This window comes from Amblyomma maculatum, chromosome 10 (genome assembly GCF_055883805.1).
Source record: "Amblyomma maculatum isolate TAMU_Amacu chromosome 10, ASM5588380v1, whole genome shotgun sequence".
In the NCBI taxonomy this organism is placed as follows: Eukaryota; Metazoa; Arthropoda; class Arachnida; order Ixodida; family Ixodidae; genus Amblyomma; species Amblyomma maculatum.
The window spans coordinates 134,694,135-134,766,223 of NC_139353.1; the positions used below are offsets into that span (position 1 = coordinate 134,694,135).

The 72,089-nt window shown below is 46.5% G+C and overlaps 2 long non-coding RNA genes across 2 annotated transcripts; one reads left to right on the forward strand and one right to left on the reverse strand.

Moving 5' to 3' along the window:
* Positions 1 to 18,866: 18,866 nt before the first annotated feature.
* On the reverse strand, positions 18,867 to 22,642 carry LOC146177507 (uncharacterized). The gene is made up of 3 exons (XR_014701325.1): positions 22,616 to 22,642; positions 20,339 to 20,559; positions 18,867 to 18,942 (listed from the first exon to the last, which is right to left on the reverse strand). It is a non-coding gene; the product is annotated as an uncharacterized LOC146177507 (long non-coding RNA).
* A 13,721-nt stretch (positions 22,643 to 36,363) lies between these two features.
* Positions 36,364 to 44,126, forward strand: LOC146177508 (uncharacterized). The gene is made up of 3 exons (XR_014701326.1): positions 36,364 to 36,678; positions 38,791 to 38,940; positions 43,786 to 44,126. It is a non-coding gene; the product is annotated as an uncharacterized LOC146177508 (long non-coding RNA).
* The last annotated feature ends 27,963 nt before the right edge of the window (positions 44,127 to 72,089 follow it).

Here is a 72,089-nt window from a genome sequence, read left to right on the forward strand (position 1 = left end):
AGCACGTTAAGATCCCCAGGTAGTCGAAATTACACCGTAGCCCTCCACTACGGCTCCTCTTTCTCTCTATCCACTTTCACTTCCACGCTCCTCCCTTCCCTTACGGCGCGGTGAGGTGTCCACAGAAAAAAGTGTGAGATACGGCACCTTTGCCTTCCTGTGAACCAATTATTATTGTAATATTAACCATCCGGCTGGAAGGCATGCCGTCCAATCTACGTGATCTACACAACAACATTGAACATACTATAATAAAGTTGCTACCACAACGCCGAAATAGCAAGGGCACCCATATACTCAATATATGTAGTCGCCCCAAACAGCGCCGCGTAGCCTTTGACGCTATCTTTCTCAAAGCACTAAGAGAAGCTCAAACAGCCCCTCTGGCTATAGTCGGCAACTTTAACGTTTCTAGCCCCTTTTAAAGATATTCAAAAGAAGACACTAAAGGCAGGAAACTAGCTTCCGCCATCGCTGACATGGCTCTTGCCTTACTTACTGACCTGCAGCACCTTACTCGAGTCAGTACCAGCAAAACGCGGGATACCTCCCCCGACCTAACCCTCGTCCACAATGTCCGCATGTATGAGTGGCTTAATACGGGAGAGACCTTAGACAGCGATCACTACCTGCTGCAGACCATATTTGAAAGCAACAATCACAGCATTCCACGTGGGCAAGCCAGAGTGACAGACTGGGACAAATTCAGGAAGGACAGTAGACTAGTTAAATCGAAACAAATAACTAGTTGCGAAGAGTGGGCGGCATCCATTCTCGACCCTAAAGGAAACCTCACAAAAAAACCTTGCCACCACGGAGGACCACCCAGCTGTTGACAACCATCTCCTACACCTTTGGGAAGCTAGACGCAGTCTCATGAAACGGTGCAAGAACCAAAGGCTCAATCGAAAACTCAGAATTCGAATAGTGAAGCTACCTACTCAAGCAGACCAATACGCGTGGACCTCGCTTAGACCATTGGCTAAAAAGGTGCGAATCCCTCAAAGGTCGCCTAGACAGCAAGACTATGTGGATCATTCTCCGATGCCTAATTGATCCACCGAAATCGAAGAGTGAACAACATAGAAATTTGCATCGAGCCTTGCACAGCATCCAAGGCACGGACGACGAACTCGTGGATGAACTCACGCGTCGCTATAACTGCACTTCAAGAGACTCAGAACCTTCAAATCCAGACTACCCGAGGGAACCAAACGAAGACCTAGATAAAGATCTCACTTCAGAGGCACTCATAGCAGCACTACCATATATGCGCCGATGTGCAGCCCCGGGACCAGACCTAATTATGGTCGGACTTCTAATCAACCTCGGCACGTAGGCACTACAGCAACTTACAGATTACGTTAACAAATGCTGCCGCATCAGCACCATTCCACAGGCATGGGAAACAGCCAAATACATTTTATCCCCAAACTCGGCAAGCAGATCAGCATTAAAAACTACGCTCCATATGGATTCCGCCAGGGGGCGCCGAGGAGTGAAGACGCTGCCACGTCGAGCTCTGCTGTTAATGGCCTTTTTCGGCGGCTTTTGGGTGCACCCAGCAACATCTCACTTCGGACCGATTTTCGAAAGTCCCGAGGATCAAGTGGAACCAACTCTCTAAAAGGTGGGACCACCAATTTGGTCTTTACGATAATTTGAAGTTCGGGGCAACAACGCCGCCAAGTTAAGCCTAGCGTCCGAGCCTAGCGTCCGGCCTAGCGTCCGGCCTAGCCGCCCTCGAGGGAAGACCCTCGGAGCGTGGACGGCATGGACCGGTAGGGCGAGGAAAATCAGAGCTACCAGCCGAACTCTGACACTAGTAAGGACGGAAATATGGAGGCGGTTGAGGCCTTAGAAGAAAATTCATGGTTCCGCCGACAAGGAGGCAGATATGTGAAGGAATGCGACGCAGCGTCCCAAGCGAAGAAGGAGGCACCCGTGAAGGGGAGCGAAGGGACCGAGGCCGCAAAATCGCGGCAAAAAGCGATAAGAAGGTCACTCGCCGAGAGATCCGTAGGCACGGTCAGATCGAAAATACCGAAGGAGATGTTCCGCGTAGTGCTGCGACCGCACGGCGGCGCCGATCAGCTGACAAGGAAAGCGGGACCGAAGCTGCGCCAGGTCCTGGTTACGGCTGCAGGCCTCAACCTGAACGGGGAAGACAGATTCATCGCCAACCCGAAGAATCAGTCCCTACTAATTATGACCCCGGAGCTCGGCAGGGCAAAGCGGTACGAGCAAATTACGACCATAAAAATCGGGCCAGTTGAGATAGACGCAACTGCTCACGCGGCCATGCCGGAGGGCGGCAAGGGCGTCATATACGACGTTCCGCTGGACGTCACGGAGGAGGAAATTCGGCAGGGACTCAGAGATAACCCTGGCTACATTGGAGCGAGGAGGCTCGGGAAAAAATCTAAAACCGTGCTCATCATTTTCGAAGACCAAGAAGTCCCGCGAGAGGTGTGGTTCAACGGATTGCTATACCGGTGCAACCTCTACAAAAAGAAATTCGATGTGTGCTACGCATGCGGCAACCTAGGACATCGGTCGGACGTCTGCGCGGACCCCACCAGCCCTCGATGCTGAGGGTGCAGAATGCTTAATCCACCGATGGGGCACGAACAAAATTGCGAGCCGCAATGCCTACTGTGCGGCGGCTGCCACCCCCTGGGGCACAACCGCTCCAGAAGCATGTACCGGGCCCCGCACATTCTCAAAGTCCGACAAGCAGAGAAAGAAGCCACCCAGGCTCAAAGCAAGCAGCAAGAGCCAACGAAAACCCGGGGCAGATCGAGAGGAAGAGGCGACGCCGCGGGCACAACGGGCCGTGCGAGAGACTCCAGCGCATCCGTCACCAGAGATGAGCCCAGATCCAAGAGCAAGAACAGGGGGCCGCCACAACCACCGCCACCCAAGGACGACAAGAACCACTGGCCGAAGCCCGGTAAGACGCCGGCCGGACAAGCAAAGACGAATGAAGAAGTTAACGCAGGCGGTAAGTCGGTCAGCTTCGCTAGCGGGGTCTCCAAAGAAAAAAAACTTGGAACTTTCGGAATTACAACAGTCTCAAGCCGAGCATAGCAAAGAAATCAGAATCATTAAAGAAGACATCAAAGAGATTAAAGAAACCCTCAAATCCCTAGTCGAGGTAATTAAAGAGTTAAAAGAGGCAAAAGCTACACCTGCACCGGCACCTCCGATGCTCAGGCCGCCCGTCATACGGGGCCCCGGTGGGGCAAGCGAGAGCAATTGTGGCAGGGACAGTGACGACTCAGATGAAATGAATATCGATCAGGCTAGACCCGCGAAACGTAAATCAGACGACACTAGTGTAATTGGACAGGCCAGAAAGCACGTGGCTTTTAGAAAATTAGTCAAGGATGAAATCATAGACTTCGAATTGAACCTGAATAAGAAACTTGTAGCGAGATTTGGAGTGCTAGAAAAGATGCTTCAAGCCCTTTGCAACGCATCGGGTATACAATATCAAAATCATAATGGATCCCAAAACGTCTAAAATTTGGCAATGAAATTGCCGGTCGTTGTCAATGAAGCGATGGCTCTTGCAACAGTACGTAGCTAGCCAGAACACACAGCCTTTGGCAATGGCTCTGCAGGAAACACGAGGTGTATGGAAGCTTTCGGGGTACAAAAGCTACGATAGCGGGAAGGGAAGTAAAACACAGGTCGTGACGTACGTCAAAAACAACGTCGCCGTCGTCCAGCACGAAGTAGGTAACAGGGAGACCGAAACGGTCTTTGTGGAAATCCTGACCGGTAAAAAGAACAGAGGCAGCATATTTCTACTCAATGTGTACAGCTCCCCGAAGTGCACGAAGGCGAGGTTTGGCCCGATATTTAAGAGAGCGATTAGCCTGGCAGGTAAGAACCCACTAATAATAGCCGGCTATTTTAATGCCAGACATCGAGAATGGGGTTACACGACCAGCAGCCCGAAGGGTCAAACGCTGTTGGAAGATATCACTGAGTCAAACCTCTACATCGCTAACGACATTAGATGCCCGACGAGGGTGGGCAACAGTGTGTCAGCGGACACAAACCCGGACTTGACTCTCTGCCATAGAACTGGCATAGTCAAGTGGACGAACAAGCATCAGGATCTAGGTAGCGACCACTACGTGCTAGAGGTAGAACTAAGTAGGAAAGTGAGCGTTAAGCGCGCTGTGTGTCGGACGGAAACCCAAGTGGATTGGGATAAATTCAGACAGATCAGAGAACGGGAAGAAATTGGAGATATAGAGTGCATTCAAAATTGGGCCGCCCAATTAATTACCCATGTCAACGAGGCCACCGAAGAAATTAAAGGAGAAGCTCTGCCTGAGGCGATGGATAGCAGGCTATTCGGCATGTTCAAAAAGAAAGAAGAGCTAACGAAGAAGCTCAAAAAGCAAAAGTGGAACCGCAATCTCAGGAGAGAGATAGCCAGACACAACGCCGAAATAGAAAAATACGCCCGGAAACTCGAGTCGCAACGTTGGGATAACAAATGCGACGAGATGGAGGGCACTATGAATGGGGCCAAGACGTGGCAACTGCTCAGGTTCCTGATAGACCCGACTAAGTCCAAAACGGTCGCCAATATAGAACAGGTCAAGGCGAGGTATATCTTTAAGGGTACGGACAAACAGCTCATTGACAAGCTCAAGTCCATGTACGTAGCTCCCTCCGCCACAGCGCATTACAGAGATTACAACGGACCGGTGAACAGCGAGCTTGACGCGTCCATAACAGTGGCAGAAGTCAGAGCGGAGCTGCACGGCCTAAAAAGACGCTCGGCGCCCGGGCCGGACCTCGTTAATAACAAGATGCTCGCAAATCTGGACGACGAATCGATCAATGCCCTAACCAAATATTTAAATCAGGTGTGGGAGAGTGGTCAAGTACCCCAAGAGTGGAAGAGGGCTAAGATCACCCTAATCCACAAGCAGGGAAAACCACCGGGCTTGGAGAATCTCCGCCCAATATCACTAACATCCTGCGTAGGCAAACTACTTGAGAAAGTTATTCAGAGGAGGCTAACCAAATACACCGAAGAGAATGATGCGTGGCCGGCTGAATTGGTCGGATTCAGGCCCGGCCTTTGTACACAAGATACCATGCTCAGACTACATAACGATGTTGTCAGAGACTTCAGGAAAAAAAATACGAAAGCTATTCTAGGCTTAGACCATAAGAAAGCTTTTGACAACGTCAGTCACGACGCCATTCTCGACGGGCTCGCTGAGCTTAGAGTAGGCGAAAGAACCTACAACTATATTAGATCATTCCTGCGAGACAGGACGGCGATCATCAGCTTTCAGGGCTTATGTTCGGAGGAGTTCCCGCTGGGTAACAGAGGCACTCCGCAGGGGGCTGTGCTCTCACCTTTCCTTTTTAATATCGTAATGAGGAAGCTCCCCAGTAAGCTTGGCCATCTCGATGACTTAAAACTAAGCATCTACGCGGACGATGTGACCGTCTGGATGTGCGAAGGGAACGACTCATACATCATATCCAGGCTCCAAGAGGCAGCAAATATAATCAGCTATCACGCAGAGGACGTAGGTCTATGCTGTTCGCCAGAAAAATCGGAGCTCCTGTTAATGACCAGCAGTAGTGGGAAGATAACTCCAGATATCAAAATTAAAGTCAACGGAAACGAAGTCCGGAAAGTAGATGAAATTAGAATATTAGGTATGATTATCAACCGCAGGGGTAGTAAGAAAAGCCTGATTAAGAAATTAAAAGATCAGGCGGAGCTCGTAGTCAGAGTATTCAAGAAGATGTCCAACAGAAGAAGTGGTCTCACGGAGGCTAGTAGACTCAGACTCGTACAAGCTTTTGTCACGAGCAGAATGTGCTACGCGACTTCATTCCTAAATATCAACAAGACCGAAGAACACAAATTAAACACCATAATTAGGAGATGCACGAAGTGCGCTCTAGGACTCCCCATAACTACTTCTAACGACATTCTAGAGAAAATGGGGTTGCATAATGAGTGGAAAGAGCTGGCTGCGGCGGTCAGGCTGTCCCAGAGAGAGCGACTCGCAGGAACGGCGGCGGGTAGGCAAATCCTCGATTGGGTAAACCTACTAGCGCCCGGGGAAGGCGAAAGTGTCAGAGAAAGCATAGATCGAGAAATCAGAAAGCATCTATACGTCTCGCCCATACCGAAGAACATGCACCCCGTACACGACGAGGGGAGGAGGAAAAGCAGAGCTAAGCACCTCGTTAACAAATTGGACAAACTCCCGCCGGGATCGGTCGCCTACACCGATGCAGCGATCGGGAAAGAAGGCGACGTAACCTCGGTCGCCCTATTGGACACTGGGATCGCCATAGGAATAGAAAGAAATCGAGATCTACCGCCGGTAGAGGCGGAGGAGATTGCAATAGCCATTGCCATTGCACGACCAGGCGTGAAACACGTCATCAGCGATAGCAAAGCGGCGGTTAGAAATTTTAGTAAGGGTAGAGTCAGCAATCGTGCTGCAAAACTTCTGAACGAGTCGTCTCTCGCCGAAAGCGTGACCATAATCTGGACCCAAGCAGACGCCGGTCTCGCCGGCAACGAGGCGGCCCACATGCTCGCCCGCTCCTCGCTACCTCGGGGTGCTGCGGACGCCTCCACAACATCTAAAACCAAAGAATGTATAGGTACCTTTAGGGATGTAACCGACAACTTGAAGAAAGACCGGAGGATATATCCGCCACCGGTTAGATCCCTGAGTAAAAAGGAATTGTACGACTGGAGAAGACTCCAAGCTCGAAATTTCTTTTCGCCCCTGTGGAGGAGTTGGACGGGTGCCAGAGGGCGGAAGAGGGACGGTGCAGAAACCGAAATTTGTAAATTTTGCGGCCGCGTGGCAACATTAGATCATATAATATGGAGATGCGTTCGTGCCCCAGGGCGCAAAGCATTTAAAACTAGCGATGAATGGGAGACCACGCTAAGAAGCTCCGACGAAAAAACACAGCGATTCGCCGTCCGCCTGGCGGCCGAGGCTGAAGACCTCTTCTCCTAGACGAGGCCGGGTGTCCTCTGGCCGCGGTGTGACAGACTGCCTCCCCGGACGCCTGCGTGCGTACTCGTAGGTGGCTGCTGCACCATATTCGGCGGAAATAAATGTTCTTTCTCCTCTCTCTCACGCTCCATATCCCTCACGTCATACGCAGGCAAAGTCATGGAAAAGGCAGTCCAGGCGCGTCTCTCCAACTATCTAGAAAACAACGAGCTACTGCCACACACGATGTTTGGATTCATAGCACATGTGCAACTCAAACGCGAAGTCATTGATCCAGCAAGCAGAAACACATTCCACAATCCTCCAAAACCTCCAGACCACGAACTGTGGCCAGCGCGTCAACTCAAACATCTGTCATTTCCTTAGAGACAGAACGCTCAACATCAGCATCGGCACCAAACATACAACGCAAGTGAAGATGGGCACGAGAGGCACTCCACAAGGGTCAGTATTATTCCCACTTCTGTTCAACATTGCACTCCTAAATCATCCACCCCTACTAAATCAGATACAGGGCATATGACACGCCCCGTACGCTGACGATATAACCATTTGGACAAACACGGGTAGCAAGGGAATGATTGAAGAAAAACTACAAACAGCCTTAAAAATAGTTCAGAATTATGCACGAGCGTCTGGACTAAACTGCCCTCCCTAAAATTGGGAACTCCTAGTCTTCCGGCAGCACAAAAATCAAGCCACGATCGACATCCACATTGGCAACTCACCCATCAAGGAAGTTAACACCGTCAAGATACTCGCTCTGTACATCAATAACAAGGGCAACAAACACCTCGCCATCTAGAAACTCCGCCTCGTGAGCGAGCAAGTCGTAAGGATGATCGCAAGAATAACAACGCAGAAATGAGGGATGCGCGAAGAAGGTACTCTCCGACATGGTGACGGCTTTCGTCGAGAGCCGGATCGTCTATGCAGCACCCTACCTCCGTCTCTAAAGGTTTGACATGAAGAACCTCGTTGTCATATTCAGAACAGCCTACAAGAAGGCCCTGGGCCTCCCTCTTATGACATCGACGGACCGTCTTTTAGGAATGGGCGTCCACAACCCGGTAAACGAGCTGATAGAGGCACACCTCGCGGCGCAGGTGTGCGACTCTCCACGACTCTGACTGGCCGACTAGTCTTGAACGAGTTGAACATCAATTGAACCCGACAGCTCGACCCTAAAGCGACCTCCCAGCCTCATGGAGAGGACCATTCAAGGGAACTCCATTGCCGAGGAATATGCACCCTGAGTCTCCAACCCAGACGACGAGCACGAGCGGAAGCTATAAAAAGGCACTACGGCGGGCGCGAGGGCGTGTTCTATGTCGATGCAGCGGGTCCTGAACGGGGAATGGTGGCCGTTGCGGTAGAGCACCAAAATCAAACAGTGGATGGACTGATATATCCCATCCAAGACACACTGGCTGCGGAAGAAGTGGCGATTGCCCTAGCTGCAACACACACAACCTCAAAATATATTCTTACAGATTCACAGACAGCATATCGCAATTACCTCAGGGGTAGGATTGTACCGCCAGCAGCTAAAATGCAGCAACATAGTTACACGCGTGGCTACCAAACCACGCATAAACACTTAGTATGGGTGGTCACTAGGGCATCCCAGTGAGCGAGAGTGCACATGCCAGCCCGAACATTTCTATCCCGCGCACCCAATACGGATCTCGTAGAACCTTCCACCCCATTGCTAGCCTACACTGAAACGCTTGAGCACTTAAGACTATCTCGCCGGGTCTACCCTCCACCGGCAAAGACACTAGACAAAGGGGAGGAGGTAAACTTCCGAAAGCTACAGACCAACACATTTCACAACCCACTAAGACTACACGCAATATATCCAGAGTCATTTCACTCACAACACAAATTCTGCGGGGAGAAGGCAGACCATTACTATATGGTGTTGGCAGGCCAGCGACATCAGACTATCGCTATTTATAACCAGCCAGCGCAGAAGGGGAGGGGGGGGGAGGCAGCTCGGACGAAAGGAGTCAAAAAGAACTCGTCGAAAGAGCGCTGACAGCACCTTACGCCAATGAGTTTCTGGACTGAGGACTCCAACCGTCGCTACAACCTTCTAAAGACCTTAATTAAAATATTTTTACAACCGCCAATCTACTTAATAAACTCAGACTAAGATATTTGCTGCAGTACTAGCGCATCGCATTACCGCATTTCTACCGGAATTAATCAGAAATTCTCAAATATGCTACGTGCCAGACCGCACAATCTTGTCTCTGCCTCTTACCCGTGACCCGTTTACGTTTGCTACGCGCACGCGATTTCAGGCGCTTTTGTATTCCTATACCAGGAAAAGGCATTTGATCGTGTAGAAAGACAATATATATTTGCTCTTTATAAATGCTTTGGATTTCCGGTGCGCTTGATAGAGGTTCATCGGCTGATATACACTGACTTAAAAGCCTGTTGGTAGGCATTTAGATTTATTGATATTTTTATACTCGTGGTTGATTTTGTTGCACCGGTTTTTCACTACGTATTTAGATTTTGCCCCTCTTGTGGGCGTTTCTCTGTGGTATATGTGACATGGTTGGCTGATTACCAAAATAAAGTTGCAGTTGAGCGGCTGTGCGTCTTACATGTTCCTCCGTCTTTGTCCTTGTCCGGCTACAAGCTGCAGAAACTATGATTAAGGACATTTGATTGTGTAGAAAGAGAATATCTATTTGCTGTTAAATGCTTTGGATTTCCGTCTGATAGATGTTCTTTGGGTGCTATACACTGACCTAGAAGCCTGCATGGTAGTCAATGGCCAGTCCACTGATCCGATAGCTGTGACTCGTGGAATACGGCAATGATGCCCACTCTCATCCATCCTCTTCGTGCTTTGCATACAGCCTTTAGTGCTCCAGATAAAGTTACTGCAGATCTATACATGGTTTCCCTCTTCCAGGTTGGGGCGAAGTGACAGTTCAAGCATATGCTGATTAGCTTTCTCAGTTCTTAAGGAACATTGACAGTTAAAGAGCATTTATGTGTCTCCTTTCACACATATAGCTCCTTGTCGGGTGCATGCCTCCATCCAGCAAAAAGCAAAGCACTGCATTTGGGAACATGCAATGAACATTTTCCTGATGTGTCGTCTGGGTAGATGCTGTGAGAGTACTGCTGCATTCCTGGCATGTGTTGAAGTAGACCGCACTACTTGGAAAGAAATAAAACACAAAGCTTAGAAACGTATTGAGGCAGCCAAGACATTCCACCCGCCTTTTTCTGAGCGGGCATACCGAATCAAGACCAGTATCGTTGCGCCCCTTTTAAAAGTGGCCCGTCCTCCTCGCAGAGTTCGGCAGCGGTTAGCTACTGCTTGTGGGGCGTTCCTTTACAATAAGAAGGCTGAAAGTGTTTTGAGGGCTCTTGTCCGCTTACCAACAAAAATGGGCGGTTTCAGTATCCCAGACGTTGAACTAATGTGCCACGTGTTTGCCCTAAAAGCTACTCGGGGTATCACAGCGGATGTAGAATACCGTGGAAAAGCACTTATTGAGGATCTGATGACCTCGCGCCATCTGTTTGAAATGGCGGCGTCCACGTGCTTGGCGGCTAAGAGACCACCAATATTTTAATTGTGAAGCCGCTGAACCTACTGAAAACCTTATTACGAAGCTGTGATCTTAACTGAATGACCCCCACATATATATGTGAATGCGTGGCAATTAAATGTTGGGCAAATGATCAGCGCAGGAAGGCTTGTAGAAGAAAACGGAATCCGATGGGTGCTGCCCATCTGCCCTGTGGTGTCCGCCATTTCATTTAGTTAAAAGAATGGCAGGCTCTACCAACACCAGACCGCCTTGCGTCATGGGCGTAGCACCCTTCGTCACATGCCAGCAGTTCGGTCAAACAGAAACTTTGAAACATGTTTGCATGACTGATCTGTAACACGCACATTCTGGCACCTAGTTACGCTCATGTTTCATGCCAGAATGCAGTGGTAGGATCATCACGATGATAATTTTATAGAGCTTTTATATGTGCATGGGCATGTATGTATTTTGCAAGAGTAGGGACACGGCTATATTTCGGGGACGCCCGCAAAAAGTCATTTCCATTGCTGTATAGGATAAGAAGGATGTTCAAGATATATTTAAATGAAGAAATGACAACACTGGGGAGGAAATATTAGACGATTTTCTACAAGATTTATCCTTGTTGTACACGGCAGAGTAACCGCGCCTATCCTTCTGCACTGTAAAAACAAAAACATCTTGTTTGGTGTTTCGCCTGACAATAACTACCACCCATACACCTTCTAAAAAAAACGTGGCATCCGAGTGCGAAGACACCCTAAAAGAGAGTGCTTCGGTTGTCACAGCACCCTTCTATGCTGCCGATGCACTGACTGGGTTGTTTTCATCAGCATTACAACATTCTGCAGGTTGTGAGCAACAGCATTGCACCCTAACAACCGTTGAAAAATAATAGCTGCCCGTATGCCTTCCATATTGTCGAAATATCCAGAGTATACTTGATATAGCTTGCATCAATGTATTACATCTCTTTATAAGGTATTGCATTTGCCACTACGCAATCTTTAATGCTTTTCCTTTGTGCACATTGGCAATTAAGTTCAATGGTATGCCTGGCAACCATTTGTCACGCCAACCCAGCGCGTCAGTCTACCAGGCTGACGCTACATGCAATTACTATGGGATTTCCAATTCCCCGTACCAGTACCAAATATGCTCTGAAATTCAAATGAGCCTGTCACGAAAAAACGTCACAGCTTCACACAGAATGCAACTTAGTCTTTTATTCAGTACTTGCAGAAAGTTCACAGAGTTGCAATGAAACAAACTGACAAGCAGTGCACCTTGGCTCGAACGCAGGAACAAGCAATATTTGCTGCTCTAATCAGCAACACAAAATATACAGGTTGGATAGCCAGTAAAATCCCAATACGGCAACAATGACCTCTGTTGTGTCGATTACTCGAAGCAGCTGCTGCATCTTCATGAAGAGAAACAGCTCAACTTCTTAAGTGTCGCTCACAAAGTTTACACTGCATGATGTGGCAGTCTTTGCTCCTTGTTCCTGGGTAAAATTGTGTGAATAAACAGCATGAAAGAGCAACTAAGTAGATATGTACGTCACATGTCAAAATCAAATCAACAACATTGCCTTTGGGCATTAAGGCCATAACAATGCTTCCTTTGTGTAGAGTGTAAATGCACCTGTTCGGCTGCCACTGGTGGTTACCTCAGAATGAGCTACTCTCATGGGTAGGGCAGAAGGCATGCAGCTGGTAGTTCTTCAACAAGTCTTGAATGATAGCACTGTAAGCCCATGCACAGAACATGCTATCCCATGGCATATTTAAATTATTTCAGCTTCAAATTCGTTGAAGAAAAAGGGCTGTGTTAAAGCTATCTCATCAAAAGCACCTGTGATAGGGAAACTTCCTGCTTTCCACGGTGTCTAATTCCAGTCTCTTCATTTCATTGTTTAAAGCCATATTTAAAAACTGATGGCAGCCAAATAAACTAAGTAGAAGGAAACGGTCCCAGTTGGATTTCTGCCGCACTTATAGAGCTAGCATAATTTCAACTTGAAATAATTATTGTTTTGCAGACATGTAATGTAGGGCAAAACACCAAAGTACTGCCTGGTAACAAAGAGCACTGAACTATGGTTGAGGCGACATTTCGACAAGTGTACATGCTTGCGTCTGGCTTTTGTTTCCAAAGAAGAAAAGCCAGAGAGGGGGAGGGAAGCGGGAAAGAAGTAGGGCAAGCAGTGAATGAATGTTTCTTAAGTAAGAATTTCATATCCTGAAAGCGGCGATTAGTGGGATAAAGAAAATAAAAAGCTGCAGCAGCCGAGAAATATAATCAAGCAAAAACCTCGTGAAAGCAGTTTCTCAGTATTTCAATCACAAAGATCATACATTCAAAACAATTTAATTACTTCTTCGCCAGTTATATTCAAATCTTCAAACGTCAGAAAATATAGGGAGGCATGTTAACCATAAATTTAGAACACAGGGACCAACAGGAATAAATACCTCGAAAGAAACATTTCCATTCATAAATATATTCCCTCTCCACCATAACTATTTGGAAAAACACTCCCATAAAGCGTTAATTGTAGAGTTTTTTCGCAGCATCTGTACACTCTATCCCCCCTCTATAAGAGCATATGCTGCAGATGTTATTCTAAAAAGATTTCCTTATTATCCCTTCCTCCTTTGGTTCCCCCTTCAACCCTTTTCTTCACATAATGGACTTGTGGTTCACTTTATCTGTTATTATTCTGTTTCTTTGTCCTTTTGCCCTCATTGTGGAATGTTTTTGATGACTGCTCGCCTGCATTGTATTCATTAGGACCCTTTGGAATGCATGTTCCTATTCAAGAAAGGCATGTCAGAATCAACCCTGCTTTAGGTGCTGATTCATCAGCCACCCCGCATTGTAGCTTTTCGTGTTGCTACTGCTTGTTTTTTTCTTTTTCATCCATGGGATCATCTTTTCCAGGCTCAGAAATTCATGGGCAAGTAACATTGTTTCACTCCTTGCCTTACGTTTTTCTCCCCCCTCTTCCCCTGGCTCTTTTCGCAAACAAAATGTATACTTGTTCAAACGTCAGCTAGGATTATGAACTGAGGTTCACCTCAACCTTGATCAGTGCTCTTTCATACTCTGTAGCCATCGTCGTTCTCTCCCTCTGCCCAAAATACTGCCTAGTGTTTTCATATAAAGATTTAATGATATTCAGAAATTTGCTACTCTATTGCAAATACCGACACCGTCAAGCTTCTTCAAGTGTGAAAGAAGCATGTTTTTTGCACTTATGTTTACTGGAAACGCTGGCAGCCAGCGAGATTTAATGAAGCTGTGATGGGCAATACACAGGTTGCACTGGTATGATAGGGAATAGGCCGATATTAGCTTTAAAAGACTGAATGTTCTGTTGTTATTCAATATGGCACAAAGTTCTGGACAGGTGCTAGTCGTAAATATGAATCCTAAAGTCTAATCATAAATATAGTCGGAAGTCCAGTAAGCGGGGGCCAAGATGAATAGGAAATCAAAAGATATTATCCTAATAAGCACTATTCTTGGAACTGAATACACAACTGAATAGAAGATGAAAGCAGCTGATTCCATCAAGCGTTTAAATCATCAAGCCGGCGTTTCTTATACCACTTCAATTGGTGAGGCTCTGATTCTCACATCATCAAGTGATAAATTCGGACTTAAAATGAAATAAATGATACAGACCATGGTAACAATGCTTATAGATTGGACAAGATATTACGTTAACATGACACTGAAAAGTAACACATGGTCCAAATAAACATGCACTGACTATCAATTTAATAAATAGGAAATGTGGCTATCTGCGTTTAAAAAAATAGAATACACGGAAAAGTACAAGTTAGCATCACAAAAAGAAAACTCAATCATCTCGCCTGTGTTTAAGGGTTGGATTTTACACATAATAAGTAGTTTTTTGCTATAAATCAGCACCAATGCCACATAAATGGCAAAGAAAAAGTAGAATGCAATATTGCGTTTTGTTTTGTCTGCCCCTTGCACTATAAGATATCGCTGACTTGTGCAGGACACCTTTGCAACGAACAAAAGAATTATTTCCTCTTCTGCCTCTCGAGCAAGCGGCATGAGCGGCTGTTATGCAGTCCACTACCCTCCACTACACAACCTCAACAGCCACATATAAAAACAAGAACGAACGCACATAAAACGTAAGTACTTAGACCGCCATACGGAAAAATAAAACGGGAACTGTTATTCACCAGTATCTACTCATCTTGAATTGCTTTAATAGAGCCAGCGGCCACTTGGCGCCATGAACACGTGCGCGGGCATATTGAAATTCTGGATTGGCTTGCCTGAGCACGTCTGCTACGATTGCTTGTGTATTTTTAGCAATTCATTCGCTTACCGCTGCTCCCAGGCAACGGCACCATAATCTTAGAAAAAGCGTTCCCATTGGCTTTACGGGAATGTCACACCCTTGGTTTGGCTCAAGCGTCTGTAATTTATGGCCGCTGGTAGGTATCGGAAGTTTCACAGCCCTGTACCAGATACTTTTCCTTCTCTCCATCACTGTCTTACCTTCTTTTCCTTTGCATTACCGGACTGAAATACTGGTTAATCAGTCTGTCGTTGCTGTGACAGGTAGGTCACCACCGCTAGCGGTGGGGGCTAGCCTGCCACATAATTTTTATTTGTTATAGGCCGTCATTACAGCCGCCACCGTTTATGTGGTGGACGACGGTTGTTGTTGCGGCGCGCGTCTTTCTCTCCCTCTTCCTTTTCTTTCTTCTCTGTATTCTCTTCAGTCTGCGTTCGAACCCGACCTCGGCCCCGCCGTGGTGGTGCGGCGGTAAGACGCCCGACTACTGTGCCGGAGTACCCGGGTTCGAACCCGACCTCGTCGGCTGCGTTTCGATGGAGGCGAAACAAAGAGGCGTCCGTGTGCTGTGCGATGTCAGCGCAAGTTAAAGATCCCCAGGTGCTCGAAACTACTCCGCAACCCTCCACTACGGCTCCTCTTTCTCTGTTTCCACTTTCACTCCCATCTTCCTCCCTTTCCTTACGGCGTGGTTGCGGTGTCCACAGAAAACAAGTGAGGCAGTTACTTCGCCTTTCCGTTCCTATGAATCAATCAATCAATCTCTCCCGTCTGCACGAAGCAGCGGAGGTGGCTTAGCTGCAGAGCCACTAGCAAGCACGTGCATTTTCTTTTCCTTCTTCCCACAGCCACAACAACATTTTGTATACCCCACTGTATAGCCGTCTATGCGTTAAGGACATCGTAATGTGCGGCTCCTGGCAGACAAAGAAGTACCATTTCTAAATTATAAGAGCAAGAGGAAACGTAGAGGCGAAGAAATATAATTGTCTCAGGGCTCCTTTCATACTGTAAATAAATTGCTGCTTTGCAAATATGCTGGGTGTAAAACTCACGTATCCCTAAACGCAGCGGAGGTATAGGGAACGAGTGAAAATTTCAGTTTGCAGAAACGTGGAACAGCTTTGCGCAAGTGAATGATAACTCATGATACTCCGGCCTCCCGAGAATGACAAGTGTTTCAAGAAACGTACACTTTGTGTAGCTTTTTGTGCGCGTTTCCATATTATTTGAATTTCTATTCCAACTTCCCGCAATTCCTTCAGCCTCTTTCTGATGTCCTTGGCCACTGCGTCGTCTGTAGTTGGTGCCGTCAGCTCTGCAATCGCTGCATATGATTTGGTTAAAATTCGATATCCATTGAAGTTATCTTTTCTGGCTGCAGTGGTCGTAATGGTATTTATGGCTCCCCATATGGCAAGCAACTCGGAGTGTAAAATTGTTCCTCCAGGTAGGTGGCACGTGTGCTGTCCGTTGTGCTGAGGCGCTGGCACACACACCCATGCCACACTCACCCTTTCATTTCTAATTCCAGCGTCAGTGTAGATGTCTATTGTATTGGGTGGTCTTGTGGGGGCAGTTCTCTGTGCTAAACGTTGCCTAGCTACCCCATTCCGCCTACTAATAGGTCGTTGTGGCCTTAGTGCGATTACCGGCGCCTCCCAAGGGGGTGAAGTGTCTGTCCCCAGGGGCCTCGGAGCAATGTTGATTCGGTTGTCCCATGCCATGATCTGCTGCTCTTGGGTCGTAGTTTTCCAGTCAGGATCACATTGTTATTTTTGCTTCTCTTATAATGTCTTGTATGGGTGGTATGCTGACCAGCTTAAGCAGCTCTTCATTCCTCGTGTGCTTAGGAAGCCCAGTAATGGTGCGAAGAGTGGCCCTGTGTAGCTTTTCGATGTCTTTAACGTCGCGATTAGAAAACTCATAGACAGGTGCCCCGTACAAAATCCTGCCGACAGCAACCGCTCTAGACAGCGTTTAGCACGATTTTTGCCGGGCTCCGCCGTATTTGTTTGAAATCCGGCGAATCATATACAACATCGGGGTTCAGTTACGTTGCAATGTACGAATCCATTTACGAGGACTGTTGCAACTAGAAATCTGTGCCCCCAAGATTTTTGTCTGCCCCTTTGCAGACGCGATGTTGTGTTGCCCAAGATGCAGTGTAATCTGCTTTTTGGCGTTTGTAGAATTTTTGCCGTCTATGCGTATGAGTTGTGTCTTTTCAGGTGAGAGCTGTAGCCCTAATGCTTCCAAGCTGTCAGTGAGGCTGAAGGTTGCTGCTTGGAGCTCCGTCTGCATGCCTTCTTCATTTGGGTAATCCACTGCTTGTGTCCATATGGTGACATCATCTGCGTAGATGGTGAAGCGGGCCGAAGTGTCTCTCTCGAGCGCTTCTGCTACGCGGGTCATGGCCAAGTTAAAAAGCAAAGGCCCGAGGATAGAGCCTTGGGGCACACCCCTATCCAAGTAATAGGTTCTCGTGCTCCATCCCATTTCTCAATAAAGTAATAACAAACGCTGCTTACACAGCGCACATACTTGACAAGTGGTTTCTCCGAAGACACGAAACACTCAAACACAACATATGCATGCACTGTCAGGAACAGTGTACAGCAGACCTAGAACATCTTATATGGCAATGTCCATCGTTTTCACGAGGAAGAAACAAAATTACGCATATTCCACACGACGACATGCCCACATTAGCAGGTCAGGTTATATCAAGCACCGAAATACAACACTCCATTGCTAGATACGGCAGTGAGAGCGGCCTGCTTCGAGTAGTGTGAGAGAGGTCGACTTACAGCGCAAAGATCGGCCGCATGGCAAGCAACAAGCAACAGCTTGAAGAACCGTTAAGACGAAGTTACACTTTCATCCCTCCTAACTCCCCAGGAACCCAAACAGCGGCCGAGAGCCATCCCTTCCCTTCAATAAAGGCTTCATTCATTCATTCATTGTGCGCGTTTGCATATCCCATTATAGTTTGTGCTTCGTTTCCCGTCACGTATAATGACTCCAAAGGCAGGCCGTGGGGCTCTCAGATTTTCACCGCGCCGTCCGCGGTGCCCAAAACGCTTTTCATATCGCAGTTTCCGCACTGTTCGTCCACGAAAACTTTGCAACGCGCCGAGTTAAAAGATCCATGGGAACGAAAAACCGACAATGTCCGCTCTCCAGGCTTCCTGTGGTGCGAACTCGAAAACCTGAAAGCTCGGAGAGAAGCGACACGTTTGCTTCCTCTGAACATAACAACAGCTTCCTGCTGAGTTGCCTTCAAAGCGGAAAGAGGTGCGTATCCCTTACAAAAACTGGTGTTGAAATTCTGTGGAATTTGTGTGAAGTTGCCTCAATAAGCACTCTTTAAATGCTGTAGATATTCTGTGGCATTTTTGCTGAATAACATTGAGCATGTGTTGAAAATTGGCATATGTGTTTCAGTTGAAATTTCGTTGTGAATTTCTGTGTTGAAATTCCGTTGATTATACACTGAATATCAACTTAAAAGCAACATTTAATAATGTGTTGTGTTGAAATTCTGTTGATTATACACCGAATATCAACTTAAATTAAACATGTGGTTTATGTGCTCTGTTGAAATTCTGTTGAATATACACTGAATATCAACTTAAAAGCAACATTTGGTAATGTGTTGTGTTGAAATTCTGTTGATTATACACCGAATATGAACTTAAAATCAACATGTGGTTTATGTGCTCTGTTGAAATTCTGTTGATTATACACTGCATATGAACTTAAAAGTAACGTGACTAATGTGTTGGCTTTCAGTTGCGCATGCATGCTCGCATTCCGTTAGTACGCTTCATACTTTCCAAAATATTTGTACAAATGAAGCAAACCTTTTCAGAATGACCAATTTATTTTATTTTGTGAATTAATGGGCTTTACAGCCTCGCAGGGAGGCCAGGCTGATCTTTGTGGGCCACAGAAGCGGCCAGGTACTTGGTGCACTTGTAAGCTGCAAAAATTGTATAATGAAGATGTCTCAATTTTTTTAGCAAAAGGCAATATGAAGAACACATTTCAGCTCATAAGCAGTGCAGTGCACAGACAAGGTAGGTATGAGTGGCAGGGTTGAAGATAATAATGTAGCACCACACATGCATCGTGCCACATACATGAGGCTGGCCGTCTATATTATAGTTGGATACAACTCAAAATGGAGCAGCAAATACCCATTAAAGGAGGCCCTCCATCCAATGGTGTTGCCTGCAATTGTTGCGGCTAATCTTGCGGGCAGCTTACTTCGTGGTGCTACAGCGGAAGCTAGGCTTAAAAGGGAAGGAGGCACTTGTTTTACTGTGCCTTGGAACATATTATTTAGAGTAGGGGTGCGGTGGTGTAAGGCGAGTTGGAGGGACGGCATACAGTATTCACTACTATTTCACACTATGTGGTTAACCACCACGTCACGTCACATGAACAGGTCAGCCGTACTGAATGGAGAGCCTCCTTTGATGGGTATTTGCCACTTCTTGAGTTGTATCAACTAAAGATAGCACTATGTACACGTTTTCAACTAGTAAAACTTCTCTCAGACACAGAAAATCGCTAAAACACAGTGCCTCTCATACTGAATACCAGAGAAACCTTAACTGTCAAATAATCTGGCCCAAGTGGTCAAATTTAACTGCACTACAGACCCTGCCCACGAAACTGGCAGCATAATGACTAGGTTAAAATGTTTCAAGAACAGACAGATGCATTGTCCCAAATAAGCATTCAAATACTGTCTTGGATTACCAAAGGAGAACACTTTTCTCTTCGCCTGCTAAATTATTCCCTCTGCAGAATTCCAAGAAGTTGCTTGTAGATTTGGATTGCTGTCCTGCTTCCTGCAAAAACTAACTTAGTTACTGTGATATGCAGTGAAAATTTGGCAGCACAAGAGATAAAGAACTGCTTCTCAGAACATCAAGTGTTTTCCATATGTGATAATGATAGAACCCACAACCGTCCGATGATCTGCAGCTGCGAATAGATGAAGTAGTCATTTGGGGGATTGCTGCCACCCAATCAGCTGTGAGCACAGCCTCTACTATAACAAAGCCAAGAATGTTGGTGCACGAAGCTCTTACTTTAAGCAAGGTGAAATCTATTTCATCATGCGGTTCAAACAACATCCATCACCAACTTTCTCTATTACTGCAACAACCCACATGCACATCATCACATCCACTTTATGCAACAGAATGAAGTGCAATGAAACTGCTATGAAGTGTGTTGTTGGCTAACTGTACCGCATCAAAGGTGCATAAGCAGATTATACAAAAAAAAATCAACAGTTGGCATCATTTCCCTCTTTATCCATATTTTTACATTTGTTTATAGTTTATACGCATGCGGTAACTTACATATGGCGGCTTCCAGGTGCACCAAGTCGAGCACCTCTTTCCCAATGCGATCCTTTTGGATGTTGCTCCAAACCCCATACAGGGATTTGGTCTTTAGTTCTTCTGCAGCAAACAAGGTGCAACAGGGGTCTGGTAAATCTTCCAGCACTTGTATGGCCGCAAGGGTGCTCAAGGTGCTCCAAGAGTGCCTTGTCCAGCAGTGCCCCACCTCCAATGTCTACCTGCAAGAACAGCCATGCAGAAATAAGCGGCATCAGTGTAGAAAACAGTGACAATTATCCTATCTGGCATGTATTACTACTGGCTAAATGACACAAAGCTCAACAAAGGCCAAAAATCATGCTTTCACTCGTTTACACAAAGTGCAACACAAGCCATGTAACCCATCTGAATGAGCACAATTCCAAATATCTTGAAGCTTGGAGGAATTCTGGCCCTCTCCCTTCCAAGCTTGATACTTCCAAGAATGCTGCAAGAGTATCATTATACGGCTAACAAAATCCCTCCACTGCCAAGATTTAGAGAAAGGCTGTGCAAATAACAATGCAAGAATAAATCAGTATTCATTCCCCACTAAACTGGTATCACATAAAATGTACTGAATATACTGCAATTAGCAAGATTACGCCTCGCTGAAAGACTAAAGGCAACTTGGGACTCTATCGATGAAGATTAACAATGAGGGATAAAAAACAATGTGAATCAGTAATCTCAACTTAATGTATGTATGTATATCAAGGAAAATGACTGGAAAATATGCAATGCATTGAACATGTGGTCTTTGATGGCACAATCTCAACTAAAGAAAAAAATAGACTGTACGTGGCAAAATATATTGAATTCACAGACCTGGCTTCTCAGTGTAAAAGTAATTCCAAAGGAAGAAAATTGGCATATTAAGCTGAATGGCTTAAAGCAATACGAAGGCTATGAGGAACAGCATAGGTGAGCATCTGGAACAGTTAAGAACCCCTTCAGTTCTTCAAAATTCACTGAACATGAACAGTTCATAAACATTTTGTATTTTAACTCCACTAAAAACAACCTTGTAGCCAAGAGTGGCTTCGTCAAGCAGAGATTATTGCCATTCATTCTCAGGCAATTTGCAATACTTTAATTTTTTTTTATCTCGATGCATGAACGACGGTCTATTTCAGGCAGTTACATATAGCAAAAAAAGGATGTAACGAGCTCAATGAAGGTAGTATAATATGCACCCATTTGCCAATTTATGAAAGGTATTAGCTAACAATTTTTCTAGCAACCTGACAACAACTGACAGTTGGGACAGGCACCAGTGAGACAAAAAAATTATCTCATGCCAATCTGATTTTGGCAATCCAAGTCAGCTGATTGTCCCATCTATGGTGACGATACCTAAAAAAAATTGAATGGTTAGTGGCATTGCTATGTTATGTTTAATGCACATGCAATAAAAATGGCAATGTTTGGGCTATCAAGGCAGCTGACACCTATCTGAAGTTCACACAGATTAAGAGGCCAATAGGCCTCTTCATTCCCACAAAGGACACATGACACCTGGGCATGGGGCATTTTAATCGACTTTAGTTTGAAAATGAGTGTGCTGCTAAAGCTGGCTCACAGAAATGGCACATGATTTCGGAACAAAGCCTTAACTTTTTTGAGCCAACAGTCCACACCATAGCTCTACTGGCTGCTGTGGCCCAAAGTTAAGAGACCCCCTGCATAGGCACTCGATCGTGACAAGGGATTACTCTCAGCTAACAAGATTACGTCAACCTCACAACAATCAGTTGATGCCAATGGTTGGATCTCCTTTATGAAGAACAAATATATTTGTCTGTCTTACTCGAGTTGCATCAGGCTGTAGATAAATCAGAAGCCCCCAAACGTGTACAAATACTTTTTCATTTGCCCTTTTCATTGCTTGTTTATGGCATGTAACACAGCAAAGATGTGTTTACCATTAGCTGTTTTGCTGGGACCAAATCATGCAGTCAATTTAAAAACTAGTTCATGACACATGCAGAGTTGTCCAGTAAGAACGGGTACAATCAGTCTGAAAAAAAAAAACGAAATCATTTCTATTTCTTCATTTAAGTTTCAAGTGAATTTATGATACAGCAAGAGGAATACTAGCTACAAAACATTACTGGAATAAGTGTACTTGTTGCCTTATTTCTGTTCTGAAAGCTCAAAATGCCATCCCTTTAATAATAAACGACACTGTAAAATGTATTCTTTGTACGCCCACATATACCACACTGAAGACAAATGCACCAAGCTATGGCTTACCAGATGCTTTTTGAGCTTCCACAAGGCATTTTAAGAATTTTTTTTTGGCTGCTACTCCCCAAAGCTCTGCTTCCAGCCCTTCAGCCATGGCATTCACAGCATGTGTCGTACTGAAAATAAATTAAAAAGTATAGTAATGTGGGGAACTTCGCCGACAGCAAAGACAAGTAGATGAAAGTGCCGCTTATCCAAGCAGAGATGTGAGGCAGTAGCCTTGAAGAGTTCAGGGACACAGGCTGCCGCACAGCCTTCTAGTCCTGTACAACACACAGTACTTGTTTTACACACTTCTCATGGTTTGTCCTTTGCCCGTTTGAACTGTAGTTTTTCATTAAAAACCTCTTACAGATATCCAAACCAAGGAATGGGGCAACCTATCTGTGCCAACTTGCACTGTCTTGCACACTGCACTTGGCTACTAATGCCTGATATACCTATTTTTGTTTGCATGGAGTCTGCTCCCATTAGAGACAGAAGTTCTTCCAGTTAGTTCAAACAGGCAGCCTCAGTAACCAAAGTGAGATTTTTCCTCATGTTGCACATACGAGGTTTAAGCAAAAAATAAAAGAAAGGTAGACATGTTTTTTTCGCTGTATTCCTGCTTTAGAATAATGCGTACGACATTACTAAACATTTATCACTGCATGAGATTCATCTACGGCCACTATACGGCACACATAAAGGGTTGTCACGACGAATGCACTAGAGCACAAGGCAATATCACTGATCAAAACCACGGAAATCACTCATTTCTTGTGTACCACTCAGTGTTACAAGCGTTCAAGCCAGCCACAATAAACGCGAATGCTATAAAAAAAAGAAGCTTAGAGGAAACTGACCAAAGGAGACGCAACACAGGTTGAAAGGTGGAATGTTGCCCTAGCTAACACGGCGCTGCCAACTTTTTTTTTTCAATGCCCGTTTTCTAATGACACGCCGGGAATTACGATTAGCATTTCCTCCCTCGGTACTGAAATCTGTCCGATTTCTTTTTTTTTTTTTGAGTATCGGACATAACAGGAAACACGGTGGAAAAAAGAATGGTCTATTCACACTTGCTACTCGCGATGGGCGTGCGATCGGCTGTTGCATGCTACCAAAGAGTCGCGCAGCGCGACCAATGCGACCTGCTTTTCACATTTTGTCAATCTAGACCGTTCACCACAGAGTAAAGCTAACCCATGTTCCTGAGCCGCTGATTGGTTACCGGTTTGCGACTAGTAGTCGCGCGGCTGGAAAATCGAGCAGTGTCCGAACGGCCCGCGACTGTCGCTTTTCGACCAAAACGGTCGCACTCGCGGCTTGCGGAGGTCGCTCCGCGAGTCGCAAGCGTGATCAACACTGTCAACGCAGACCCAAAAATGCACGCCCATACACGCAAAAAAATAAAACAAGAATACTGACCCAGCTCAAGAAGTTCTGCCGGTGCTGCTCGTCTTCCGGCTTTCCAGAAGATGTTGAAAACCGTGCCCTGAAGGTCCTTGATTCTATTTCGTTATGTCAAAAGACGGCTAGGCCTATCTCCAGGTCGGCGATCGCAGTGACGAGGTAAACATCCACTTCTTCTTCTTCTGCCCACTTCACTAGAATGAGGGACGTCGGAGGCTTCTATACTGTAAGCGTCTGCCCGCATCAGTAACAAAACGATGCCACGTAGTCCATACAACAGCTACGAAAAAATAAATCCACGTGTGTGCAACGCAACACCTCGCGGCACCGTGAAAACGCTGAACAGCCAATAGTAAGTGTAAGTAGTGCCATTGACAGGTCCGTTGCAAGTGAATCAATGGCGCTGAAGCCGCATGCGCTTAGATGTTTTGGCAAGCATATTTAAAATAAATGAATATATGTTTTCTCGTTCATTTTTCGTGAATAAAATCTTGTCAAAAGGGATTTGGAGAAAAAAATAATTATGCGTCCATTTGTAAAAAAGCAACACAAATACGTCTCGCTGTAATGGCGGCGCTGCAATCGCAAACGATTAAAAGGTCACAGCAAGCTTTGTTGCTGTAGCTGTCGCACTAGTCTTTTTTGTGTCAGTGTGTTTTGGCCAGTGTTCTTGCTCGGAGTTGTTTTTCAATGCCTGGTTTCTTCTTGCGAGCTACGGAAAGGCTTTTTACTGTGTTTTCTTTAGCGTAATGTGAGCTGTATTTCGAACCTCGTGTCGAGGTGAATAATAATGTGAATTGAATGGTGTTGCCCATGCGTGCATACATGCTGGTTCGGTCTAAAACCCGTCGGACTATATGCTGTCGGCGTAGTAGTCGGCACCGTATGTCGGAAATAATCGGGGTCTGCGCAAAAAAATTGTACCATAGTAATTAGAGGTTGTAGTGATTGATTGGTGTGCGATAGGCAGTGACGAGTTAACGAAATCATTCTAATACTTGATTAATTGATGAATTAAATTAAAAATAGAAAAATGGGCAATGCTCAGAATGAAGAACCAATTAATGCTTAATTCTAGAAAAAAAATTATTCACTATCTGATCATTTCTTTCAAATTACGTCAATCAATGATAAATTACTAATTAATGAATTTATCATTTATTGCCAATCAATTCCTAATTAAGCAATTCAATAACTGATAATCATTTCATCGATTACTGATTGCCTGCTTAATTTAATTAGGTAATCAGCTGATTATTAAGTTTATTCAATAATTAGTGCCGGCTGCGTAGCACAAATTTCGCCTTTCACTACTTCAGTCGCTAAAGTCCCTTTTTCTTGTCTGAATAGTTCATGACGACACAAAGTGGCACACATCATAACAACAACACTGGAAAGCAACAGAATCTCAAGAGCAATCATCAACGAAAATTATGTTGACTTTTGTGCACAAAAATTCCATTGAGTGAGTGTTGTTTGGTCACAACACATAATGAATTTCCATTGAATTTCTGTGACCTCAACAAGTCATCAATGATTAGTCAACTGAAATTCAAAACTCATTTTTATAAGGGTAGTGAAAGGCTTCGGACCACTGCACAATAGATGCTTTCGCCTCATCTTACTTTCGTGGTCCAATGTGCCCCTGGTGTTTTACTGATAGACCTCGCATTAAGCAGATGAAATTGTAAAATTCATTCCTCTACTAGTTCGCGATTGATCTGCCCAATATTTTTTGCTTATGTACGGAGTGGACGTTTTTAGCTACATGACGTCCTCTGGCATAGCCCTCTCACGAACACCAAAGGGCAGGGCCTTTGCAAGAGGCTGGCTGGCCATGTTAAGACGATGCTTGCCAGCCGAAGGACGCCATAACAATAGTCTCGAGGATTGTCCACATCAACGGCCACCTGCGTAAGCTGCAGAAGAGACTGGCTGAACATGTTGAGACGACGCTTCCTAGCCGAAGGACCCCTCAACAACGTTCTCACTTACTGTTCGCACCAACAGTCACCGACGTAGGCTGGCGGTCAGAACGTGGTATGATATAGACATCCACACCGCACTTTGGCAAGAGTACAGAGCCCAGCAACGGGAGCAACCATTCGTATAATTTAACACCTTCGGTTTCCCCTCACTGAGATGTCTCTAATTGAAAACAGCACGTAGTGGCTGTCCATGTTGAGACGACACTTGAAAGCCAAAGGACTCAACATTCTTGCGGACTGTCCACACCAACGGCCACTGACACAAGCTGGCGGCCCCAACACTCCACTCCGCACCTTGGCAAGAGTATGGAGCCCAGCAACGCAAGCCACCGCTAAAATTAACGCCCTCGTTTCCCCTTACTGAGAGGTTTGATTGGTTTGGATGGTACGGCCTAACGTCACCTAGCAACTCAGGCTACGAGAGATGCCGTAGTGGAGGCCTACGGAAATTTCGGCAACCTGGGGTTCTTTAAACTGCATTGACATTGCACAGCACACGAGCACCTTTCTTTACGCCTCCATCGAAAAGCAGCCGCCGAGGTTGGGATTCAATCCCGCATCCCTGGGAACAGTTATTGAGCGCCGTAACTATTTCGCCCACCCGGTGTGGCTTACTGAGAGGTCTCTCAATGACGCAGCGAATTAACCAGAGTAAGCATACTATGAAAACAGCACGCAGCGGATGACTGAGCCCTAAGTCAACGTACTAAGTACAGTCCCCTGTATTCCATTCTTTAAAACCGCCTAATATTCGGAAGGAAATTTGTACCCACTGCCAGCACACAGCAGATTACTCCTTCTGAGCGATCATGCCTGTGCGGATCACATTTTGCTCTTTTCAGTGTCCAAACCTCTTATTAGGGATTGCATTTCGTACTACAAATTAGAGATTCTACGCTGCTGAACCGAATGTACTTTAGAGCACTAAAGTGCGATAAAGCGAAAGCGTCTATTGCACGGTCGTCCGACGCCAGGCACTACGGCACAATGAAATGCGCCGACGGACACCTGGATCGGACGCCAGGTGGGGTAAGCTTTGTAATGCGTGAATCACATGGTGATGTCGTGACCGGATGCGGCGTCATCGTGGCGTCAGTTCCGGCTATTAGACAAGTCCGGAAGTGCCGTTATATTTATTTTTTATTTATTGTACCCTCAGGGCCAATGGCATTACAGAGGGGAGTGGGTTATGATACAGAGCAATGAATATAATACAGTGAAAACAAGAAGTACAAAATAAAATTCCTCCAGAATAAAACAAACAACATTCACAAAGCGTAAATAACATAAAATCAATGTACACAACACAGTGGAAACAGATATAACATATGATCAAATTCCTTCAGAATAAACGTTGTTAGCTATTGCGTCGTGAAAGGTTTTGTTGTCTGAAATGGCTGCAATATTGGGGGGAAGGCGGTTCCATTCCACAGATGTGCGGGGAAGATAAGACTGAAAAGAAGATTTGGTGTGGCATGTTCGGATGCCAACGTTGTGGCGGTGATCGATGCGATGTGAAATGTATTCTGGGGGTGATATGAAACAGTCGTGAAGCGCAACGTGATGATATAGCTTGTGAAATAGCGTTATGCGACCAATTTTACGGCGAGATTGTAACGGTGGGAGTGAAACGTTAGATTTCATGGCTGTGATGCTTGCCGTACGATTGTAATTTGAAACAATGAAGCGGACGGAATTATTTTGGACTAGTTCCAAGGAATTAACGAGGTTTTCATGTGTAGGGTCCCATATTGATGATGTGTACCCTTACAAAAATGCATGTAGGGTTTCTATAGAAATTCGAAAGCGTTGTGTCAATACTCGCTGTTGAAAGTCTGTCGATAATCGGCAACATCTTGGATGATGCAGTGTTGACCTCTTGTTGAGCGCTTATGAAATAGTGGCCCATGTGTTTCTTAAGAGCGCTTTTGGAATTCGCGCAACTGAAATTCTGTTGATTTCAGGCTCAAATGCTTCAGAAACTCTGCAAGTGACGCTTTTTGATTTTCTGCTACCTTTCCACTCCTGAACAACAGAAAATAGTACACGACCATCGGTTTGCCAGGAGGTGATTTTCATTAATGCAAAAGTAGTACAGTACATCTCCTAGCTGCGATAAGTCACCACATTCTATGTTCGGCCCGACCAATCAACAATCCTGTCTGATCAGTGCTGGTTAATGATAAGCATAGTGAGGCATAAAAGAACAAAACAGATCTTGATCTTTTAAGCCCCATTATACTTACTCACTCATTAACCTACACTAAACTGACTAAATTGTTGATTGGTCGAGCAGAACATAGAATGTGTTGACTGACCGCAGCAAGGATATGTGCTGTGCTACTTTTGCATTAATGTAAACCACCTCGTGCCTGCTCCTGGCTAACCGTTGATCACGCAGCATTTTCTGTTAATCCGCAGCGGAAAGGGAACACAAAATGGAAAAATGCGCGTTAATGAGAAAGAAAAAATATGCATCTTTGGTGAACCCATAACATGAGCTGGGTTGTTTATTCGCTTTATTTCAATTCATGTGCAAGGTATGACGCCAGGCTGTTCTTTGCGTAAAACGCTGATGCGCCCGGGAACTCTTCGCAAGTGATGCTGAAATAAACAATATAAATCATAATTAAGCTGCGGTAGATACTAACCTAAAAATAGAGCAAAGGCATTTGTGCGCTGCTCCACGTCATAGCTCAAGAAACTTCTTGTCTAAAATGAGTTGTCACTGTCTTTCACTGCTTAGACGGCATCGACCGCCGCCTCCACAGCTCGGCAGCAATACCACATCGTTCATTTCTCCCTGATAAACAATATATGCTGCCGTCAAAGATCCCATTGTGAATATAAATAGCAAAGCGCAGGTCACAAGCATTACTACCCAGAAAACTTGAAGCAAAATTAGCAACTATAGGCACTAAAATGAGTGGAAACAAAAACAAACACTGCAAAAATGGCGGAGCTGCACAGATTCAATAATCCACAATGTGTGACAGAGGCATATTATGATCTCGATAATGTGTCCGTCTCAGCGCGAGTAGCGTATCGAAAGAGTACAGCACTGTGCCGAACAATCCGTCAAAAACGGTCACCGGTTAAAAAAAAGAAAGAAAATGTCGCCATTCCAGCTGGCGTTCCATCGGCCCCAGCGTCCGCGTAGAGACAAGCCTCGTTCTCTCTCTCTCTCTCCACCTCCTTTTTTTTCCGACGAGGCTGGTTTGTCTGCTAGAAATATTTACATGCGGGCTTCACCTTGTAACACACACTGTACAAGACTGGCACAAACACGAATAGGAAAAAGTAAAACACTCACCAAAGTGCTGACGCTCCCTCCGCCCGCGCCGGCTTTTCGCTTAGAATCCAAAACGCCTGCGACTGTTGAACTTCCTAAACACGTCCTCCTTGCGCAGAAGCTGCCGCCCAAGAGCGGAGTCCTCCGAAGACTTAAATTCGTACATTCGCGTTCCAATTTGAACAAAACGATCTTCGTGATAATCACCAGCGAAAAACCTACATACGGTGCTTCGTTCACAGTGCAAGATGCGACCACGGTGGCGGAAAACGCCAACTGAACTGGCACATCAGCGTACCCGCGTCTGCGTGCAAAGAAAACGGGGCGCAGAAGAACAGCTTCAGTGAAAAGCAGCCACCCCCGCTGCGCGACTGCTGAGGCCAAGGTCATCACCGCGAAAACAAACCACGGAGAAGGCAGAGAGGGGAGACCAAGCGGGAGCAACCCCTCGTCCCTCCCCCCCTTTTTCCCCCCAGCCGACAGGAAGCGACCCTCGACCTCTCCGGACATGCTGGCGCCGTTCGCGGGGCACGGGGGAAGTGGGATGCGGACAGGAGCAAGGCGGCGGCCGAATGCTTCTTTGAAAAGAAGAGTCGCCGTTAGAAGACGCATGCAATCTTGTTTTTTTCTCTTTTTTTTTCATACGCGAATATTTTTGCTATGCGTGTTAACTCTATGGTATCCGTGGGATCAATCGGTGATTATTAGAACCCCTCAATGTTTAAAGTGACTTCATTTTAGCATGGTGTCCACTTTAAGAGAGGAAAGAAAAGAAAGAAATTACAGTAAAACTCTCCAAAGACATAGAGCGGTGGAGGATTCCAATGCAGACTGCACCTCATTTTGCGGCAATAAGCTACGGGCAAAAATACCTATGCTTGGGCAGAATGTCAGACCCTGAAGCATATATATAGTGAACTTTGGAACTGGTTTAAAAAAGCTCTGTCCTGCCCTACATGGTAGGTTCAATTAGGATCCTGTTTGTTAGTATGATGACTCACTGAACTTATTTTATGATAAATATAAAATATGTCCTACCACTAAAGTTACCTTCTGCGACATACAGAAGCTGATCCACTACGGATTCTGATTGACATTCAACGATGTATTTGCATAATTAGTGGAGGCTTTGCCATCATGAAGTTTTTAGGGCATATTTACAGTGTTGCGAAGCTTGAGCTAAGCGTGCACCGCTAATATGTACTTTTATATAACATGAACGAGCACGCAACTGCATGCTGCTCTTATATTTCCCTTTGCAGAATGTGGCCAATAGTTGATTACAAGTGAGACCAAAAATTCATAACGAAATTGTCACATCATGCTCTTATCATTTGTGCCTAAAACTACTTAAAACATGGGTCAGCATGAACAGTACACGCTAATTGTTCGTGACGTTGAAAACTGACAAAAAATGCACATAGAAAAAATTGCACAAAAAGTCTATTGGGTAGAACACAATGAAAATCCTGTTGGCCCTGTAAAGATTGAAATTCAGCTGGGGTTGAATGTCTATCGAAATTCAGTAAATTCAAAAGGCGGTCAATAGTCCAACAATAGAGTTTCAAAACTCATTTTTGTAAGGGTATATTCAAGTTTAGGACGTATAAGTGTTTTATACAGTAAAAGCTTAAAAGATGAGGGAGCGGCAGAGACATTCCGACGTAGGTATCCTAACATGCGGTTAGCGTTATTAATAACGTAGTCAATATGAATAGACCATGGTAAATTTTGAGTGATATGAATACCTAGGTACTTGTATGTTTTTACCCAGTCAAGAGGAGTGCCATTAAGATAATATGAAGGAAGAGCGTTAGATGCACAGGAAACACGCAAAACTTTACATTTATTAATGTTTAATTCCATATTCCATGCATTGCACCAGTCTGACACCAAATTGAGGTCTGACTGGAAAGTGTCATTATCGTTAACGTTATTTATTTCCCGAAATATTACACAATCGTCAGCAAAAAGGTGAATGTTAGAGGATATTGTAGAAGGAATGTCATTAATATAAATTAAGAATAGGAGGGGTAAGAGGACCGATCCCTGTGGAACACCAGATAGCACATTAGTAATTGGAGAATTAGTGTCATTAGCATGTACAAATTGCCAAAGGTTAAGAAGGAAAGATTTAATCCAGTCGAAGACGTTAGGATTGAGATTAAGATGGCTCAATTTATGTAGCAGCAATTTATGACATACCTTATCAAAAGCTTTGGAAAAATCCAAAAAATGCAGTCATCGAACGATGAGTTGTCAAGTATGCGGTATAGCTTATCCGTAAAGGCAAGTAATTGAGTTTCACATGAGTATGTTTGACGAAAACCATGTTGCGCAGGTGTGAAAAATGAATTCTCATCGAGAAAGGTAACGACATGCTTGAAAATGATATGTTCTAGTAATTTGCCAAATGGGAGCCAAATGGGACGAAAGTTTTGAGGGGAGTGCTTACCACCGGACTTGTGAATTGGAACCACCTTCCCAATTTTCCAGGTGTTAGGAAGGCTTGCTGTGTCGAGTGACTGTTGAAAAAGTTTGGTTAGTATAACTGAACTATAAACACAAGTATTTTTAAGAATTTAGCGCTAATCGCATCGAAACCAGGTGAAGAATCATTTTTTAAAGAGTCAGTTAATTTGGCTACGCCAGGTGGATCGATTGTTATAGGTGGCATTGTCGGGAACCTGTGGTGCTGTATGTAAGGCAGATTAACGCTTGAAAGGGAGGAAAAGCTTTCAACGAATGTGTCATTCAGCACGGAAACACAAAAATTACTGGGGATAAGTTTACCGGAGGAAACTTGTAGTCTAATGAATGGGTAAGACGCCCGACTACTGTGCCGGAGTACCCGGGTTCGAACCCAACCTCTGCGGCTGCGTTTCGATGGAGGCGAAACGAAGAGGCGTCCGTGTGCTGTGCGATGTCAGCGCACGTTAAAGATCCCCAGGTGGTCGAAATTACCCCGTAGCCCTCCACTACAGCTCCTCTTTCTCTCTCTCCACTTTCACCCCCACATTCCTCCCTTCCCTTACGGCGCGGTTGCGGTGTCCACAGAAAACAAGTGAGACAGTTACCGCGCCTTTCCCTTCATATAAATAAAAAAATTAGGTGTCTGCAGAAGCAAGGGTGGCAGATACTATGCCGTCCTCATTTTGTGAACTCCTTATGAAAAATTGTCCGCGAGATGTGTCAGCGAGATTCCACCGATGACAGGTAGTGCGCTTTCCTTCTCTGTAAACGAATTGTAGAACACCCGTGAATTCCGATGCGTTAAAAGGAACGCTGGATTTAGGTTCGACTAGATGGATTTATAGTAAGGGAAATGCGCGATAATTGTCTCACTTGTTTTATGTGGACGCCTCAACCGCGCCGTAAGGGAAGGGATTTTATTAAAGAAAACTGATTTATTTACAGGAAAGGAAAGGCACGGTAACGGTCTCACTTGTTTTTCTGTGGACACCACAACTGCGCCGTAAGTGAAGGGAGGAAGATCCCAGGCAGCACAAAGCATTGGGCCAATGTTGTAAGTACGACGGCAAGCAGTGGCCCTACATTGGGCCAGCCTAACCAGCATGCTCCCAACATAGGACATGCCAGTCAACACAATGTCCAACAATGGCCCAGTCTAGCCAGTGCTCTCCCAGTGTTGGCGCTGCCAGTAGCCAACACTGGCTAGCTTGGGCCAAGATGTACAGTGAGTTCCCGATATTGGCACTGCCGTACATACAGAATGTCTATGTTGGACCAAGATTGCCGTTGTTCCTCCAATAATGGTCGCACGGGATTTAAAACTGGCTATAATGGGCCAAGCTGTCCTGCCTTCCTCCGTCATTGGGTTTTCCGTTTTTTAAAACTGGCTACAATGGACCAAGTTGTCCTGTGTTCTTCCGGCATTGGATGTTCCGGTTTTTAAACATGGCTACAATGGACAATGTTATCCGCTGTTCTTCCAGTATTGGATGTTCAGTTTTTTAAAGATGGCTACAATGGACCAAGTTGTCCTGTGTTCCGCCGTCGTTGGCCGTTCCTTTTTTAAAACTGGCTACAATGGACCATGTTGCCCCGTGTTCTTCCGGCGTTGCCCGTTCAGTTTTTCTACAATAGACCCAGGTGTCCTGTGTTCTTCTGACGTTGACCGTTCCGTTGTTTTAAACTGGCTGTAATGGACCATTGCAATTTGTCTTGTGTTTTTCCAGTATTAGCTATCCCTGTATGAAAACTGCCCACGATGGACCACTTTTTCCCCTGATCTCGCAAATGTCATTGCCATCCTAAAAACGCAGCTTTAATGGGCTGCCGAAGTGAATATTTTCCGTTGACCATTCAATCAAAACAAATTCTCCATTTTTATGGTTGAATACACGTGCGCTGGACGCCAAACCGCAGCATTTAATTCCGACAACATTTCAGCCGATCGTTCGGACCTCACCAAGTACCACGTACGGGACGACAATTACTATAACGCATTCAAGCACGTACCGCTGCAACTGTCTGGATTCGACTTTTCGGTGCGCTCATATGCGGCGCACCTTTGGGGGTCAGCTATATGTGTTTATGGTTTTAGCCTATTGGCATGCATGCAGATTTCGTCGCAGGCGCATACGTTTGTCGCACAATTATATCTAATGATAGCACGACCGTGCGACCACATATGTATACCCCAGACCGGCTAGCACTCACGACCCAATATGCCTGTATTGGACGCCGATTACATCCCTGCATCTATACGTAACCTATAGTACAAATCCAGTTGTCAGTGAGAACGCGCATAAAAACGAAATCGTGTCGCCATAGCATGTTCATGTGACATTAAATTAGTGATTAGAAGGTAGCTTTTTCATTGCCGAGAAGGAAAACGTTGCCTCAAGTTGAAGTAACAAATGACCATTTTCTCAGCGATGTTTTTGTTCTAGTGCTTTTGTATTATCCATAAGGAACTACGCGCAGCATCGTCTGTTTACCTGGAGAAAGGACCGAATACGATGTGTGTACTTTCTAGACGCAATCACTGGAAAATGAAAAGCCGGAAGACTCGCGAGGTTACCATTTTAGTTTTGGGCATTCACACGGTGGTAAAAAAAATGACAGTTTTTCGTGCAGACCGCGAGCATGAAGGCCCCGGTACATTTATATGGCGCACAACATATATATCGCCAATAAACAAAAAAAAATAGTTTTTTCCGCCTATTAGTTTAGAGTTTGACCATTCCAACCGCGCTAGGCGGTGGCAAAGGAATAAAAAAAAAAACTGTACAGGAATGAAAATAATGTGCGCTGTCGAGTCATTCGAAAAAACGAATGCAGCCTACAAACACTGCTTTAATGAGGCAGTTTTCCATGCCCTTTCCAATTCTTTCATTCTACTAAAATGATTTGGAATACGTTGCTTGCTCATTGAACGTTATCGTCTTTTTGTGCAATCCGCGTTAAGGTGAAGGGGATTGCGAAAAACGTCTGTGTATTGCCTGATGCCACAGCGCTTCTGGACCTCGACGCGCACAAAATTGATTCTGAATCATTCATTGCTGTGTCTGTCACCGTCGATTTGCGAAGTCGAGACAAAACATGAGCGAAGAAATATTGTTACAGTTGGAGAATGATGAGGACGAAGTGGCGCGCTCGTTTGTGGAAGATTAAGAAAAAGAAGTGTGTCGAATGGGCGGCCCTCGTAGCCTGGCTCCTTGGCTGTTCCTCAATGTATATATCTTTAATCCTCTTTTGTAAATATATTTCTCCCTGTTACAAAATTATATGCCAAAATTTAAAAACCTTGAACAATTCACAAATTCCGTAGAATGTTCAGAACAGCGCGGTGCGCTATAATTGGACAAAGGCTTTATCGATGTGGCCATAATTACTTGCGCAACAAAATTATGCAAGGTGTTTTAATGGTTTTGAAAGCTGAGGTAGTGTAGAATAGGTGGAAAAAGTTTAAACAATGTGAAAACTGTTTTTGTTTTCCTAAAAATTTTCAATGTTCGCTGTTTTCTGTAAATTAGCGCGATCGTATCTCTGTATCCAAATGTCATAAAAATATGAGCGTTAGCTGTTTGCGGATAATTATGCTGAGAACATATTGTGGAATTATTGCTGCTCTACCATGAACCTTTTCTGAAATAAAGGCCTGCAAATTAGGAAAATTTTCGTTTCCTGGGCCGAAGTTTAGAATTTTTATAAAAACATCTACTCATACCCGAAAAGCGAACATTAACTGAATACAAATAAAAACATATATATATTCAGTCGGATCATTTTCAGCTAGCTAACTTGAGCATAATTTGTATAATCTATAACCAAAGTTGGCCAGAATAAAAGAGAAGCTCGGAACTCCGCCTCTTTGACATTATTAATCAGTCATCACGCAACAGTATATAATATTTTGAAGTAAATATAAAAGGTCGAACGACCATCCTTTGTTCGATCATAGGTGGCGAAAGGGAGGGGACGCGCGCATTTGTCGATGCACCAGCTGTATGGATTTACGCAACAATGTGGATGGTAGATGGGGAGGCTTTCTATTTTTTTAGAAAATGTTCGTCCGTGGTTGGCTTGAAGAAACAATGCGTTTGCGAACACACAAAACAAAACTATTTATTAGAAGTCGACTCGAGCGGTGCGCGCTGGCGGCCGCTCATCGGCACGGTCCGAAGTCACGGCTGGCCGGTGCCGTTTGCGAACACACAAAACAAAACTATTTATTAGAAGTCGACTCGAGCGGTGCGCGCTGGCGGCCGCTCATCGGCACGGTCCGAAGTCACGGCTGGCCGGTGCAAGCAGAAGAGGGCTGGGTACAGGAGGAATGGAATGTTGAGAGGGGTTTGCGAACACACAAAACAAAACTATTTATTAGAAGTCGACTCGAGCGGTGCGCGCTGGCGGCCGCTCATCGGCACGGTCCGAAGTCACGGCTGGCCGGTGCAAGCAGAAGAGGGCTGGGTACAGGAGGAATGGAATGTTGAGAGGGTCGTTGGTCCTTCGTTCCCACGCGCAGCCCTTGCGAACACAACACCGCGGCGGGAATCACGCGCTGGTTGAGCGGGTCGTTGTTCCCCCTCGCCTACGCGTCTACGTGCAAGACACAACAGACAGCATCCCCAGCTGCGCTGCTGTGCGGCCTCCTCCCGAAGCGTTCATTTCAGAGCTTGTTGGAGACGCTACAAGACTTGTGACAGCTTCTTAAACCTTTCTTTAATTTCTTCCCTCATTAATTTTCTTTTTCATCGTGCTGTGCATAATTTTCTCTTGCGCCTATACATGTCCATGTGCTCCGGTTGGTGCTTGCTACATATCAGTGAATAGCTGAGCTGTGAAATGTCGCCGGAGTACGGATTACAGCAACGGCGGGATACCATCGGCATTATCAGACTCAGTGAACGCCGTCATCTTAGACCGTGAGTATATATCTTTGCAGCATGCCATTGCTTCATAATTGGTTCTATATAATCTCCTACCAGTCCCAAATGTTCTCTTTCCGTATTCTCCTCGAAACAACTGCGCGAAGCATGACTTCAAGAACTAAGCGAATTTTCCTCCGGGTTACATGCAAGCAAGTGCGTGGACTTATTTGCTGGCTGCGATATGAATAGCATTTGCGCCGAAAATAGAGGAGCCGTGCGTAACAGGTGTGTATGCCACCAACACGTGACAGAACACTGCAGGCAGCCATTTGCGCAGTTTTCTGACTGTGCAGCGCGCCGCAATCAATTAGTAACCAGATACTATGCGCCCGGCTTTGTACATATATTTTGGACAGCCTCTCTTCTGCGCGCAGGAAGCCATGTTCACACAGTTTTTGGATTTTGTTAAGAGTTAAGGGCAGTTTTTTGTTTTCAGATGTACAGACGAAGTTTTGAAAACTGTTCGTGCCGTCTGTGCAAGCGAATTTTACAGTGGGGCAGACATGTGCGTGATGCCGCTTGATGACTAGGCTATAATTAAGTCATAATGAACCTCCACTTTTATAATGGTTAATATCATATTGAGGAATTGAAAGCCGTGAACAGCGCAAGTGAGCCCCTTTTCAAAATTTTCTTAATCGACGCCCCCCTTCTGAGCACGTGCCTTCAGGTGAGGGCGTTATCAGAAAGCGGCGACAATAGGAGAGCGATTTCGCAGACGCGCTTCGAGGGCGGGGGAAAATAACAATACAAGCAAAAAGGCACATCAGCCGTGTGTGCACTGCGTCCCTGTCACTGCAAAGTAAACAACGTGCACGCGGGACACAATGTACAAAACATTGACGGCCGGTATGAGGCAACCATATCGTCCGAAATATATTGCTCGCGAAGCACTCGATGACGGCGCGCACTTTCAGGCGAAATGGGACAGGACGTCAGATCCGCCTGTTCGGCAATTACAGCTCTTTGTACAGTACTCACGGATTGAAATAGGACATTCGGAGCGCGTGGCCGTCGCTGAATGCAAGGCAGTGTGGTAAACAGGCCGGCTTATTGGCGACCGGAAGGAGCAGTTCTGCTTCTTAGATGTTCTCCCCCTCGAGCTATACCACAATGCAGCACCTTGGTTCCATGAGCATCCCCGGGCGGCGCTGCATGCAGCGACGGCCACGCGCTCCGAGTGTCCTATTTCAATCCGTGAGTACTGTACGTCACGTGCCGTACCGTATGCATGAAGTGCACGCCATAGCCATCGTGCAAGAATGTTGAAACCGAAGCAGCGATCCACGTATTCTAATTCTATAGGAAATCATTTGGGAGTAGAAAAGAGCAACTTAATATGATGTGCATGGTTCTTTAATGAACGATATGTATAAATGGACGGTTGAATAGTTACAGTAATGGAGTGTTCCGCTAGAATTGTTTACGGCCGTGACCGCAATAAACATTACTCATATTGCTCTTAGCTTTAAGCTCTGGCATTGATAAGCCTATCTGAAGAACCGACTGTTAGTGACAGTTTGTTTACAGCTGTTGATCAAAAGGTAGGCCATCATGCTATTATTGCAGGCATATTTGCTTCTTTTTGTACCTCTGTTTACTAAAACTTAATTTTGTTCCCCATTCCTAGGGACGCTGCACCTCTTACAACACTCACTGTTCAGTCGCTTTTATTCAAGTATACAAAAAGGAGGAAATGCGCATGCACTCATAGGATAGCCTGTCTTTCCGTTAACAGCTGCAAATAACACGCCACTGCTCCTCGGTACCTTGGATGAAGTTTTCAATGGGGTTACCTGAGATGCCTAGCAATAGCTGTAATATTTATACCAATCACTGCAGTGAAACAGAAAGGTAACACTGCATAACTTTAACTCCTGCATGCACCTATAAACGTGCCTTAATTTATTGCCCATTCTTATAGACTTAGGACCTCTTACTATAGGCTTTGTTCAGTAAGCAACCGTCTTTCATTGCTTCAATTTATATCTCTACACCACTTTCTTGTTGCTCTGGGTGTGATCATTTGATTTCATTGTTCAAATCATATTGTTTTATCATGTGTGAATGATTTAGCCTGCACATACATGCTTTCATTTTTTTTAGATGCGCATCGGGAGCGTTTTCTACGTAGAAGTGGATCGATTGAGTTGTATCACTGGTGCGAAAACCGACAACCCCCAGAAGATATGTGTCCTGTGGTTGGAAGGGCAATAAAGAAGAAGAAAATCAGCGGAAAAGCCTGCCTAAAAAAAGGTAGCACTGCATCACTGTAACTGCTGCATGCACCTTTAAATATGCCTTATTTTTATTGCCTATTCTTATAGACGGTGGACCTCTTGCTATTGGCTTTTTGCAGAAAGCAACCGCCTTTCATTGCTTCAATTCCTATCTCTCCACCACTTTTGTGTTCCTTCGAGTGTGATCCTTTGATTTTATTGTTCAAATCATAATATTAAATCGCCGGTGAATGATTTCGCCTACACATACATGCTTTCATTTTTTTAGGTGCGCATCGAGAGTGTTTTCTACGTATAAATGGATCGATTAAGTTGTATCACTGGTGCGAAAACCAACAGTTCGGTGCCCCCAGAAGATTTGTGTCTTGTGGGTGGCAGGGGTATAAAGAAGAGGATAATCAGTGGAAAAGCCTGCCTAAAAACTTACAAAGATGGCGCAAAAGCGAAATGCTGATCAGGGTTAGAGTCTGATTACTTCTGTTATCCCATTTCACTTGCTAGGTGATGTGACATATATGAAATACCTTAGTATAATTTGTGGTATACTCACTGAAAATTGTGTAGACATTAACTTTTTTCTCGTTCAATTATTTTGAGTGACGCACGAATTGGAATAAAACGAAGTCATCCACACGTCTAATGCCCATAGACATTAGATGCGTGGATGAGCTCATTAATTGTGTTCCTATGTGAGCATGCAATAGTTTGTCGAATATATTAATATGTTAAAAGTTGATTTTTTTACTGTTAACCGGAGTAATACATATGCTCCATATCATAGCATTATTCGCCTGTAGTTTGTATCTGCTCTTTCCTAAATTGTATTCTACAATGTATACGTGTGTCATCTCGTACGTCTATTTAACTAGCGAACAATTTGCAATCGAATCCCTTTTGTGATGTTTCAGCTACAAATAATGTATGACAGTTGTGACAATATAGGTAGCTTTAGGTATAACATATAGCGCGAAAATCTTTAATATATGCGATGATATTTTTATTCACCGCATTGGCTAAACCAGCCTGTTGAAGAGACGAAATGAAAACAAATATGGATGTCTTCGGACAGGAACAGTAATCGTGGTGCCATGACCATTTTTTTAATTAAATTTTCATATGTCGTGGGCTAATGTCTCGACACAAAGGAATGACCCTTAGGTTTGCCAGATGCGGCGCAGTATTCTCGAAAAAAAAAAAAACGCCTATCACTAAAGCTGGAAAACGCCGTTTTTGTCGTTTCAAAAAGTTGCACGTTTGGAGGCCGGCTGGTTGCGTAAAATTTTATCATCCACTGTTTTTTACTCACCGCATTTGGGTAACGTTTACTTGTATAAGAAGTATTAAAAGTGTGTTTCATTGATGCAGTTGATTTAGTAAAAAATCGCAAACTTTGCTTCAAGAACAACGCGCTACAAAAATGTTAATGTTCAACCTTACATACTGGCGTGACGCATTGCGTTGTTTGCACTAAAATATTCTGTGTTTATTACGCAGGTCATATTGTTAATTTAAGGCAGAATTTGGAGCTCTAAGCTGCTATGTGTGTTCTCTGTAACGCCACCAAAAGTATTATGCTGGAAAGCGATTTGCTTAAGATTGTAATTATAAAAGTTACACATTGAAAAATCATCTTCAAAAATATAGTATTGTTAGTGGTGGTCAAAGCTGACAAATGGAATAACATATTAATAACCTAGATTGAATACTATTGCACCTAGCAATAAAAAAGAATGCCGGACCGAGAAAAAGTTCAGCCTTCACTTGCGTTCTGCCATGAAATTGGCAGAAATAGTGAAATAATACCATTTTAAGCTATATTAAGTATTTGTCCCAGAAGCAGAAAAACGGTGTTAAGCGCTGACAATGTTTTAAATTTTACTTAAGGTAAAATGTAACTAAATTAAGCAAATACTAAATTGAAGTTTTGATGCCTATTCCATAAGGGGGAGCCATATAAGCACATCTATAGAACAAAAACAAGCATTTTTATATTTCTAATATTACATTTTGCAGAATTCAATATATTTACTGACTAAAATTAACAAAGTACTTTGCACTGTTTCCACAGATTTTGATAAAAATTGATGTTGCGGCCGTTTCTTCAATTCTTATCAGTATTCCTTATTTTACCATTTTCTTACTTTTGTCCAATTTCAAAATAATATGCAGATACACACACAAATCTAGAGCTTCAAATTTTTTCACAAATAAAGAATGGAACCTAGATAATGTAGAAAAATAGTTTCTGTGCCAAGATATTATTGCATCTTGCAAGAATGCAGGCTGAGTTTGGCCATTATCAGCACAAGCACTCGGTTTAATATTTATTGTTATATTTTTAAACAGTATAACGCAACACTTTTTAGTCCGTAATATTTTTGAGGTACTGAAGATTTTTGAGAGGGATTTGAATGAAAATCGAAGATGATCTTTTTTTAATTGCAGCAAATTTGCCCTTTACTGCTGTTTTCGAATTCTGAGCAATTTTGATGCGTTGTGGAGAACACACCTAGTGGTCTGGAGCTCCAGATACTGCCTGGAATTAAGAACATGCGTCAGGAAGTGAAAACATATTTAGTGCAACCAACCTAATGCATCATATGCCAGTACATAAGGTTAAAAATGAATATTTTTGCAGCGTATCGCTCCTGAAGAAAAGTTTGCGATTTTTTAATAACACAAATGCAAAAACAAAATAGCTTTCTAATAGTGTTTGTAAATATAAAACATGCATATATTTAGTGAGTAAAAAAGAGCAGATGACAAAATCATGGTATCCAAACTTGCAACATTTTGAAATGGCAAAAACAGCGTTTTCTACCTCTAGAGATATACCATAAAATTGTTTTTTTTTCGAGGAAACTACGCGTATCTTGAAAAACTAAGGTTAATTCTTTTGTGTCTAGATACTTGCACACCACATATAAGAATTTCATTGGAAACGAAAGATGGCCATGGGACCTCGATTATATTTCTTATCTAAGGCACCCATAATACGCTGTGAGAAAGCCAATATCAAAGGCTTTTTTTAATATTCCATATTTCGAACGGTTGTGCCATCTAAGAAAATTAGAAAGCTAGGCACACCTTAGGTGTAGCCAGCCCTCACTTTCTGTTACAGCTGCATTTGCTAAGCTGAATTAATGCGTTGATTACTTTATTTTAGCCACGAATATAGCGCTATTACGTGTCAATTTTAAAGAAAGGCCGCAGTGACGCGATTCTTGTAGAATTTGTAAGTGAAATCTGTAAACCTTACAAATCTACCCATATATATGATCTCTTGCAGGTTTTATTCAAGCTACATTACACCTGCTGCGCCCCATAGCTTGAGCCAAGGGTTATAAATAAACCATTAGAAACAGACGATGGAAACCGGTGGTGCATTGCTGGCAGCCACTAAGGACAGCGCAGAAAATTTTTATTTTGTACGTGGGGAAGTGAGGTTATTCGCTTCAAGTACTAAATATTCACTTTAGACAATAAATAGGACTTACAGAGTCGGTGAGCACGTTCGGAAACCCCTGTTTCAATATTTGCGGTTAGAAACCTCATGTGTACCTTTTTTTCCAGCTGTAGATAAATTCCGGGTTATGTAGATACCGAAACCGTTACCAGCCCATTCGCGCACCTCAACTGTGCTGCTCACAACATGATTTTGAGCGGACAAAACAACCTGCCGCTAAGATTGCTAGCCCCATGCATGAGTAAGGGTGATATGCTGGCGATGGTTGCTTCGCGTCGGCCCTTTGGCGCACATGAAGGCTCGAGTTACAATGAGCGCGCCGAACTTTGCAATGCGGATAATGACTACAAAGCGGTAAGGATATAAATTAGTTTAACAGTATTTTTCAGCTGTAAAATACAAATACAGTCTTGTTGGACGATGTGCTGGCGCGGACGAAGAAACCATAGGCAACTTGTAGGTCTAACGCTACACAGGGCTGTCGAGCCAAGCCAAGTCCTCAATTGTATTGTCCGGGAATCAGATTTCTGTATTTTCGTAGTTTCCTATTGTATCTGGCGTTCAAAATGCAGACGTGAGGGTTCTTTATCACAAATAATCAAACGTGGATTGTGCCGGTACTCTTCAAAGTAGCAACACCATTTATTGTGTAAGTCATTAATCAGTAATTTAGGTAAATAATGTCAATAAGGATTCCAAACAAAACCTTTTCTATGGCGCTCAAGGTAGCTTCCAGCAATATATATCTGGTTTCCTTTGCCTGCCTCCGAAATGTTTTTTTTATCCCTTGGATCAAATTTGCTTGGACAAGCAGTATATGTGTAAAAATGATGCACCTGTGAGCTACCCGTTTAAGTGAGCTCCCGTTTAAGTGAACTACCCACAAAACCAGTCAAAAGCGTATATCAGCTAACCAGCGGCCAGTGCAGCAGTCGTGGGCTTAGATCGCTTGTGTATATTATATCTAGCCATTTAAAAAAAATGAAAATGGTCGCCGAACATTCTCTTGGTAACGATTGTTAGTATAAACTGTTTGCACATCGCAGAAAGCGTAGGAGCGGCAAAAAACTAGCGCGCCAGTCATATGCGGAGACAGCCGATAATCAAGCACTAATTCCTAGTGTGGGATGAAACACTGGCTGTCTCAGCCGTATTGCTGTGGAGGCGATCAAAATGCAACAGGGCACATGCTATGCAATGTATGTGCGTCTTTCATCCTAATAAACCCAAGGCAGCTGAAACTAATCTGGAACTCATCAGTATAGTGTTTCTCATTGACCATAAATTTTGGTACATGAATCCTGGAATTTTCTACATCTTCCTAAAATAATGCGCGCGATTTTATATGCCTCGTGATAGTGTTGTAAATTTTGGTTCCTCATTGTTTTTGTGCAGGTGCCATTTGCGAAAAAGTTGGGGTGGACGATTTGGAGGCACACGCATTTATTCGCAGGTGGCTGCCTGGTTCCTGTGACAGGGGGGGTGGAAGAAAAAGGCGTTATGCTGAAACCTCCCCTGGCGAACCAGGCGTGCCACCTGTTAATGCAATTGCAGGGTCAGCCCCCTCACTACGCCTATGAGTGTGCCCTCCAGCTCCCTGGCCCCTTCCACTTCCCGAGAGCCCGCCCTGCCCTGACCAACCCTGCCACTGCCCCGCTAACTGCTGCTGTGTGTGCCCTCAGCACTGGCTAGTAACAACTGCCGTCTATAGTAACAATTGCAATAAATATTATCTTTTTGTGAACCATGCCCTTGTTTTGTGAATATCTACTGGTTTCTCATGAGCAACAATTTGAATTTTTATGGCCACTCCTATTTGAAAGGCCATTATTGTCCCAGCAAGTTCGATGTGCTGTCGCGAATATGGCTAGAATGAAAAAGGCTGCATTTTATGGCCTGCACAGGCAGTGCCACAAAATGTGTAATCTTGACATCATCAATGGCACATGAATGGAGTAGCCGGTGTACCCATAAACCATTGGATTAATATTGGTATCGACAATATGCGGCATGAATGGAGTAGCCAGTGCACCTGCAATGGCTAACCATTGGTATGATATTGGCATTGACAATGGGCCATCAATGGAATAGCTGGTATTAAACAAATATTGGTAATACAATGATGGTATAATGCTGGACAGTATTGGCAAGAATCATGGTGCATGAATGGAAAGTCTAATATTGTGCCTACATTGGTGGCTCCAGCTTGGTTGAACACTGGACCAATCTTGGAACGAAAGATGGGCCAAGAATGGAGAATGTAGTAAAATGCCCAAATGCCAATATCAGTCCAATATTGATGCCATTCTTTTCCAGTGATGAACCATTGTTGGACCAATGCTGGTGTGCTGCTTGGGATGGGAGTGAAAGTGGAAAGAGAGAAAGAGGAGCCGTAGTGGAGGGCTACGGAGTAATTTCGACCACCTGGGGATCTTTAACATGCGCTGACATCGCACAGCACACGGACGCTTCTTCGTTTCGCAAGGAAAGGGAGGAAGGTTGGAGTGAAAGTATAAGGAGAGAAAGAGGAGTCATAGGGGAGGGCTGCGGAGTAACTTCAACCACCTGGGGATCTTTAACGCTCGCTGATATCGCACAGCACACGGACGCCTCTTCGCTTCGCCTCCGAAAAACTATTGAACACCATGTACCGGGTGTAGCAGCAACGCTCAGGCTTTCGGTTTTCTCCACTGTGTATTCTGCAGTGCTCTCGGTCATTTTTAAAGCATCTAGCGCAGTGCTTACCTGAAGTAAACATTATGGCAAACGTTTAGTGCTAGCAAACTTTTGCACTTTTGTGGTTAGAGTAACAGCCATATCCCTTCAAAGAATCTAAACACGATGAACTGTACCTGCTTATAGTGGGTTGCAAAATGATTTGGTGCTTGAGATTTTCTGACATTACCTAGAAACCATGCCATGCAATAGTCGGCTCAATGCGCCAGAGGTCCGGAGGCACGTTCTCAATGAATTTTACATCCATTTTTTTAAATAGTGTAGCTGTTGTGAACGCTGAATGGGCTCCGTATTGAGGGAATCAGATCAGAAACTTTTAGAAATAGTCATACTCCTCCTGAAAAAACTGAAAGATGGCTTAGCTCTGCTGTGCCTGAATATACGGAGCGAAAAGCTGTGACTACCTCGGCATCAGTTAATTTCTCCAGTCTTCTGCACCGTTGGCCAGCAGTTATACTCTCCTTGGCTTCCATGTCGAGTGCGGGTAAGGTCACCGGCGTTCTGTAATTGGTTTACAGGAAAAGAAAGGCGCAGCATCTCTCACTATCAGAAGGCAAGAAGCGCCACCGGGCAGCGTAGGAGCGCACTCATACAAGGTGTTGCACAATTAGACGCGCGCTGTAGAATGCTTCTCCCAAGCTAAACCGCGGAATCCTTGCTGTTCAAATTTCGCACAGAAATCGCATTTTGTCGCTAGTATTTTTTAATACTAAATTTGTTTGGGGTACTTGCCTGATTCGATCAGAAGAAGTAAAATATTCCCATCGCCTGCGGCGGCGGCGACGCCAGACGAACCGCTGCCCCAGCGATGGGACTGGTGGCGCCACCTCATGCTGCTTACAACAACTCAAACCGTCTGCCAGAAACGTTCGCCCCCTCTTTTCCTGCTACAAAGTTGTTGTAAGCAGCATGAGGTGGCGCCACCAGTCCCATCGCTGGGGCAGCGGTTCGTCTGGCGTCGCCGCCGCCACAGGCGATGGGAATATTTTACTTCTTCTGATCGAATCAGGCAAGTACCCCAAACAAATTTAGTATTAAAAAATACTAGCGACAAAATGTGATTTCTGTGCGAGATCTGAACTGCAAGGATTCCGCGGTTTAGCTGGGAGGAGCATTCTACAGCGCGCGTCTAATTGTGCAACACCCTTTAGCTGTTCGCAGGTGGTGGGCGTCACATGCTCTGTGGTGCGGCAGGCGAGGAAGTGCCAAATGAAAGGCGCGGCATGGACACAGGGATTGAACGCCCGGCGGGGTCAGCTTCGTATATGCGTGAATGAATGAATGAAAATTTTATTTCCACCGAGAAGTAGCCCTTCATCTTCCGCCCCGGCACGCAGGATGTTGAAACTCTCACCTCGACAATGTCCGTTTCTCCTACATCAAAACGCCGACTGCGTTTCGATGAGCGCGAAACAAAGGGGCGTCCGTCTGCTGTGCAATGTCAGTTCTTGTTTTTGTTGTGGCTGTAGGAAGAAGGAAAAAAATGCACGTTCCTGCTACTGGCTCTCTACCTGAGCCACCTCCACTGCGTCGTGCGGAGAGAAGAAAAAAATAGAGAAGAAAAAGAACAGGAAGAGGAAGACGCGCGCCGCAACATCAGTCGCGGCCCACCACCGACGCGGTGGCGGGTGCAATGACGACCTACAACAGATATTTGGTGGCTGGCTAGCCCCTGCAGCAAGCGGCGTTGACCTACGTACGGTCCCAGCACCATAGGGCCAGGAACAGCCAGCCTAAGATCCCCAGGTGGTCGGAATTACTCTGAAGCCCACCACTGCGGCTCCTCTTTTATTTCCACTTGCACTCCCACATTCCTCCCTTCCTTTACGGCGCGGTTGAGGTGTTCACAGCAAACAACTGAGACAGTTACCGCGCCTTTCCCTTCCTATAAATCAATCAATCAATCAATCAGAAAGTAGTGTGACAGGGATTACGCCTTCATCATTTTGTGAACCCCGTACTAAGATTTGTCCGCGCTATTTGTCAGCGAGAATTCACCGATGACAGGTACTGCGCTTTTCCTTTCCTGTAAACAAATTATAGAACACCGGTGAATTTCGATGCGTTAAAAGGAACGTTGGATTTAGTTCGATTAGATTGATTTATAGGAAGGGAAAGACACGATAGCTCTCTCACTTATTTTCTGTGGACGCCTCAACCACGCCGTAAAGGATAGGAGGAAGGTTGGAGTGAAAGTAGAAAGAGAGAAACAGGAGCCGTAGTGGAGGGCTACGGAGTAATTTCGACCACCTGGGGATCTTTAACGAGCGTTGATATCGCACAGCGCACGGACGCCTCTTCTTTTCGCCTCCGCGAAACTAGGGTGTATAAGGTGTACAGGGTTTTGAATATTTGGGGGCTGGGATTTAAAACATTCCTGTGCAAAATCTACTACACCATCCGAGCTGAAATAACGTTCACAGAGTAGCAAGATATCGTCTACGTTATCTGATAAGTGATTCAACATCGGTACTTACCTAGATTTCTCGAAATCGAGAAAAAACTGCTCTCGGTGGCGTGCACAATTTTCGCAGAAGAGAGTCGAAAAGCTATTTTAACATGGTGCGTCATCTGTCGGGCAGCGAGGCAAGCGCCCCAACGGCCGTGATGGAGCTTGTCTCACTGCTCGACAGATGACGCATCATGTTAAAATGGCTTTTCGACTCTCTTCTGCGAAAATTGTGCACGCCACCGAGAGCAGTTTTTTCTCGATTTCGAGAAATCTAGGCAAGTACCGATGTTGAATCACTTATCAGATAACGTAGACTATATTTTGCTACTTTGTGAACGTTATTTCAGCTCGAATGGGTTAGTAGATTTTGCATAGGAATTTTTTAAATCCCAGCCCCCAAGTATTCAAGACCCTATATAAGGTATGTATAAGGTGTAGCAGCAACGCTCAGGCTTTCGCTTTTCTCCACAGCAGATGTTGCAGTGCTCTCGATCATTTTTTTAAAGCATCTAGCGCACTGCTTACGTAAAGTAAACGTTAGGGCAAACGTTTAGTGCTAGCAAACGTCTGGCTGGAGTTTTGTAGTTAGAATAACAGCCATATCCCTTGATAGAATCTAAACGCGAAGAACTGTAACTGCTTATAGTGGGTTCCATACTGTCATAAGAAGCGCAAAATGATTTGGTGCTTACTCATACCTTACTTTGAGGTTTTCTGACATTACTACTTAGAAAGCATGCCATGTATTGCTCGGCTCAATGAACAGTCGCACGGAAGCACGCCTCTTCAAGAAGTTTACGTCGCATTTTTTTTGAAATAGTGTAGGTTTGTGGACGCCTGAAGGGCTCCTTATTGACTGAATCAGACGAGGAACATTTCGAAATAGTCATATTGCCCATAAAAATTTTGGAAGACGCTTAAGCTTCGCCTTCAAGAGTGGAACGCGATAGCGTTATTGCACCTCGTTCGCACCGCCCACTCATTCGCTGGGTGTGCTCTTGAGTCACACAAAGACGTAGTTTTCATACTCAACACTTCTGAGCACCACGTAGAAGCATGATTCCTCGAAAGCAGCTCGGCACACATCGCAGGGGACGCTTTCCCAGCAGAAGCGCTACGGCGCAGAGATCACGTCAGAGGCGTCCGGCATCAGAGGCTGCACCTACCAATCGCGCTGTGAGCGGAAAGAGGAGTCGCGTCGCCTAAACACCACTGTTCTAGTCACGCACGCTGGATGTTGGAAGGGGAGAGAGCGAGAAAACTTATTAACGCAAGGGTATTGGGGCATCCTCGCAGTGGTACCCGCGCGGCCCGAAGGGGAGAAGCGGGTGAGCGAAGATAGTGATCTAAAGAAAGGAAAGACGCTTGATTTCTGCAACCCGTGAGGGTGCACGGCGAAACTTCAGGGGCGAGTGGAGCGCCACGTGTCGGGGCAGCGCCGCACATTGCGAGGAGGGGTTCTTCTGTGTTTGCCGCAAGATGGCTCTGCATGTGCGCAGAGCGCGGAAGAAATGTAGCGGAAACGTACTTCGCTACTCGTGTAACTGCGACTTCTGTAAGCAACATGCTCATAATTACCGATATACACCTCAGTATAACGTTCTACGGCACGTTTCTAAGGCAACACCGCATTCACTAGAAGCGTTTTTGTACCGCTTTCAAGCATCGAACTCGTGGCTGAGTGGTAACGTCTCCATCTCATACTCTGGAGACCCTGGTTCGATTCCCACCCAGCCCATCTTGGAAGTTGCTTTTTATTTATGAAGTGCATGCCGGGATTTATCGCTCACGGTCAACGCCGCCGACGACACCGGCTTTTCTGCGACACGAGCTCCTTAACGCTACCGCGTTAAAAATGTGAAAGGCGGCTTAGCTGTGCGATGCATGGATATACCTACCGAAAAGCAGTGACTACCTCGCGATCAGAAGTTAATATCTCGTCTTCTGCACTGTTCGCCAGCAGCTTTACTCCTCTTGGCTTCCATGTCGAGTGCATCTAAGTTCGCCGGCGTTCTTGTAATTCATTTACAGGAAAAGAAAGGCGCAGCATCTGTCACTATCAGAAGGCAAGAAGCGGCAGCCAGCAGCGTAGGAGCGCACTCGTTCCCGCTTTGTACAGCTGTTGGCAGATGAGTGGCGTCACATGCTCTGTGGTGCGGTGTTCGAGGAAGTGCCAAATGGAAGGCGCCGCACGGACACAGGGGTGGAACGCCTGGCGGGGTTGATGGAGAGCTGCAGGACGGAAGCCGAGGCAACATTTCGACAAGTGGATTTGCCTGCGTCTGGCTTTTGTTTCCGAAAAAGAGAAACCAGAGAGGGGGAGGGAAGCGGGAAGAAGTAGGAGGGAAAGCACTGAATGAATGATTCTTCAGTCAGAATTTCAAAGCCTGAAATCGGTGATTAGTGGGATAAAGAAAATAAAAAGCTGCAACCGCCGAAGAACTATAAACAGTGTAAACACAAGCAAAAACCTTGTGAAAGCAGTTACGATCACAAAGACCATAAATTCAGAACAATTTAATTATTTATTCGCAATTATATTCAAATCGTCAAGCGGCAGAAAATATACGGAGGCGTATCTAACAATAAATTTAGAACACAGGAACCAACAGGAATAAATACCTCGAAAGGAACATTTGCATTCCTAAATATATTCCCTCTGCACCATAACTATTTAGGAAAACATTCCCATAAATCGTTAATTGTAGAGTTTCTTCACAGCACCTGTACACTTTAGCCCCTCTCCATTACAGTATAAGCTGCACGTGTTATTCTAAAATGTTTCTTTCTTATCCCTTCCTACTTTGGTTCCCCTTCAATCGTTTTTTTCAGATAATGGACTTGTGGTTCACTTTATCTGTTGTTATTCTGTTTCTTTGTCCTCTTGCCCTCCTTGTGGAAAGCTTTCGATAACTGCTCGCCTGCATTGTATTCATTAGGACCCTTTGGAATGCATGTTCCCTTTCAAGAGAGCATGTCATCATTAACGGTGCTTCAGGTGCTTGTAGCTGATTGTCGCTACAAGATTGTAGCCTGCAGCATTGTAGCTTTCCGTGTTGCTACTGCTGATTTTTTTCTTTTTCAGCCATGGGATCACCTTTTCCAGGCTCAGAAATTCATAAGGAAGAAACATTGTTTCACTGCTTGCCCTACTTGTTTCTCCCCCTCACCCCCTGCTTTTTTTCGCAAACAAAATGTCTACTTATCCAAACGTCAAAGCTTCACCTCAACTTTGATCCGTGCTCATTCGTATTGTGTAGCCATGGTCTTTCTCTCGCTCTGCCAAAACTACTGCCTAGGTTTTCCTGCAACGGCTTATGATATTCATAATAGCTACTCTATTGCAAAAACCGACACCTTCAAGCTTGTTCAAGTGTGAAAGCAGCATGGTTTTTGTACTGATGTTTACTGGAGACGCTGGCAGCCAGCGAGATTTAATGAAGCTGCTCGTTATAATTTGCGAGTGCTGGACAAATGCGCTCCGTCCCAATCCTATTCTTCTCGTTATTTCCTTTTCATGGTGCGGATATGTGGTTCCTACCTGTCCTAAGTAGACATATTCGCCTACTACTTCCAGTGCTTCGCTACCTAACGCAAACTGCTATTTCTACCTGAGGCTGCTGAATATTACCTTAGTGTTCTGCATATTGATTTTCAAGCTTACCTTTCTACTTTTCTTGTCTAGGTCATCAATCATTATTAGCAGTTCATCCCCCTAGTTACTTAGCAAGGCCATGTGATCAGCAAATCGCAGATTACTGAGGTATTCTCTATCTACCCTTATCCCTAACTGCTCTAATTCCAAGTCTCTGAATACTTCCTCTAAGCAAGCTGCGAATAGTACTGGGGAGATCGTGTCTCCTTGCCTAACACCTTTCATTATGGGAATTTTGTTACTTTCTTTATGCAGAACTATAGTTGCTGTGCAGCCACTATATATATCTTCCAGCACTTTAATGTGCGGCTCGTCTACCCTGTGATTTCGCAATGCTTGAATCACCGCCGAGGTTTCTAGTGAGTCAAATGCTTTTTCGTAATCAATGAATGCTATGTATAAGGGCCAGTTATATTCCGAGCATTTTTCTATCACCTAGTTGATGGTATGAATATGATAGATAGTAGAGTACCGTTTCCGAAAACCTGCTTGATATTTTACTTGATTTCAGTCTAAGGTTGTCCTGATTCTATTAGCGATTATCTTAGTGAATAGCTTATACAGGCAAGTGGAAATAAAGAAAATGTGTGCATGAAAGAATGGCGTTTATCGAAGAGAACAAATTTCCTCCTTAGCGTTTCAAGCCCATACGTGCTACTGTGCTCACTTTGTGAGGTGAAGAAAATAAAAGGCTTAAGAAGAAGACAGGATGAGGTTTGCCAAAAAGAGGATGCTATCAATATTTCTTGTCACAACACTCTGAAACTAATATTTTAGAGTTATGAAAATGTCGTTTGATATACAAAAGAAGGAAAGGTTTTCGTTTTGATAACTGCGTACTAACTATTGCGGAGCTAGTTAGCAAGTAGTTGTGAAGAATTGCTTGCGGGAGAAAAAAGAAAAAATTTAAGGTGCAAAATTAGTTGTAAAAGAACAACATTTACACTTTCTCGGGAATTCAACATTGCCATAAACTCATTTGTTCTGATAATAATATAAATTAACGTCGATGTATAAGCACTGCGTGCATCTAACTCAGGGACGACGTGCGCGCCACTAGCGGCACCTTCAACGTCAAAAGTGGTAGTACGTTCCATAGGAATTAATGTAGAGGGAAGTCCTAAACGCATTTCTATGACTGCACATTGAAACTACGATGTCGGCGCTTCGTGAATAAAGGCCCGGTACACCATAAAACATATTAAAAATTATGAAATATCACTTCTAAGGCGATCTAGTTTTAAAAATCTAGGATACGTGCGAGTGGGGGTCACCGCTGGCCATCGTTACTGCGCGGCAGCGCGACTAACAGAGACGAAACATTCAGTTTTCTTGTTTCACGGCGTACGCAATCATTCATTACCAGTTAGCGTGTAGTTTAAAGAGAACTCTGACAATTATGCCCTGGCATTTAGAAGCTATGTTTTTTAAAATGGTACGAGTGTGTGTGCTGTGAAGTCGGGCACACCTCTTACGGGCTCTCTGTGAGCTGATGCTTCTCGGAATGGCAAAAGTTCGTTCAGGAGCCCAGCATGCTGCTACGTGGGCTCCACTGGTTCATAGTACGGTAGTTAAAACTGGGTAACCCAGATACACTACTCAAAAGGCAGCTCCCAAAAGCCATGGCACACGAACAAAATCCAATTGCGTCGTGTTGCAGACGCGACAGCGCAGACGATACCCTAGCCGCTGAGGTCGCTCCCGGCAGACGGTGGAAGCCGCCGGAATAGCATTGTCTCAGCCATTGTCTGCAGTGTGTGAGGCGCCACAACGCCAAAATTTGTAAAGGTGCGGTGCAGTTGGTCTTAGTACGTTTGGAATGCTGTTTGAAAGCTTCTTTTTGCATTGAACATCTAGGTTGTCCAGGTTTAACGAGCTCACTAGTGAACGAGTTTAGCGTACGTAGCAGCATGTCGGACTCCAGGAGAAGATTGTGCGATGCGGAAGCAGCAGCTGACAGAGCAGATCACCTGTTAGGTGTATACCTTGCTTCGTAAAACTTCTCGTGCCATTTTAAATATATCGATTCTAAATATCATATCACACTGTGACGCAGTGTTTTGAGCGAACTCTTGCCTACGTGAGTGCATGATGAAATGAGAAAATTGTTACGAAACTTTTGTTTGAATGCGCGTTTGTTTTTAATTGCGCCCCCTACATATAAGGCCGGCTGCCGGGTGAATCCCACGCGCAAGTATCACCTTGTTCCAAAAATGAAGCTCCCTAATTTTGCAGTCTGATTTGTGTGTATATATATATATATATATATATATATATATATATATATATATATATATATATAATAAGCGCGTCAGAAGCGAGGCGCGGGGCTTTTTTGCGCCGGCGGAAAGGCCGGCGCGGGGCAACCGGCGAGCGTCATGGGCCAGCAGGGTGTGCACGGACGACCGAAAGAAGATCGCCGACGCGAAGATGGAAGCAGTGTCTGCAGGAACAGCCTAGGCGTATTTATGTGAGTTGCTGTGCCGCGAAGGGCAATCTTTCCTGTGTCGCCGTTAGCGCTTTGGCCCCATTGCTCGTTTTATTCGCTCCGCAGTGTGAGTTGTTTCGCCGCGGTAAGACCCTGACATCCTTGCGGCTTTCCGTTGTTCTATTGTCGCGCGCATGGACAGCCTGTTCTCAGCGCAGTAGCGCCTTATGTTTCTCTGTTTTGCTTTTTTTGTTTAACCGGAATAAACCGGTGTTTTTAAGAGACTGCATTTGTCACTCGTCGGGCGAGACCATGGCTCGCGGACCCGTTTTTTGAAGGCGAGGCCTTCATCTGGCGCCCAACGTGATTTTTGCTCGAGCTTTGGTTTGCCCCGCGAGTGTCGCAACTTTAGTGAGAACATTCCATGTTTTCATGCATAGCTATGGTGGATAATCTCAACTTACCTGGCGCAAGCGCCCAGTTGAAAGCTGAATTTCCACCTCCCACCCATGCGGGTTCTATGCATGAGCAATTAGGAGACCAGAAAAGTGAACCGTCGGATTTTCAAAGCGGAATTATTGGCCTACGGTCCCAGCTACTTGCCTCAAAGGTACAATTTAGAGAAGTGATAGGAAACGGTGACTGACCGGGAACCTCCGGTGACTGACCGAGAGAAAGGGGTGACAGGCTGGACCGGGCCTCCTCCGGTGACTGACCAAGAGAAAGGGGTGGCAGGCCGGCCTAGGCCTCCTCCGGTGATTGACCGAGCGCAAGGGGTGGCAGGCCGGACTGGGCCTCCTCCGGTGATTGACCGAGCGCAAGGGGTGGCAGGCCGGACTGGGCCTCCTCCGGTGATTGACCGAGCGCAAGGGGTGGCAGGCCGGACTGGGCCTCCTCCGGTGAGTGGCCGAGCGCAAGGGGTGGCAGGCCGGAACGGGCCTCCTCCGGTGACTGGCAGACTGCCGGCTGTGGCAGGCTGGACCGGGCCTCTTCTGGCTGCTGCCTGCTACAATGCGGGCGAAGGAGCGTGGCCAACACAGAGCCTGGTGTTTTGGTCATCTCATCACCCGGCGGCCAGGGTATGGGGCTGCAGCAGACGTCAGCTCAAGCGACGTAAGGGACGATGAAAGAAGTCGTCTCCTCTGGCCCAGACAGCCCCGGCACCAGAGGTGATTGGCGGCCCCTTGGAACGTGCATCACGGCCCCAGGACATCAAGTACCAACCGGTAAGCGATTTGCCGTCCACTTTCCGCCTCCAGGATGCCCGCCCTGATAATGCACCATTGGTGGCTGTCAAAATAGCGGGGATAGAAGTTCCCGCTCTACTGGATACAGGTTCCACTGCTTCTGTTTTTGGCGATAAAGTCAAGCGAGCATGCGATTCAAGCATGCCAGCATGCTTGAATCGCATGCTCGAGCAATTCGAGCATGCGCAATTCGCAATTCGAGCATGCGATTCAGTTACGAGAAGTGACTACAAAGCTTCGGATGGTGTCGCCACAGATAGCATCAGCAACCTCTGCAGTACGTCTAACAGTTACCGTGAATGGTCGCAAAATGAGGCAGCGCTTTCTGCATCTTCGCGGACTCTCTTGTCTGGTAATTTTGGGCCGTAATTTTATCTCGAAGGCAGGAATCATTGTCGACCTACATTCAGGCAGCTACAGATACGGCATTAATGCAGAACCACTGAAGTTCATTACAAAAATAACAGAGCGTCACCTAAATCTTCTGGTCGCGGATCCCCCCTCAGTCGGAGTGGCAGAAAGTGGTGTTCTCACTGTCCTGCAGTCTTTCACAGGGTCACACACAGAGAGATCCAGAATCCAGGAGACACTCAAGCCCTTCGCTACCATGTTTACGGAGGCTCCTGGAAAGCTAACGTGCTGACGCACAGGATTGACACCGGCAGCTCCCGCCCGATCCGTTTCAACCACAGGCCGTTGAGCGTCCACAAGCGAGGACTCCTGGATGCCGCTCTGGATGAAATGGTGGCTACCGGTGCAGTAAGACTCTCAAAGAGCCCTTGGGCTTTTCCTGTTGTTCTTGCGCCTAAGAAGGACGGCACAGCACGCTTATGTGTCGACTATCGGCGGCTCAACGCTGTAACAGTCAGAGATTCGTACCCTTTTCCGTCAGTCGACTCTGTTACGTATACGCTTGGATCAGCGAAATTCTTCACTACTCTAGACTGTAGCAGGGGTTTTCTGCAGATACCGATTGCCCAGAGTGACATCGAAAAAACCGCATTCACTTGCCATCGGGGCTTATTCGAGTTTGTTCGACTGCCTTTCGGTTTATGCAATTCGCCTGCTACCTTTCAGCGCGTGATGGATATAGTGCTCGGAGACGCGAAATTCAACTATGCAATGGCATACATGGAAGACATCGTGGTGTTTTCAGAAAGCTTAGATGAGCATCTGATCCATTTAACCACTGTTTTGCAACGAATGAAGGACGCAGGCATCACCATTAATCCACGCAAAGTGCCGTTGGTTTCGCGCAGAATCAACCTGCTTGGTTTCATTGTTGAACAGGGCACAGTTAGGCCTGACGAGGAGAAACTGCAGGCCATATTGCAGCTGCCATCACCAACAAACGTCAAGAGCCTGCAGCAATTCTTGGCCATGGTCGGTTTCTACCGCCACTTTATTCCAAACTGTGCGGACCTGGCAAGACCCCTTCATCAGCTTCTCCGGAAAGGCGCCCGTTGGTCTTGGACAGACACGGAGCAGGAATCGTTTCGGGCGCTGTCAACAGCTATCGCCGATACTGCTCGTCTGCGGCTCCCGGACCTAAACCGGTCCTTTACAGTGCAGACTGATGCGAGTGAGTATGGAATAGGTGCTGTTTTACTTCAGGATCACAAAGGGAAGCTCTTCCCCTTGGCATTTGCAAGTCGCACTCTCTCATCGCCGGAACGAAACTACACGGTGACAGAGAAAGAGTGCTTGGCAATTGTATTTGCGCTAAAAAAGTTTGACATGTATTTGGATGGGGCTGAGTTTACAATTCAGACCGATCATCAGGCACTGTCTTGGTTATCAAAGCTGCCGAACCCAGCCGGCCGTCTAGCCCGCTGGGCACTCGCTCTTCAGAAATATAATTACAGGGTGGAGTACAAGAAAGGCACCTTCAACAAGGCAGCCGACGCCCTGTCCCGAGCTCCGTTACCTGCAGATGGCGAGCAAGCACCGCAAGTCCTGGTGATCGCAGAAGCCGCTGATGCCTGGGGAACGCCGGTTTCTCGTCAACAGCTGCTCCAAGCTCAGCTAAGCGATCCTCAGTGCATCCAAATACGAAAGGGCCTGGAAAGTTCCAACCCTGCAGGAAGCACAGTGCCTACCGGCAGCTATGACTGCTACCTGGAAGCAGAGGATGGACTTCTGAGATATATACCCGCTGCCGACACAGATGGTGGTGAGTCTCCATTTCGTGTTGTCGTACCAAAAAGCCTGCGCAAGCTCTTTTTAGAGTATTTTCACGACACACGCCTTGCAGGCCACAGCGATGGCAGGAAAACATATGAAAAGTTGGGTCGCATCGTGACTTGGCCCCGCATGAGAAAGGATGTCGTGGCATACGTCCGTACTTGTCTTACATGCCAGACAGCGAAGGCAAGGGGAGGTAAACCACCGGGCTTCTTGCAACCTGTGGAGAGCCGTTACCCGTGGGAGATTGTTGCCTGCGACGTAATGGGTCCTCATCCTAGATCTGTGAAAGGAAATCGCTACTTGCTAGTGTGAACTGATCATTTTTCTAAATGGGTTGAATTATACCCGCTGCGTAAACTGGACTCAAAAGTCGTCTGGGATAAACTCCTAGACGCATTCACTCGGTTCGGCTTCCCGGCGCAGCTAATCACTGATAATGCGACGTATTTCACGGGCAGGATATTTGCTGACACCTGCAAAGCTCCTGGCGTGCAGCACAAAAAGACTACGCCCTGCCATCCTCAGGCCAACATCACAGAGCGGATCAACAGAAACCTGAAGAACATGCTCGTGGCTTTCACGGAACGTCACAAAGACTGGGATTTGCGAGTGCAGGAGATGGCTTTCGCCACAAGAACCACAGTTAACCGGTCGACTGGTTTTACGCCGGCAGCTATTCTTCTTGGCCGTGAGCTTCGATTTCCCATTGAACATGCCCTTATCCATGACTCTGATTTACAGGCTCCCAGTTATTCCAGGTTCACCCAGGATCTCCCCAGTCGGCTCGCTGGAACTCTAAAGGAGGCCAGGGGGAACTTGGACCTCGCCCGCCTGGAGCACTGCGGCCAGTACAACAAGGGCAGGCGTCCTTTGCAGTTCGACATTGGGGATAAAGTGGTGGTGGTGACTATGGTTTATTTTTTGGGGAGGGGGTACTGGTCACGTCTTATGTTGGCCAAGGGATAAAGTACTCCACCGCTCGCACCCGCTAAGTGATGCCACAAAAGGATTTGCCGCCTCTCTCGCTCCTCGATGGACTGGTCCTTTTGTAGTAATAAAGCGTCTTTCGCGGCTGGCTTACATGGTTCGTCATGTGCAGGGTGGCCGGGAGATCGAACCAGTCAACGTCGCCGACCTTAGAAAGTACTACGAGCGGCCAGAAAGTACTTAACGGCACTCGGGTCTACCAGATGTGAACCACCTGGACCATCGTCTGATTAATGCCACCAATCCAGCGGATTCCTTCAAGCGGGCAGCTCGTCAGAACCAACATTGTTTTTGTACTCCTCCCAGTGCCCTTCTTTGTTTCGTTCTTAGAAATCTCGGGAGGTGTCCCGTCTTGAGAGGGGTGGAGTGTGGGGCTCCGCAGCCCCTTTAGGGGTTTTAAACCGCGCGCGCGTCTTTTTATTTGTATTGCTTGCACGGGCAGCGCGAGTGCGCATGAGCAAGCCGATAATCTTGAGGTGTGTGAAGTTGGCAGCGGCAGACGAGGGTAGATAAGCGCGGCAGAAGCGAGCCAGGGGGCTTTTTCGCCCGGCGGAAAGGCCGGCGCGGGGCAACCGGCGAGCGTCATGGGCCAGCAGGGTGTGCACGGGCGACCGAAAGAAGATGGCCGACGCGAAAATGGAAGCAGTGCCTGCAGGAACAGCCTAGGCGTATCTCTGTGAGCTGCTGTGCCGCGAGGAGCAATCTTTCTTGAGTCGCCATTAGCGCTTTGGCCCCATTGATCGTTTTATTCGCTCCGCAGTGTGTTTTGTTTCGCCGCGGTAAGGCCCCGACATTCTTCCCGCTTTCCGTTGGTGTTCTATTGTCGCGCGCATGAACAGCCTGTTCTTAGCGCAGTAGCGCTTTATGTTTCTCGGTTTTGCTTTTTTGTTTATCGGGAATAAACCGGTGTTTTTAAGAGACTGGATTTGTCACTCGTCGGGCGAGACCATGGCTCGCGGACCCGTGTTTTGAAGGCGAGGCCTTCATTATATATATATACATATATATAATGATACAAACTAAAGTCGACGACGAAGCGGAGACAATCAGGCTAGTTGACGTAGACGATGAAGTGGTTGGTAGTTGGCGTAGACGACGAAGTGAGTTGCCTGGAACCGCGCTCGGACCGCACTCGGACTTCGGCAGTCTTCTAGGCTCAGGGCGTTGCCTGGACGTTTGGCGCAATACTCGTTACAGTCTGGTGGAGGTGCGGGGTACGTTTTCCCACGTTTACACGCTTCACGACGGATCTGACTCCGGTCCACCAGCGACTCAGTCGCCGCCTCCACGGACAGTCGCCTGAGGTTGGGCCCCTTTCCACCCCTACGAGGATCACGCAGCCGCAACTCTCGAGCCACCTCGACATAGCCACTGATCCCAGGCTCTCAGATCCGATCCTTTGCCACCCGCCGCGAGCACCACCATCTTTTCACGGCGACGTCTTCGAAGACGCTGAGGATTGGCTGGCTACCTTCAAGCGAGTGGCTCGGTACAACGGCTGGAGTGACGAGCGAAAGCTCAATAATGTTTACTTCGCCCTAGAAGAGTCTGCGCGTACGTGGTTCGAAAACCACGAGGGCGCTCTTACCACCTGGCAAGCATTTTGCCATGAACTTCTGACCACCTTCCCCAACGCCGATCGCCGCGAGAAAGCTGAAGCTGCACTTCAATCCAGAAACCAGCGGCCAAATGAAAGTGTACGCATGTTCTGTGAAGACATGACCCGTCTTTTCCAGCGCCCGGACCCCAATATGAAAGAGGAGACGAAGCTTCGCCACCTCATGCGTGGAGTTAAGCAGGAGCTGTTTGCGGGCCTCGTTCGCAGTCCACCGCGTACCGTTGCTGAATTCCTCGCGGAAGCAACGACCATGGAAACGACGCTCCAACAACGGGCCCGGCAGTACAACCGAGATGTCAGCAGTCTGGCCCCAGATGTTTTTTCGTTGTGCCATGGAGGCGGTGCGGACGCCTTACGTGACCTCATTCGGTCGGTTGTTCGAGAGGAACTCCAACATTTCCGTCTGTCTCAGAGTGCACCAGTGACCTCACTGACCGATGTCATCAGAGATGAAGTACGCCAGGCTGCCCGTGAATTCCCGGTCACCAACGTACTGCAGCGCGGCGATGAAATGCCCACGCACACATCCGTTGTTCTTCAGGCAGCTGCCTACGGTCCTGTCGCTACCATGCCTCCACGGGTCGACGACAAACGAACGTACGCGTTCGTTGCACGTCAAGCAGCTGCCTGTGGTCCTATTGAACGACACCGGTGGTTAGTCACATCAGTCCGTATGACGTATCGGCTCAAGCTGTGGTGCCTGTTACACGCCCTCGCAAGTCGGACGTGTGGCGTACGCGAGACCACAGGCCATTCTGCTACCACTGCGGGGACGCCGGCCACCTTTACCGTGCATGCCCGTATCGCCGAGTGGGACTTCGCGGCTTCGTACCCGATGCGCCCTGTCCACGGAACGGCGAACGGCCGCTCGAAATAGAAGCTCATCTGTCGGCCAGTCAGAGGCCTGGGAGATACAGGCGCTATGACTCAGGATCGTCATCTCCGCTGCGGTACCGTTCCCCAAGCCCTCACAGAGACCCCAGCAATACTGAGCGGCGTTCTCAAAGTCCACACCGGGAAAACTAATTCCAGCGGTCTCCGGAGGCAGGGCCGCTGCTGTCGGAAAAGTTCAAGGTCCTCCGCCGCCGATACACCGATGCGCTGATTTCTCACAGGGGCAGGGTAGCGACAGCATCCGATGGGCTACTTCTGATTTGTGCGTGACACTTGACGGAACTAACACGATCGCGTTACTTGACACCGGTGCAGACTATTCAGTTATGAGCCACGCCCTCGCCCAGGAACTGAGCAAAGTTGTGACGCCATGGTTGGGCCCTAGCATTTGCACGGCTGGAGGTCACCTAATTAGCCCGGCCGGAAGGTGCACAGCCCGAATTGGCATCCGCGGATTTGTCTATGTCGGGGAATTCGTTGTCTTGCGCGAATGTTCGAGAGATTTGATTCTGGGGCTCGACTTTCTGCAGGAAAACGGTGCTGTCATCGATCTACACGAGGCACGAGTCACATTCTCGACCAAACGGGCAGTGGCGCGCTTAGACACCCGCGATCCCTGTAGCCATGCTCTGCGTATTGTGGAGGATGATGTCACGGTGCCACCACAGTGCAGTCTCGTAATGCGCGTGCAGAATGACCTATTTCATGACTTTGAGGGCATGGCGGAGGGTCATATCCCGCTGCTGCTTGAGAGGGGTCTCATTGTTGCCCGAGGCCTCGTCTACCTACGGGATGGCTGCGCTACCGTTCTGATCACCAACTTTTCGAACGAATTTCAGCACCTCGTCAAAGGCACGGTAATCTCCTTCCTCCAAGACGTCGCGGAGTGTCCACATTTGTGCACCGGGAAAGAAGCCCTTCAAGACGACACTGGACCTCGTCACGTTCTGCCACCAGTCGAAATAAACACCGAGTTATCGCCGGCTCAGAAGGATCTTCTTTCGGCTGTCTTGGCAGATTTTGCAGACTGCTTCGCAACGTCTTCCAAAGTGGGCCGAACTCCGGTCGCCAAGCATCGTATAATAACAGACGAGACCACGCGCCCCGTATGCCAACGCCCATACCGCGTTTCTCCAACGGAACGAGCAGCGATTCAGACACAGGTCACCGAAATGCTTTCCGACGATGTCATTCAGCCATCTACAAGCCCGTGGGCTTCGCCGGTTGTTCTCGTCAGAAAGAAGGACAATACTCTGCGGTTCTGTGTCGATTACAGAAAACTTAACCTCGTCACTAAAAAGGACGTTTACCCACTTCCTCGCATAGACGACGCACTCGATCGACTGCGAGATGCCCGATACTTCTCGTCGCTGGACCTAAAAAGTGGGTACAAATAGAAGTGGATGAGAGAGACCGGAAGAAGACGGCTTTCGTGACACCCGATGGCTTGTATGAGTTTAAGATGCTACCGTTCGGCCTATGTTCGGCACCGGCCACGTTCCAACGCATGATGGACACCGTTCTGTCCGGTTTGAAGTGGCAGTCGTGCTTGGTTTACCTGGACGATGCCGTGATATTTTCAACCACCTTCGACCAACACCTAGAAAGGTTACGCCTTGTGTTAAAAGCTCTCCGAGACGCCAATCTGACAATCAAACCGAGAAATGTCACTTCGGCTTTGAGGAACTTCACTTCCTTGGTCACGTGGTCAGCGCAAAAGGTGTTCGCCCGGACCCTGAAAAGACAGCTGCCGTTTCTGGTTTTCCGCAGCCTACTGACAAGAAAGCGGTTCGACGGTTCTTAGGTTTATGCTCCTATTACAGACGCTTTGTACGAGACTTTTCGCACATCGCAGAACCGCTAACCACACTGACTCGAGATGACACGCCGTTAATGTGGGAAAGTGAACAAGAGGCCGCTTACCTTGAGCTTCGCAGCCGCCTACAGAATCCTCCGATACTAGGCCATTTTGACGAAAACGCCGCAACTGACGTTCACACTGATGTTAGCAACGTTGGGGTTGGTGCAGTACTAATTCAGTGGCAAGACGGTGCAGAACGGGTGATCGCTTACGCGAGCCGAACACTTACCCGCTCCGAAACCAACTATTCAACAACTGAGAAAGAATGTCTGGCGGTAATATGGGCCCTCATCAAGTTCCGACCATACCTCTACGGCCGACCTTTCCGCGTTATAAGCGATCACCATTAATTATGCTGGCTCGCGAGCCTCAGAGACCCCTCAGGACTATTGGCTAGATGGAGCCTTAGACTACAAGAGTATGACGTAACAGTCGTATACAAATCAGGACGGAAGCATCAGGATGCTGTCTGTCGCGCTCGCCCATCGCCATATGTCCAGAAGAAACGGCCGATGATTTTCCCTTTCTAGGGGCTATTAGTACAACCCAAATGGCGCAGCTGCAGAGAATGGACCCAGAGTTAGCGTCACTCGTCGACTATCTGTTACTCCCATCGATGCGGGCTTATGTACGCTCATGTCGTGACTGCTAACGTCGCAAGTCTCCGCCATTGAAACCCGCTGGATTTCTTCAGCCTATTGCTCCGCCGAAGACCCCTTTCCATCAAGTGGGCATGGATCTTCTCGGTCCTTTTCCGAAGTCCTCGTCTGGCAACCGATGGGTAGTCGTCGCGACAGACTACCTAACATGGTACGCAGAGACCGCGTCTCTTGTTAAAGGTACTACAGCCGAAGTTGCTCAGTTTTTCGTTCATAACATTGTTCTACGTCATGGCGCCCCCGCTGTGGTAATCACTGACCGTGGAACAGCTTTTACGGTTCGCCTAATTCGGTTGGTCATGACTCTGACTCACACTAGCCATCGACGTGCGACGGCGTATCACCCTCAGACCAACGGGCTGGATGAGCGCCTAAATCGCACCCTCACCAACATGATTTCTATGTATGTGGACGCAGAACATCGCACCTGAGATGTGGTTTTGCCCTATATAACTTTCGCGTACAATACCGCCACTCAAGAGACGACGCGGCTGACCCCGTTCCAACTTGTCTTCGGTCGCCAAGTGAGCACGCCGTTGGATGCCTTGTTGCCAGTTAGTCCTTCTCGCGGCTCTGACGCCGAACTTGACGCCGACATCTTTGTTCAGCGTGCTGAGGAAGCGCGGCAACTAGCACGCCTCAGAATCCACCGACAACAGGCGAATGACGCTGCTCGGTATAACCACAGGCAAAGAATCGTCACTTACGAGCCGGGCGACCTCGTCTGGGTTTGGACACCTGTTCGTCACCGCGGCCTATCTGAAAAATTACTGCGCCGATACTACGGCCCTTACGAAATTGTTCGCTGTATCACTGAAGTCACCTACGCCATTGTTCCCGTAGCTCCAGCTCCATTCCGAAGGCCACAGCGTCCTGAAGTCGTGCACGTGATTCGGCTGAAGCCCTATCATGATCGTACATGACTGAACTTTTCGTCAACGCCGCTGGGACCTTGTGACACTTTAGTGCACCCTTTCGCTGACTTCTTCCTAATAGCACCGCGTCACATCGAGTCGATGCTACAGAGGAGGGGGGCAGTGATACAAACTATAGTCGACGACGAAGCGGAGACAATCAGTGGCTAGTTGACGTAGACGATGAAGTGGTTGCTAGTTGGCGTAGACGAAGTTAGTTGCCTGGAACCACGCTCAGACCGCTGCTCGGACCGCTCTCGGACTTCGACAGTCTTCTAGGCTCAGGGCGTTGCCTGGACGTTTGGCACAATACTCGTTACACTATATATATATATATATATATATATATATATATATATATATAGGATGCGAGAACATTTAACGTACTTGGCCGCTTAAAAAAATAATAAAGCGAAGGGTACGCTTCATTCAAAGAAACATTTTATTAGACTCGACGTTTCGATCGGAGATATCGGTCTCCGATCGAAACGTCGAGTCTAATAAAATGTTTATTTAAATGAAGCGTACCCTTCGCTCTATTATATATTCCGATCGCAACGTCGAGTCTAATAAAATGTTTATTTAAATGAAGCGTACCCTTCGCTCTATTATATATATATATATATATATATATATATATATATATATATATATATATATATATATATATATATATATATATATATATATATATATATATATATATATATATATATATGGCGTCTCTTTTTGAAGGGCCGATATCGTATTTTCTTTGCGAAGTAGAAAAATGATTTTAAGCCATTTATGCATATGTATTGCTACAGGGCTCTTTCCCACTGTGGACGCAGAAGTAGCCTTAAGTGGCGCTGAAAACTGCTGCGACTGTTTTGCGGCCGCTGTCGTACACGAAGCCCATAGTATACGTAACTTCACAGACAGATAGAAAAACTTTATTATGCGTAAGAATTCAGGCCGAAAAGATACGAAGCCCTGCACGACCCCGCTGTCGGCGCTTCATGAAGTGTATAGACCTCCTTCATGTTTGTAAACAAACAAGGCGATCGAGGTGGCGCTGCTCTCGTCAGCGATCCCACGGTAGGCAAAAAGCACGACCGAGGCCGGTTTACAGTGGCTAGCCGGGGCACTGTGGCCGAGCTTGTCAAGGCAGTGTTATTGTGATTTGCAGGCGCCTTCTAGGCAGACGAAGTGACCATGTGCTAGTATTTCGTGAGCCTCAGCGATGAGAACAGAAGCGATACACTGAAAAGCTCTACGTACACGGCGTGCAGCGTACGGACCCGCACGCCGTACCGATGAGCATTGGTTTCAAGGCGCACAAGAGAAGCGTCGCTGCCATCTGAGGAAAATGAGCGACGTTGGCATCTATTTTCTGTTTTCTCCCAGAAAATTATACATGGAACGCATCGAGAATTACAAAGCTTCGGATGCTTACAACTACTTTGAGTCGAGTAAGCTGACGGCGATTTTTCTCGCTCATAAATAGCGCTCGCAAACCGCGTACGAATAGTCCGCTCGAAGCATCATAGCATAATCGGAGGATTCTTCACACCGAGCGGCAAATTAGCGTTCTTGGTAAGCACGAAGCACCTCGCTAGCGTCGAGCGGCTGTATGGTTAAGATGATTTAGGTCAGCGTGGCAACGGTAGCCTTGACACCGCACGGTTTGCGTATCATTGCGTTATTGGTTGAGATCACAACGCTGCGCATCTGTTATATTTGCTTTGTTCGTGGGCGGCTGTCGTCGTTAAAGGTAGCAATTTTATTACGGGCAGTCGCGCTGTTAGCTTGCATTACAATTACGAGCTGCAGCGGCCACTGTGGTTCCGTGGGTTCCGGTAAAAACGTCCCAGGAACAAATGGCCCCGGATAAAACCTCTCCAAACAGATGCAATGAAACGTACTGCAAAGCCGAGCTTTCCCCTTGCCTGGTGCTTGGCTCGTCAGCGATGAATTACGCTCATTGTAATCAACTTTCACTGTTTTTATCTTACATTGTGTTTATTGTTTTAGCGAACATTATGTATATTTTGAACCCCGCCGTTTTATTTTTTTATTTTTACGTTCTGTAGTTCTGTTTACTAAAAACGTAGACTGAGTTTCCTTGTGTCTAGCCGTCATAATGTATGCTACAGTGCTTTTTTCTACCCGTCCGCTTGAAATTTGCAAAACATGGCACTGATGCCGTGTGTTCGCAAAGAAAAAAAAAACGTTATGGCGCTGAAATTTGTGCTGTCGAGGGCAAACACGTCTCTCGAAAGTGTAATATTAGCCGGGTGATTAGACCTATATTAAAGAGCGATATTTCCCAGTTTGGAAACTGGGAACTATGCACTGTATAATACTCGCTGGATGTTATAGTGGTGGGTTTTTTTTTCTTTCGTTTTTTTTTCTTTTTGCAATGCTTTCTCGCCAAGCCTTCTCCAGTTCCTGTAAACCTGTAAAACACCCAGAGGGCATACTGCCCAAACAATGGTTGCATCTATTCTAAAAAAAAAAAATAAAAAAGGGCGTCCAATAAGATGTTCAATTTTTCGCGGAGTGAGTTCCGGGCAGATTTTCAGCCAATTTCTTCGGTGACGTTTTTTCCTAGGGGCCGCTTCCTGATAGGACCTTTCTGGGCGATTATTCCGGGGCTATATATTTCAGGGACCTTTTTTTCGGGACTGTATCTTCTGAGGAACTCTTTCTAGGGCCGTTTTTACCTTCACCCGTGATTCCGTAGTTAGGGCGGCCCAGTTCGGTCTCGGCCACTGTGACCGCGTTTCAATGTAGGATAAACCCCACAACTCGCATTCACAATCAGCCGCTGTGAATACAAATAAAAGCGCTCGGCATAAATACAAAATGCAGCTCCAATCCAAATCAGTAGCTGTCAACGTGAAGAAGTGGCAATCTTCATCAGGAAGTAGATTAAAATAATTTGGAGTGAACGCGGCGAAGTTTAGCCATGCAATATGGTACATCACGAATCGAGGAGTGCTACACAGATCACTTGCGTAGCAGCTCACTGCGATTACATACACAGCGAAAAAACGGGCTTGAGGAACAGTTTACAAAGGTAAAACATCTACGCATGCTCCAACAAAGAAACGCGCAGGTACATATGTTACCTGCGCACCCGCATCAGCACTAAAACAGTACCAAGATCCCATCACGCGTCGTAAAAAAGCCAAACTCGAGATATTCGCGACCTTTGGTCCGGTAGACCGCTCTGGCGTAAAGGTGAATAAGTTTCAGCTTAGCCATGACGAAGTATTTGCCACATATTCGATGAGCAGGCGTCGGTATCCAGCCTTGGCGCTTCACCGCGGCGGCCCACCACTGTTTACGGCGACCACTGTCGGCAAGAAACCCATGCAAGCTTACTAAACTTCCTCTTGTGTGTCTTTCAACACATGTCATAGCGACGCGATTAGTCGGCATGGTGCTCTGCATTCCCCGGCAGCAGCAAGCCATCGCACAATCACGGTAGGCAAAGCGACTGAAGCGTGTTTTTGCCTACCACGCGAAAGTCACTAACGACGACAGCGCCACCGCATTTTCGTGACGTAGCCGGAGTGAAGGAGGTCTATACGTCCCTCAGGCTCATCACTCTGGCAGCGCGGCCGGTGGCGATGGTTAACATGGCCCAGCGCCGCAGGGCCTCCACTGTAAAACATGAACACCCTTAAAGGGCCACTGCCCAGAGAAGGCCCTTTTAAGCACAGGAGCCCAGTGTTTCTATCAGGTACCGGAGATATTCTGTGCAAAATGCTGCAGTGACACGCGCACCGCAAAGCACCGAAAATACAATTCTAAGCTCTCTGATGCTCTCCTTCGGGAAGCCAGCTTCCCCGTTTCTTGCGCTGGCCCGACGAGCCGCAGTAATGACGTACGTACCGCGAACGACGTCCATTGGTCCGTCTCGCTGACTGACGGGAGAAGGATGGGTGTCTACCGCTCTCTGCGCGCTTTTCCCTCGCCACGGCCAGACTGAATCCAGCGGCGCGCGATTCCTCGGCCGTGTTTTTTTTTCGCGCTCGTGGGGTGTCACGCCCCACCTCCCGCCAAACGCGGAGGAGGAAGGGGAATTTGTCTTGCGGAGGCTAGACGACCTCGGGCAGGAGAGTGAAAAACATTTGCGAGGGAACGGAAGGAGAGAAGCATGACAGAATCGGGTGATTGCGGTGGCTGTAACTGCGTTATTAGTTACTCTTTTCAAAAACATTTTGCGGCCTTGCGTTCTAAGGGCCAAGTCTCACAGTCACCGGTGAAGAAAATATTTTCGACTGGAGGGTGGACAGTGTTTAAGGGTGTTTTGCTGTGTCTGTAACTAACCCTCTTACACCTTTCAGAAAGGGTGCATGAAGGCACCAACATGAACACCCTTAAGGGTGTTCATGTTTTTACAGTGGAGGCCCTGCGGCGCTGGGCCATGTTAACCATCGCCACCGGCCGCGCTGCCAGTGTGATGAGCTTGAGGGACGTATACACTTCATGAAGCGCCGACAGCGGGGTCGTGCAGGGCCTTCTATCTTTTCGGCCTGAATTCTTACGCATAATAAAGTTTTTCTATCTGTCTGTGAAGTTAAGGGTGTTTTGCCGTGTCTGTAACTAACCCTCTTACACCTTTCAGAAAGGGTGCATGAAGGCACCAACGTACCCTTTTATTGGGTGCATAGGTCAGCATTGAACCCTTTTGAAGAAAGGGTGCATCATGCCCATCTGCACCTTGACCAAATAGGGTGCTGCAAGCGTTCTGTATTCTTTGTCAAAAAGGATGCTAGTGGCTACACCCTTTGTTAAAGAGGGTTCGCTAGCACACCTGCGCCCTTTTGAGCAGAGGTCCATACATTAGTGCTTCGCATGCACGCTTAGCTATTATAGATTGGTTTACATTATTACACTTGATTAATACACATCTGACATTTCAATGTGACATAGCATTTCTAAAATTGGCCACATTGTCTAGAAATATGTTAATAAGATAACACAAAATGATATGCAGTACTCAGGGAGTGGGAAAATGTATTCAGCAGAAAGGAGCGGCTTGTTACAAAATAACATATGAAGCATCAAATAGGATTCAGATTCCAGGTTAATTTAAATAAATTCTCATTTCAATACAACAGAACCGCTGTGCAGCCTACTTCCGCTTCGATTGAGAGGTTCCTAAAAACAAATTCTGATACCCAGCTGAGAATGCTGTCATTGAATACTGGTGTTAAGAAGCCAATATGGTAGTAAGGTCTTTGGTACCACCAATAACACGAAACAGGAGCTGTCTCTCAGCGACGAGAAAGTTAGCAGCACGTTCGAGCATGTTGGCGAGCACCACGCTCGTTAGTGGCTTCTCTTCATCCTGCATTTGTAGGACAGTGCATAAAAGTGCAGATTAGTCAATACAGCAATCAATCGCAGTTCATGCTACGAAGCGGCAAACCGATGAAAACAAGAGAACAGGGAGCAGAGAGAAGGCGTTCGATGAGTGTGAGATGACGTTTAATGAAATGTTATCGTGCCTAGCGCGAGCGCTCCTGCCCGCGCCACAGCCCGCTATTGCTTTCTTGCTCGTCCGTAACATGACCCGGAGCCACCGAGCGTAATTCCGTCTCCTCAACGGTTGGGTCCCGCAACTTCTTTCTCCTCACTGGTTGCCTCCCAGCTTGTTAATGTCCCGATCGTCCCGATCGTGAACGAGGAAGTTTACTGATGTTGATGATTCCATGGCATGATGTTCGGCGTGTCAGGATCATTGAAGAAAAAGAGGAAGTAGGAAGAATAGAACGGCTTGCCGGCACGATGATTCCCGATGAACCTTGGCCCAGGACACTCTTGGAACATTCGTTGCTGCGACTCGATGGCAGACGCCTAGACACACACCGCATGGCATATGCAGGGGAGGATGTCAAGTGTAGCGGTGTCTTGGATCAGGGAGTATTTAGTCGGCACATCAGGTCAGTGGGGTCACTATGGTCGTTCGGGTCTTTCCTTGTGCGGCTCGGGCCAGTCTTGTAGCGAGATGTGCTTCGGTAAGAACGAACACCAGACACACCCCCGCTCAGCAGGCCAAAGACTGTGAGGCTTTATTCCACCCCAATATATATATATATAAATATATATATATATATATATATATATATATATATATATATATATATATATATTGCCACGTGCCTAGTGCCGCGCGACAGCCGTGTTTGGTGCCGACGACGACGAAGCGGTGTTTGGAACGAGCGGCGCGCTGGTGCTGGGCTCTGTGACTCTGTGTTCGGAACTACAAGCCGACCTTATTCTGGGGTCCTCGGCTACGTGTACCTTCACGGCTCCCTGTGACTTCAGTCGTGACACTGGTGGAGGTGCTGGGTAGTATGTTTGGCGGTAGTATGGGCCGCTGCCAAGTTCCGCCCGTACCTTTATGGCCGACCGTTTCGTGTCATCACTGACCATCACTCGTTGTGTTGGCTGAAAAACTTAAAGGATCCTTGTGGCCGCTTAGCACGTTGGGCATTGCGCCTGCAGGAGTTCGATTTCGATGTTATAAGTCTGGCCGGAAGCACACAGATGCTGATAGCCTGTCCCGCGCGCCCGTCGGCCCTCCTTCGTCAGACGCCACCGACGACGATAGCTTCCTCGGAGCAGTCACTACGTCCGATCTCGCCTCCAAACAGCGTGCCAACGACGAGCTGCGACTGATTATTGACCATCTTGAAGGTGGGCTTCCTACAATACCCCGGTACCCTGCTCGGGGGTTGTCGTCGTATTGCCTCCGCAATGGGGTGCTTTATAAGAAGGATTCTACGTCGAGTGCGAAAACATACCTGCTAGTCATACCGGCTGATCTAAGGCACGAAATCCTCCTGGCCTGCCACGACGAACCAACTTCAGGGCATCTTGGCTTTACACGCACCCTAAACCGAGTCCGGCAGAACTACTACTGGCCACATCTTTCTCCGAGCGTTGGACGTTACGTACAGACTTGTCGACAATGCCAGCGGCGAAAAAAACCCACGCTCAAGCCATCCGGTATGTTACAATCTATTGAACCACCCCTCATACCCTTCGAGCAAGTGGGCATGGACCTTTTAGGCCCATTTCCGTTATCCTCGAACGGGCACAAGTGGATCGTAGTCGCCACAGACTACTTAACACGCTACGCTGCAACGAAGGCCTTTGCCCGAGGTACTGCCGGCGAAGTTGCTCGATTCTTTATGAACGACATTGTGCTCAGATACGGTGCACCGTCAACCATCATTACGGACCGAGGAAAGGCGTTTACAGCTCGGCTACTGCGGGACACCTTAACTCTCAGCCATACCGAGCATCGCACAACAACAGCGTATCCCCCTCAGACAAATGGATTAACGGAACGACTAAACAAAACTTTGGCGGACATGATCTCAATGTACATCGACGTTGAGCATAAAATGTGGGACGAGATCCTGCCGTTTGTCACTTTCGCCTACAGTATGGCGCCGCAGGAAAACACGAAGTTTACGCCGTTCCGTCTCGTATATGGCAGAGAGGCCCGCACGATGTGTGACGCGATGCTACCGTGCGGGGAAGAAGCGGTCGAACCCGACGCCGCCCATTTCGCAGAACAGGCCGAGCAAGCCCGTCAGCTGGCCCGCTTGCACATCAAGGAGCAGCATGCCACCGACGCTCGACACTATAACCTTCGGCACAGGGAAGTCCACTACGAACCAGGGGACCAAGTGTGGCGGGCCTAGCGCTGGCGCTAGGCCCGCCGCGAACATTCATTAAACGTCATCTACCATCGTCATCGGTCATGTTCTGTCTCCTGTCTTCATCGGCTTGCCGCTTCGTAACAACATATATATATATATATATATATATATATATATATATATATATATATATATATATATATATATATATTTATATATATATATATATATATATCCGGGGCAGCAGCGGTGACACCCAGCGTCACTCGCGCACACTACATGTCTCTCCTTCGTCGTGTCTTGTGGTCGGGGTGGGGGACGGGGCGGGGGAACGGCAAGGTGTTGCCGGGTCCGGCAGGCTGCTGAACAGCCATGTGATGCCTCCTAACTG